At 42.7% G+C, this 67,347-nt stretch overlaps 2 protein-coding genes across 2 annotated transcripts; one reads left to right on the top strand and one right to left on the bottom strand.

The window, feature by feature from the left end:
• Positions 1–27,974: 27,974 nt before the first annotated feature.
• zic4 (zic family member 4) lies at positions 27,975–36,303 on the bottom strand. The gene is made up of 2 exons (XM_034108640.2): positions 31,873–36,303; positions 27,975–29,142 (listed from the first exon to the last, which is right to left on the bottom strand). Exons 1-2 carry the CDS (start codon positions 33,029–33,031, stop codon positions 28,715–28,717), a joined length of 1,587 nt encoding a protein of 528 aa, XP_033964531.1. The 5' UTR covers positions 33,032–36,303; the 3' UTR covers positions 27,975–28,714.
• A 320-nt stretch (positions 36,304–36,623) lies between these two features.
• Positions 36,624–39,894, top strand: zic1 (zic family member 1 (odd-paired homolog, Drosophila)). Its single transcript, XM_034108643.2, has 3 exons — positions 36,624–37,860; positions 38,183–38,346; positions 38,880–39,894. The coding sequence occupies exons 1-3, from the start codon at positions 36,918–36,920 to the stop codon at positions 39,072–39,074; spliced, it is 1,302 nt and encodes a 433-aa protein (XP_033964534.1). The 5' UTR covers positions 36,624–36,917; the 3' UTR covers positions 39,075–39,894.
• Positions 39,895–67,347: the final 27,453 nt, after the last annotated feature.

Genomic DNA, 67,347 nt, shown 5'->3' with positions numbered 1-67,347 from the left:
AAATGATTTCCGTATTTGAGGATGAAAGCAGAAAAAAGACAATGGTATTTTTGAGCGTGCATGTGTGTGAAGCTGCATTTAAATAACTTAACCTCCTGACAGCAGGTGGGATTGGAGGAAATAAGGTAAAAATGCAGAGTGGACAGATCCGACACTCTGCATCTTTGATATTTAGTTGATAGGCTTTGGCATGACGCCCCGACGGTGTGAGCTGAGGACAAAAACAAGTGTGTGAGAGACAGTGAGCTCGCAGCCTTCAGTCCGAGCGGCCGGCTGCTCGCCGCATGCTGTGACGTCTTTTTCACCAGTTAACTCAATTAAACGTATATCCGCCTTACATTGTGTCGCCCAGACAGACCTTTAACTTAGAGGAAAGGTCGGTCTTAGCCTCAGACTGCTTTCAGGGGTGGGAAAGTTGTTTAATTACAAGGGAAAATCCCCAGAAATGTAATAATATTTTTACTAATTTAATTAAAGCACTGGCTGAGCTGCGCAGGCCTTCAGGCTTCATGCGAGGCTGCGTGTATTCAAACCACGAGTCTATGAATGTTAATTGCACCGTTTCCGAATCATAAATACTCCCATAAATCACGGGACTATACAATATTATGCTCTACTTTTTTATGTCCCCTGCGTGGTCTGCAGGAGTACGTCCTCATCACTATAAATCACATCCCTGCAGCTTGCAGCCCGCACACTTCACACAGCTCACACACCATGGCATGGTATTAATGTTAATGTACATCAAAGATTTAGCTGCACTTCCCGATGTCCATTTAATAATCAATCATAAATTAGAACGGACATCACCGTGTATTAAAATCCGGCCTGGATCGTTTTAATGTCTGTGAGAAGTCCCTGAAATAAATGGGGGCAGAGATATCTGTTAGAAATGTATTATTATTATTATTATCAGACTGTAGAATAATTGTCCAATGATTTTTTAAGGCTTAATCTTATGAATTACTTGTTAAATAATATTGTTTTATTTATTAAATATGCACGCCTCAGACAAGCAGATACAAACATGACGAAATATATCTGTATGTTCTTTTTGGCTCCCTTATTTTTATTTGATAAATTAGCATTTAAGTAGAATTTCAATCTTCTCAAATAAATTTTAAATTGAATTGAATTAGAAGTGAAACACACAGACACTCATTCTGATTTCAACTCATTAAACACACCGTCTAGCTTATTGTAAGATAATAATAATAATAATAATAATAATAATAATAATAATAATACATGTAATATTACAGTCACTTAACAATTTGCACAACAAACAAACATGAAGTAAAATAATAACAATTAGTCGAATACTAAGTGAGATATTCTCAATAAATGTTTAGTAATTAATTTGTTGTAATATCTACATTTTGATAAATCACTTTAAATAAAGATTATTTGTACAGATGACACCCACACCGAGACATGTTGCACTGCACTCTGACCTTCACTTGTTCTAACACAAGAAGAAGAATATAATCTCCATGTCTGTCTCTCGTCCCGCAGCAGAGAGAGAGTACAGAGTGCCTCAGCCTCCAGTGTACCGTCTCTCTGCGTGTGCCACAACCTCCATCAGGGCTCCATCTCTCCCTCTTCCCTCATCGGTCCCAGCATGGAGGCCTTAATATGCACGATGTCTCTGCACCGACACGCTCTGACTAAATGGCCACATCTTTTTTCTGCAGCCTGTGTCCAATCCCCCTCGCTCCGTTAATGCCAGTTAATTTCTTCCTGCAAAATAATACTTTGGAAAATCATTCCCCACAAAGTGCCACATCATTTATTGTGGAGGACTTGGATGAACTTCTATGGAAAATGAATGCCTTTAATTTTGGTTGATGGCAACATCAGTGCTGCTCTGTAAATTGCCCTTTAATGAGATGTTGCTACAGGGGATAATCTGCAACTGACAGAAAACACATCTTGAAAACATCTGTAGACCTATGATTTCACTCTGACGGCTTACCCCCCGCACATCTGCCAGCAGAAGGATGAGCAGAAACATGGTCACTTGATAAGTACAACTTTATACCGTTCAAAGTTAAACTACAGGAAGTTCTTCAAGCTGGTGTGAACGGGGACATAATGAAGCAAGCAGAAGAAGGATGTTTTAATAAAATGCTTATTTGAACCTGAGGGAAAATAATATCCATCATGATGTTTTGTCACTAATTTATTTCTGAAACCAGGATCTTATCGAGAGAGAGAATTGAAACGAGGATGACACCGGGTCCTCCCGTTGTGTCCCGGTTTCTGAAGTTGAATAACATCACTGTTCAAACTACGATAAAAAGAACGTCCGATCCACGACCAGACTTAAGTCTTAAAAAAGAACCATGCTGATACTAAACATTTGATGGTGCAAAAATAAAGCGATCCCCCCCCCCCCCCCCCCCCTTGCAACCATATTGATCCCATCTGAAGCGCAGTGGTTACGCAGGGCTTCCTTCCACGGGGTGTCTGGACCAAGTCCCACGGTGAGACTCGTCCAAGGACACATATTTGGCCGCGCTCCAACACAACTCCACACCGGATCATCGGCAGCCCGAGCTCAGCCCCTCCGAATGAAAGCTGACACATTCAATCTCGTCAACACGGTGTTTTTAACGTCCCTCTCTCACACCATCCCCTGATCTCTGCGGCGCACCACGAGGCCCTTTTATCTCCTCCTTTATCCCCACTGCCCTGCGACCGCGTGCCACTGAGTATCTGCGAGGTGAAACGTCTCATTACTGTTTTACACATGTGTCCAAAATGTCCACCTTGTCTGTGGTTTTTCCTCGTTCTCTTTTATTTCCCCGTCTGTGTTTTTTAGCGTGCCTCGAGCTGGCTCTTGCTGTCATGGAAACAATAGCTTTGACTGAGCTAATTACAGAGCAGACAGGAAGCGGCAAGGTGGGATGCGGTGAGGAATACTTGCTCTCGTAATGATTGGAGGCAAGTGATGGAGATGGAGAGTCCCACCCTGTCTGATTCGGGCCTACTTTTATTGGCCCATCCTTGTTCAATCTGTAATGTGTTCCATGTGCAACCTCGCAGCCCTGCAGCGGAGATGTTTAAAACGGTTTCATGGGGAGAGTGTGTCTCCGAAAGTACCTTGACTCCCATGAAGTCCCCAGAAAAACAATCCCTACTGGAGGCTGTATTAAACTAACAATAAACGGGTTCATGTGTGTTCGAACAATCTCTCGTCTCCGGCTTGAGCTTCAGCTTTAGGATCCACGTATCTGTGATCCTCTCCAGAAGGGAAGGAGTCATCACATACAGAGACTAGTTCCTGAGCAGAGTCCTTCACATGCTGATATCCAAGAGAGGGAGTCACACAGTCACAAGATGGAGGAATAGAAAGCAGTACATCCTGTCATGTACACAAGTCGCAACATTCTGACTTTTTCTCAAAATCCCACAAAATCTGACTTTTTCTGAAAATTCTGACTTTTTTCTCAAAAATCTGACTTTTTCTGGAAAAAATCTGACTTTTTCTGGAAATTCTGACTTTTTTCTCAAAAATCTGACATTTTATTCAAAAATCTGACTCTTTTTCTCTAAATCTCCACATTTTGAGAAATTCAGACATTTTCTGAATACTTAAAAATGTTAACTCTCACTCGTCACCGGCTTGAGCTTCAACCTCAGGACCCATCTATCTCCAGAAGGGAAGGAGTCATCACATACAGAGCATCAGCTAGTTCCTGAGCAGCGTCCTTCACATGCTGACATCCAAGAGAGGGAGTCACTCAGTCACAAGATGGAGGAATAGAAAGCAGTATTCAATGTTTACTTCAGATTCACGTCAGAAATGAGCATGCTTGTCATATGTCTCTCTCCATAGAGGCTGAATGTTAACCACATAGCTATCATCTGCCTCAAACAGTCCTGATGCTCGTCTAGGTCATCACACATCCTGTCGTGTTCACAGCTACAGTTGGGACACCTTTGTAGCATGCTACTCTCATATACATTCAGTATTTTCCCAACAGTGTGGTCGAGCAGCCATGCCTTTCACTTCCCCCAAAGAGTGACACGATTAAAGCGGCTGCAGTGATTGGTGCTGTGGTCAGTGCCAAGTTGGGATCGCGCTCCCAGCACGGTGCTGGGTCTCCTGTCTGGGTGGTGGCAGCACCTGTCAGAGCTTCTCACTAGGAGCCCCTGAAAACCAAGAAGAAAGGAGGGCCTGGTGCTGCATGCATGCGGCCTCGCTCCTCACACACACCGTGTGGACGCGCGGCACAGTGTGTGCTTGTGTGTGCTTGCACGGTCTTGCTCTCCCGCTCTGTCTCTCTCTCCATCTCTCGCATGATTTCCCTGACTCGCGCTCCCCGGGGGTCGGTCATCTTTGGTCATCAGCTCCACTCGCAGGTCAATTGTAGCAGCGAGTGGTCGGCCAAACAATGCAGGGAAAAAAACCGTTATAGCCATGATCCGGCACGGCGCTCGCATCGCCGGCGCATGACGAGATCAGAGCAGAAAAGCCGGCCATAAACAAGCCAATGAGTGGTGTGAGAGATTTGCTGGAGCACTTCAAAATGGATGGGAGTGAGGAATGGAGGAACGCGTTATATGTTTGCTTTAAGCGAGCCTCTGAGTCTGTGAGTGACTGAGGCTGAGCTGCAGTCCTGCTGAAGAGCCTCTGCACACGGGCCTGAGACTAATGAAGAGGCCCGGAGGATATGTGCAGGGTCACACAAAGGAGGTGGTATGGATGCTGAATGGAAATTGGGCATTAAGCAGGATGCCATGGGAAGCCTCGCACTACTGCGGGCCTCGCTGCTAGGGGACTGTAAGAGGACCGTTTTTTATTTATTAAATCTCCTCCAAGAGATGATTACTCACAGAATATCTGCATGTTGAGTGGAGACACTGTCATCATCTCTCTTACCCCGCAGACCCACAAAAAAAAATGGACATTTATCCGGGGCCACAGGACTTTTATTGGCTCCATATGCAGGCTACAAACCCACAGGAAATTTCAATTTGAGGCCACTTAACTCCGACACTAGTGCAGGCGTCTCCGACGACGAGGCGTTTAGGGTTTGTAAGTATTAAGAGAGAATCCCTGAATGCCAGTGTCAAGCTCACCAGTGAAGGGCAGTGGCCACGAGGCATGACTGTGAACGCTGGCATCCACTTATGTTTTACTACACCACTTATTGAGGGGATCCCACTGTTTGCCCAATATGAGGTCAAATGAAATTAAAAGCGCGGCCCATACGTTTCCTGCCGAGTCCCACAAGCTTTTGTAATTCAGAAACCTGGGGTGTAATATCGCAGACGTTGTTAAGATTACAATAATAATTAAATCCTATTCCTTTTTTATCTATGTACAATATACCACCAGTACATATTCAGCGATATATCCTTCCAGCCGCCACATGATTTACAGTCTCACCGTGAATACGCTGCGTAGGCATTTTCCGCTGGAGAAATTATTCCGTTGTTCGTCAGACGTTGGATCTCAGGCAAGAAGAAGCAGCCATTACAGAACCTAACTATCCGTTTACTTGATGAATTCCATTCCACGTTGTGTTGTTTGATAAATAAGCAAACGCGTCCACGCTTGCACGGTGTACAGTAATTAAAATGAAAAATACCGTCGCACTGAAATCCCTTAATTGGACTCCTAGAGAGATATTGAAAATGTGTCTTTAATAATAGGCGATGACTGGGGACAGAGAAACCACGCGCGTGTTATGAAATGTGGCTCCGCAAGTCCAATTAATCACAACGCAGAAAACAAGCGACTTAGCATGGCTCATTCGGGGAGTCACCACACACAGGTAATGCACTTTTAATCATCTCACTTCAGCACGGGGAGAAGTCTCACACTCTGGGAGGATCACGTTTCTCTGGGTGTTGCAAAATGTTCTGTTTTAATCAGGCGCGATTAATGAATGAGGTCTGCCATGTTTGGACTAGACTTGTGACATTGGTGCCGCGTGTTATTCAGCTAGTTAGCTGCTCATACGGAGACTGCACCGCCGTGTGCTATTCAGTGGTGGCAAGTAACTAAGTACTTTTGCTCAAGTACCGTACTTAAGTTCAACTTGAGGTACTTCTGCTCCACTACATTTCAGAGGTAAATATTGTACTTTTACTTGTTGCAGTAACTTTGCAGATTAGATTAGATTAGTGATAAACAAAAGGGTCAACACTTAAAACGTGGCTGTGGTCCTGGATCATCGGTCCTGGACGGATATCCTCGTGGATTCATCTTCCTATTATACACACATGCATTTCCAAACATTTGGACTACCTATGTTGCAAATGTATTATCTCTTCGATGTACACACGGCATCTATTGCACGTCTTTCCGTCCTGGGAGAGGATCCCTCCTCTGCTGCTCTCCCTGAGGTTTCTCCCATGGTCCCTTTAAACTGTGGGGTTTCTCTGGAAGTGTTTCCTTGTACGATGTGAGGGTCTAAGGACAGAGGGTCTGAGGACAGAGGGTCTAAGGACAGAGGGTCTGAGGACAGAGGGTCTAAGGACAGAGGGTCTGAGGACAGAGGGTCTGAGGACAGAGGGTCTGAGGACAGAGGGTCTGAGTACAGAGGGTTTAAGGACAGAGGGTCTAAGGACAGAGGGTCTGAGGACAGAGGGTGTCGTATTGTCATACTGATATTCTGTACACACTGTGAAGACCACTGAGACAAATGTAACATGTGTGATATTGGGCTATATAAATAAACATTGATTGATTGATTGATACACCTGGATTTCTACTTATACTTTAACTTAAGTACAAGATCTGAGTACTACCTCTGCTTTCGGTGAAACCATACGTGTGACTTCTTACTGCTTCGACGAGTCAGACTAGCGATGCATTTGGTAAAACCATTTTGCAAAAGTTGACTTCACTTCACTATTCTCTCATTAACAATGCTCCCAGCCATCTGTGGAGCGCCACGCACACACCTGCTCCACCCTGGGCTTGTAATGGCTTTTCTCAATGTGCATGTGGCTCTCCCACTCTCTCTCGGAGCGAGGGCTGCTATAGACCTGTCAGCCGGCACCATCAGCCAGACGCACAGCACCTTGTACTCCACTCGCATCATTATGGATATTGTAAAGCATTCAAAATGATCAATTTAGCCGGCTCTGTCACCGGAGGAGTTATTAGCCCACTTTGTTTCAATTTCAATGTTCATAATGCAATCTGGCGCTCTGGTGTAGAACATTGCCTCGTAAGACTTACACGGGTATTTGTTAGTGTAATTTAGTTTGAGACCAAAGCGATCCGCGCTGCCATCCACAATTAACACAACGTTCCCTCTAATCACACGAATCCATTCATGAGCAAATAGGAGGGAAAGTCATATCTGGAAATAGATGTTTTCCATCATCAGCAGCCGATTGGATGGTCCTCGAGAGAGAGTAAACACCACAGAGGGGCGGTTAACAACATCTTGTTTAAGAAGCCTTTGAATAAGAAGTCATAATAACGTCGCCACCTTTGAAGTCTCGCACTTTCAACTGAAACGCCTCTCGAAACCAGACGCAGTGAACCCCATCAGGTGCCGAGATGAATGAACTCCGGTAAATGAACTTTGGCGAGACCCCAATGGGATCCTTTGAACTTGCTCCAGGGTCTGTTTCTGCTGTCAGGGAGGCTGCAGGGTGGTGGTCACTCGGTGGAATGGTCATCAGGCTCTGGCCTCAACGCCAGTGTATCTGTCTCCAAACGGGAGTGACGCGGGCCTGAGACGAACCCTGCTGTGGTCCTCTGAAACCAGAGACCCTTGAAGTGGACGTCTGCCTGCGTCCAGTCTGCTCCCAGGAACCCTTTCAGATCCAAGGACTCCAAATGTGGCCTTCTGTATGGACACAGGCTGTTGGGATGTCCCTGCCCCCGATGCCTCGGCCCTCCACCACCAGCTCTACCATGCTAACCACCAGCAGCCTGCAGACCACCCTGGGCTGGTCAGCAACCCCTGCTTACACCTGCCATAAAACTTAAAAGCTACAGTCTCATCCCCCGGCTTTGAAGTGTTCAAAGCATAGCTTAGTGACCTTTGATGCGACTTTGGCCGCAACACATGTTCTGCACCCATGTATAAACGCAGGCCTCTCAGCAGACAAGGCGGGATTGTTTACCTACATGTGCAAAACGTAAGGGCCAATGCATGGCGACCATGCATGGAGCCTCTATTCCCACACGTCAAGTTCCCCGTGGTGGGATCTGACATGTTGGCCGGACTCAGCCACCATGTGTTCGGCATTACTTTCTCTGTGGCCTCGCACTGACCAACAGGCCTCTCAGATATATGGAGAGATGCAGCAGTTGCCTTTTAACATTATATTGGATATCAAGAAGTGGAAAAGAAATACATTTAAAGATTTGTACTTATTTGGTTCTGACCAATTAGTGACTAGAAGACAGAATTAAAAGCTTGATTCAGATTCACAGTCTTGTTAAATTGTTAAAACACTTTTTCAATTGGATATTTCAGTATTCCCGCTTTGGCAAGTGTTGCTAATTAGAGCTGTCAAGATATCAGACTTAAAGAAAAAGGACACATTATTATTGCTGAACGTTACTGTTGTAGCTAATCTCAACATGTTCTTATATGTCCTTGTGATGCATATCTGTAAAAGTAGGCCATTGATGACCTATATGTTGTCTATACAACATCTTAATCTAAAAGTCAGTTAAGAAAAAGTTCAATAGTACCATCTTAAAGGGGACCTATCGTCCAAAATGCACTTTTTGATGTCTTTTAACATGTGTCCCGGTGTGTCGGGGAACTCACGCAGCATCAGAAATAAAACCCTCTCTCTTTTCCTCCGTACCCAAATCTCTAAAAACGGGGAACAACGGAGCTGATCCAGATTTGCGTCCGATATGACGTAATATCTGAAATGTGGACCCACGGCCCAATCAGAAAGTTGCTATCAGAAACAATGCCCGACTGTTTTGGACGTAATATGGTCGGTGTTTACATTAGCATCGCTAGCACTCGGAGCTAACCTGTGCTGGAGAGCATGTGTGTGAAGAAGCAGGAAGTAGAAAGGAACTCACCTTGTGGTGTAACCGGCAAGAGAGAAAGCCTTTGAGCTCCAGACTGTTTCAGATCCTTGATGATCCATGATATGGCGTTTCATCACGGCAGCATTTAGTTTAGACGGTAGCTGCCGGGTCCCGCATGAGCTCAGACCCCTCCTCTTTAAAGCTTTATACCCCGAATCAGCACTTTTGAAACAGGAAGTGAAACAGAGGGATATGAGGCATGGCTACAATTATCTGTTTGGTATTCTGAGCAAAACACTTCATAGACATGTCTTTTATATATTTTATATATCTGAGATGCTATTGCCTAAGAATAGCCTGATAGGTGACCTTTAACATTGCAATGGTGCAAAAAGAGAACGTTTTTTTTTATTTATTGAAAGTAAAAAACCTGTTGCAACACACCTGATATTCCCCAATGAAACGATATACTATACTCTATACTTCTGCATAACTTTGATTCAAATTACATAAGAATAGATCATATTTGTTAAGTGTTATTATGGGAGAACTACTATTCGTGTGGTACGGCTGCCTTATTAGGCCGATATTGAGCAGAGCATATTAAGACCAAAACTCATGTACAACAACTTCCTTACTTGCAATAAATAAGCACTAAATAAATAAAATAAACATATATATAGATATATATATATCTATATATATGTACATATATAAATAAACATTGATTGAATTAGAGGGTTATTGAGGAAAAACCTGTAGAATTTGTTCATGTAGAATAAGGCATTAATAAGTGTTTTATAAGGACTAATAAAGAGCCAATATACTGCTAATATGCATGTTAATTAACAACTAGTTGATGGTGAATATGTGTACCTCAAAGGTGGGGTAGGTCATTTTGGAGAAACCAGCTCGAGATCGCTAGAATTAGAAAATACACAGCCGGAAAGAATCTGCCACTTCCTCACAGAGCCCCTCCCCCAACACACACAAACGCGCACATGACCAATGAGGGCACGAGGTAAGTGTGTGCCCAGATGGAAGGCTGACAGGCAGGTAGGCCATCCAGTTACTTTAGCCGGCTCAGATGATTGGTCGTGCTTTTTACAGCGCCACAGCTTCCACAGATGACTTTTTTTATGGATTTTTTGTCAAAGCACTTCAGATATTCATTGCTATCGGGATGTTAAGAGCATTCCATGGAATATAACAAAAAGTGTATCTCGAGCCGGTTTCTCAAACGTACCTACCCCACCTTTAATATAAAGTATTACCTTAAAGCAGGGGTCTCAAACTCAAGGCCCGGGGGCCAAATCCGGCCCGCGACTTCATTTCATGTGGCCCCGCAAGAGCTTGCAAAGAATATAATAAGTGTATTATACGGTTACAGGCCACTTTACAGAAGCAGGTTGCCCATAGACTACATGTCCCACAATGCATCTCGTTTTATGACATGGCACTGAAGAGACTTGCAATTATTTGCCCTGGACTTCTGCTTTCAGGCGTAGTTAATTACTAAGTTATTATCCTATCCGATAATAATCCAATTCAGAGGCAATAATGTAATATAATACATTATTTTATATTTATATTATATATTTATATCGTTACAACCGGCCCTTTGAGTGCAACCTTTATGCGAATGTGGCCCGTGATGAAATTGAGTTTGACACCCCTGCCTTAAAGCGTGCATCTGTGCAGGAAGCTAGTGGCTTTTCAAAAGAAATGTTAATATGGTCACAAACATGGCCGTATCCACCATTGAGGTCACCGAGGTCCGGACCTCGGCCATTTTTTCCGAGCTGTGTAACAAAACTTGTGAAATAATTGCACTAAACGGGGTTCTTTGTAGTACTTCCATTTACTGACGATGGGGGCGCTGCATAACTACGTAGCCTCGTTTAAAGCAAACGGAAGAAGACGACATGTATCAACAAACCACCGCAGCCCGGACTTGGAGCAGCGAAGGAGTGATGAGGTATCTAGAGATCTGAGTCCAGCGGCTGCTTGTGTTTCCGTTCATCAGGACATCATATGACCAGCAGGTCCTGTGTGAACGCTCTACGTTAGTCAGTGGACGTCCGACAACATGCACACTAACTGATATTTTAGCTATAGGCTAAACTTTGGTTTAAATTGCGTGAATAAACTAGCTAGAGAGCTAAAGTTAATTACATTCATCCATGTCAAATGTAAAACATTGAAGATATAACATTGTATTGTTTTCTTTTTACACTGACTCAGATATAATGAAAAGACTACGTCAGTCGTAGCTCAGCTTTGGTAAGAGAGAGAGAGAGAGAGAGAGAGAGAGAGAGAGAGATATGGAAGTCAGGGAGGAACTGCAGGTACAGTCACACAAAAGAATGTAAGCTTAATAACCCTATCCATCCATCTATCTATCCATCCATCCATCTATCCATCTATCTATCCATCCATCCATCTATCCATCCATCTATCTATCCATCTAGCTATCCATCCATCTATCTATCCAGCTATCCATCCATCTATCCACCCATCCATCCCTCTATCTATCCATCTATCCATCCATCCATCTATCCATCCATCGATCATCCATCCATCCCTCTATCCATCCATCCATCTATCCATCCATCTATCCATCTATCCATCCATCTATCCATCCATCCATCCCTCTATCCATCCATCCATCTATCCATCCATCCATCTATCCATCCATCTATCCATCTATCCATCTATCCATCCATCCATCTATCCATCCATCTATCCATCTATCCATCTATCTATCCATCCATCCATCCATCCATCCATCTATCTATCCATCCATCCATCCATCCATCTATGCATCCATCCATCCATCCATCTATCTATAAAAATAGTCTTCATTTACAATAGGCATACTTTTAAAACAACATACATCTATTGCAGTTATGTTATAATAACATACAATTGTATAAAACATAATTTGCTTAAATCTTTGTTCTCTTTTGAGAATCAAACAAAACTGATTTAAATAAAAAAAATAATGCAAACAAACAAGTGAAATTAACTAAATGGCTGAATAGCTTTTAATTCACTGGCAGGAGCGACAAGTGAAGAGGAGACAAGTGAGGAGGAGCAAAAAGTGAGGAGGAGACAAGTGAGGAGGAGACAAGTGAACAACGAGGGAGAGATTGAACAAAGAGAAAGCGTAGAGGACAGAGAGAGTAGTGGACAGGAAGAAGACAGAGAGACTAAAGACGATGGAAGAGAGGCTGCAGGTTATGGAAAGGAGAGAGACATGGAAAATGAATGTTGACAATGTGTTGTGATCATGTTAGCCTCTTCTGCACGTGCAGATCATTAATAATAACTATCAACTGATTCTTATGCATCACACTTTCAAACATAATTGATGCTGACATTGTTAGCCCACTGACATGGTTTGAAATCGATATATTATCCATTGTGTGACTTAAAAAGCACCTAACTCGATCATGAAAATCCCAAACATCTAGGGGGGTATCCCCGAACCCCCCTAGCATGTATTTAGGAAATCCTGGATTTGATTTTGATTTTGATTTGATATACTTTATTAATCCCTGTGGGGAAATTGTTTCTCTGCATTTGACCCATCCTAGTGTTAGGAGCAGTGGGCTGCCATTTTGAACAGCGCCCGGGGAGCAGTGTATCGGTGCCTTGCTCAGGGACACCTCGGTACTAGCACTTGGTCTTGCTGGGACTTGAACTGGTGACCTTCCAGTTGCCAAGCCCAGTCCCTATCGACTTCGCCACCACCGCCCAAACCAAACTACAAATAAAGTACTAAACAAACCCTGACATCAAATGTTAAAAGGAAGATCTCAAGGATGCAATTATATACGTTTTTACTGTTAACCTCATTTTAATGATGCTGCTAAAGGTGTAGGTATAGATTGGTGTGTAATTTAATAATCCTGCATTGATTTTGTTCTTAATTGAAAGGATCACCTTGCGATTCCCAGGGTTCAATCCAGGCTGCGAACGCTTCACATTTGCAGAATGCAGCGCGCTCTGTTCCATGTTATACGGGTGGTGATGTTTGAGTGTGATGAGTTATCGATGTCTGCTGGCATCTTAAACACTCGCTCAGCTACAACCATAATCATGTTTACTGTGCACATGTCAGGGACTATACTCTGCACTCTTCCTCTCGCACAAATATCTGCGCACCATCCACTGTACTTTATAAATAGCCGGCTGTTTTACAACGCGTTAAATATTTGACAGAACAGTAAGCTCATAATTACATGACCATGGCTGTGTATAAATGTCAAACAAAGCAGGCTGATATATAGCCGGCCATGGAGTTTACATGCTTCACATGCTAGTGTCTGAATGACAAGGCTCGAGATGATGTAATTATAACACGAGAGGCTTTATAAGTGCGGGCGACGACACAGTATGCAGCGCGGAGTTAAAATAGCACCGTCTGGAAGGACCTGCTAGCAAAACACAGAGTCTCCTTTATTTACACACTGTGCTCCAGACCCGCTGTGCATAGCTTAAGCACACCAATAATGAATCTCCATTACAGTGCAAACACGTTGAAACCTTTCTGATTTTGCTGGGTTTCTTGCTGTTTATCCCGTGCACCAATCAGAGAGCAGCGTGTGCTGATGTCAGGCCTGTCTCTGCTCAGTGGAGCCAGAGGAGCTGGCCTTTGCTAACTATAGACTGAGAAATCCCGAGCGTGTTTCTGTTAGCCTCGGGGCGTCTGTGTCGCCCGCACAAATGTTGATGGGGATGAAACGGCACGACTGTGCGTTGTGTGCACTGTGACCTGAAGGAATGTGCCTTCAAAGAGGATTTCTCCGGAGGATTTCTCTCCCATGGCACCGTGTTGAAACCAGCTTTTATTCACGCGGGTATAATTTATAGTAGGCTAGGACATGGATAGTGCAATATGAAATGTCAAACCTGGTCTGTGCTGCCAGGAGCCCGACGTCACCCTGCTTCATCTGCTCAGGTCATCAACCAGTCCCAAGGCCTCGAAAGAAGCCCGTTGCATGTGTTTTATGCAACATGTTGACCCGGACAGGAAGTGAGAGCAACAAAAGAATATTGTCCCCCATCACAGCGTTCAACATTAAAACAGTGTGAGGGAGAAGCTGTCAAGTGTGTCTGTCAACACCTCTATTTCAGCCGAGGTGACGGCCCCTCTAAACCTTGATGGGTATAAATCAGGAGGCCATTTTGAAGCAACAGGGTCATTTTCAATCCTTGTTGAAAGTGTGTGTGTCCATAAACCCTGCCAGCATGGGACTCCCCGAGGGCACACACCTCTGCCCGGCCGCCATCTCATCATGTAACATGTGTCCCATAATCTCTCATTGATGGTAATTCAAATGTGTGGCACTTTTTAAACACGTTGATGTTGTTTGTGCTCAACGTTTTGTGTTCAGGCAGAAATCTGAAGCGTTGGGGAAGAAATTGAAGAATAATAACCCATGTTTTGAATTCCTTTTCGTCCCACATGGGAGGTTTACATTGTTGCAGCAAGGGACAGTATCGATAAAGACAAAAGTGAAATGCTATTAGGTAAAGTGGCACATTAATACAATAAAAAAGTAGAAGTAAATGAGACTGGCAAGGCAAGGCAAGTTTATTTATATAGCACTTTTCAACACAAGGCCATTCAAAGTGCTTTACAAAAAATGAAAGACATTAAGAAATGGCATTTAAAATCAGTCATTAAAAAGAAAAGATAATAAAATAAACATTAAAAGAAAAAATACATGGATAAAAGTTACAGTGCAGTTTAAGATGTGAATAGTTCAATTAAAAGCAGCGGCAAAAAGAAAAGTCTTTAGTCTGGATTTAAAAGTAGTCAGAGTTGCAGCGGACCTGCAGGTTTCTGGGAGTTTGTTCCAGATACTTGGAGCATAATAACTGAACGCTGCTTCTCCATGTTTAGTTCTGACTCTGGGGACAGAAAGCTGACCAGTCCCTGAAGACCTGAGAGATCTGGATGGTTCATCATTTAGCAGGAGGTCAGAAATGTATGTTGGGCCCAAACCATTCAGTGCTTTATAAACCAGCAGCAGCATTTATAAATCTATTCTTTGACACACAGGAAGCCAGCGTAAAGACTCCAGAACAGGAGTGATGTGATCCACTTTCTTAGTGTCAGTGAGGACTCGAGCAGATCAGAATATCATGTTTTGAGCCTTATAATTAAGACAGCTTATTGGAAATATACAGAAACCATGTGTTGCTTCCCTATGCCTGTAGAAAAAATATAATCTATATTATAATTTGAGCTGTTGGTGCAAGAAATCTATTTTAGAATCAGATATCTTTTATGTGTCCCACATTAAAAGACACAGTACAGATAAAGACAAAAGTAAAACAGTATTAAGTACTGAAGTGGAAAGTGCACAATATTCATAGCAGATCAGAATATCATGTTGTGGGCCTTGTAATTTCAAACCTTTATTTATTTTATACAGATAAATCCCAATAATAATCATAATTATGACAGTTTATTAAATATCACACATATGACACAGATGATATGCCAGTTGGAAAATATGATTTGTTACGAGGTTTGAGGTGCTAACATGAAATAAGAAACCCACCAAATGGATTACATTAGATCTTTTTTGTATCAGGCTGAACAGGTGAGCAAACCCCCCCTGCTTATTAAAAGGTGAGCACACTGAGTGTAAGTGGGTTTATCCAGCCACTCCATCCCTAGTTAGGCAGGGAAATCAAGCACAACAACAAAACTTCCGTTCTCCCTCTAAATCTCCCGACCCTCTTTCACAAATCTCCAGCCCCTCCATTCCTTTCACTCCAATGGGACTCTACGGAGAGCCTTTGTGCTCCTCAGATCAGGCTGTGTCCACTACTCCCACTCCTTTCAATGGGGAGTAAGAGGACTGCTAAGGGCTGGAACGACAGTGTTACCCATGCAAGCAGAACATCCCTCTCTTTTTGTGCAGCGGGCTGGTGGGGGGGCGGTGGGGAGGATGCGGTCAGTCTGCTCCGGGATAATGGAGGGCCGGGCAGCTGCCTGTGGAACAACAAAGGGACTAGTCTCCTGTTAGTCCTGTTTACTTTAGTGTTGTTTCTATGCGTGTCCGGGTACCTGAAAGGGCGCATGGGTGAAAATGTGCGTGATGGGCCTGTATTGAGACGTGTCAGCTCTGCGGGGCCGGGTTCGATACAGCGGGAGAAATACTGCACTTTATTATGGCTTTATTTATCTCCTGATTTAAAACCACACTGTGTCTATGTATATAATATAACCCTTTACTCATGATGCGTACACGTGCCATTTTGGAGAGCAGGATATAAAACTAAAAGTGCGTAAATCGTCTTTGTTTTTATTTTTTAAATTCCTTTTTAAATAACAGATAAGATGGAGCTTTATTTATATGGAAATGCAGGTGTTATAGCAGCAGCAGAATAAGAGGGACACATGGCAATATAAACAGGGATAATATTAAAACGATAATAAGGAAATAAATAAAGATATCGGAGTATGAATAGAAATACAAAAATAACATGAGATATTTGCTTCTCTGTTTGAACGAATAAATATGTCAGGTAATCATTCTGCTAAAAAAATAGAGTTTAAACTGAATTAATAAAAAAACTCCAAAGTGCTTTTAAAGCCCCTCTCAGAGACACGGGCTGCAGAAAAAGTCTCCAAAACCTCCCCAAGACTTAAAAGTCACCCTCGTCCATCTTCCCTCGCGCAGAAAGCCTTGTTGTCGCGAGCCTTTGATCCCTTTCTTCGGCCTTCTCTTCCCCCTGCGCCAGATCTGCTCTGCGCTAAGATTCTTCACTCTTCCATAGAAACGCGTCCTTTGCGCGGGGATATTGATGCTTTTCTCCTCGCGGGGGTTATGATATGGTGAATCAGAATTTCAAAGCCGGGGGGGACAATACTTTCATTCATGCTTGTTTTTTTCTTGTGTGTCGGGTTTTGTCTTCCTTGTTCAAATCCTCATTTCTCAAATGAATACCAATATTTATTCTGGGACTGTCTCATCAGCTTCAGTCACTTCGGACACTTTTAAAGTCTGTGTGGGAGCAGCAGGTTGCAGGGACGAGTCTCACACGTGAGATTTTACTTTTTTGGGGGGGGGTTTAGGGTTCCTCAATTCATGGCAAAGTTTCTGAAATTACTAGAAAGTCGCCAAATTGCTTTAAAAACGCGCACAGCTTGGATAAAACCCTGAATATTTATAGATGCATCTCGAAGTCAGAGTCTGCACCATGTTAACTCTGCACACACATTTGGACTCTATTAACTCCCCCGTGTTAGCAAACATCCCTCTTCATCCATGCAGCCCAGACGCTAACTGGACTTATACTGAGGGGACTTTTTTTGGGCTAAAAAAAGCTCCAAATTCCTGCAGTCAGTCGGGGAATTAAATCGACACCCAGGCCTCGCTCCTCCCTCTCCTTTCGGGGCCTGACATGTCTGATACACCACGCTTTCTCCGCGCTTTGTCGCCCTGTCAGCCCAACAATGTACATCTTCAGGACCCCAATCCCACAGGCCTTTGATCTGCAGACCGAGAGGAACAAGTTATGGAGAGGAGGAGATGATCGAGCAGCCCCCCCCAAATCCAGTCCCATTCCCAGTTAGAAAAAAGTAGAAAGACAGAAGTGCAACCCATTCAAATATCATTTAAAAAAGATACCCATACATAACTTTTTCTTTTGTGTATGCATCATGCAGCTACTCTTTGAACAAATAAATTGTCCTTTACAAAATATTAAAAATTATGTTTAATATGCATGAAGTAAACTCACTATTTTACAACCCATACATGCAACAACTGCAAGGACTCCCTCCACTGTCATCAAGAGAAACCCATTTAAAAGCGTGCCATAATGTTTTAATAATTTAAGCATCGTGCAGTTTGAGTAAAGAAATAGTCCTTTGCAATTTAGATTCACAATATTTGTAATACAGTAAACTCACTTCATTGCGTATTCTGACATCTGTTTCCATATATTCACCTTCCTAAGGAGGTGGATATATATAGCATTTAATTATCGTGCAAACGGGGGAAATATAAGCGAGAAAGTGCCCTTAAGGCCGTAAGAGTGTACATTTCCGCCCTACACATTAATTATGATATTCCTCGTGTCTCGCGGGGGCTTTTCCATTTGACACAGTGTGTGTGATCCTGGTCTCACCCTCTGATCTGCACCTCTGAGCCAGAACAGCAAAGAAGAGTGTAAAGGAAGCTGCAGCTCGTCTTTGAGGTGATGCTCGTATTTCTGGAGTGTATTGGGAAGCTAAAGGAAATGTCAATAAGATGTATTTCACAGAAAGGAAGGATGCAAGATGACAGAACACCTTAGAAAAGAAGAAAGCAGGATATTTAGAATCAAATTTATTTATAGGAAAACCTGCCTTTCATTCAACATATGCAATACACCAACACTCACAGAACATGCTCCATTTTAGTTTAACACACACAGTTACACACACTATTTTCTGAACATATAGGTTCACCTGCTGAGTTAAAAACAGAACAAAGGAAGCACAGATTCAGGCAGTATAGATTCACACTTAAAGTATTGTATACAGAACAGAACAGCTCACAGAGAAGAGATAACATCGGTGTTTAGGTAACACTGTTATATATTAGTGTATGTGTGCCATCATATTCTAAATTGATCTTTTAAAGGCTCTCGGATGTGGCAAAAGAAACGTCTGCCTGCTTAAGTTCAGCTTTCAGAAATAACATTAACACGTACACTTACTAAACCGTATGGTGGCCTTATGTTCAAGTCCACATTGTTCTGTGGTTTAAGGGACTTTTATTCTCCATTTGAGATCACGAGTCCCTGGTAACTTTAAGAAGTACACCGCTAAGTGTCAGCGTGTATGTGTGGAATGCATTTAATTGAACAAAGCATCAACTTTCATCATTCCTGCAATTGAAACTCAACTCGGAGAGGCCTCACGCTTGTGGTTCTGGCACACAGATGATATTAACATGGAGCTCTGCTGTCTCTGTTTCCCATGTCATCTCACACACTGCCAATGGACACATTCCTGCTCCCTTATAGGTTGCAGCCATCGTGCCCCCCCCCCCCCCCCCCCCCCCACCCGTCATAAACAGCAGCGCTTTACTGGCTCCGTTAGTGTTTCTATCGCTCCCAAGCAACTTCCCCGCAGCTTACTGAGTGAGTGCTGAGAGTGGCTGCAACACAGATACTGTGAACATTGAGAGTGTTGCAATGTGCCAGAAGCCTGTTGGAAGAGGAGGGTCAGACCCACCCTGCAGTAACCCCCCCCCCCCCCTCTGCATGGACATGCCACACGTTTCTGCATGCATGCATGGAATTCTCTTGTTTGACTGTTTTATGATACTGTAGGTATCGACATGGGTCATATTTCATGCACGGTGTGATGGCGTTGCAGTGCAGAGGCCGAGCTAGAACGCAGAACATGTGCATAGGTTTGGGATTGGAAGGCTTTGCATGGACTACTTGTCAACACGATTATGTTTTATGATTTTTAGTTACCTTATTATTTCTATTTTGAATTGTTTGCATCTCAAAATGATGGAAAACAGAAGAATTGAACCCATAGACTTTTATTCAGAAGATTATTTAGGGGTAAAAAATAAAGATATTTCAAAAGAATAAAGCACTTTAATTCAGAACGAAAGTGTAAAGCTAAACATTGACTATTTAGATATTTTGTCATATATATATATAATATAATTTAGTGTGACGTTATTGGAATTATCGCTCGCCTGTATGTTAGAAAATGAATTGAATTAATACAAAAAAATTGAAAAACAAATTTAATTTCTCCAGATTTTGTAGATGATGTCCTTACAGTGTTGTTAGTGTGTGTGTGTGTGTGTGTGTGTGTGTGTGTGTGTGTGTGTGTGTGTGTGTGTGTGTGTGTGTGTGTGTGTGTGTGTGTGTGTGTGTGTGTGTGTGTGTGTGTGTGTGTGTGTGTGTGTGTGTGTGTGTGTGTGTGTGTGTGTGTGTTCATATGTTCAGAGTACAGTAAGAACAATGTCCATGTTATGTGGCGTTATACTTCTACTCCACTACATTTTGGACACAGTGTACTTTTTACTACTTCCAGATACTTTGCAGATTTGATTATAAATCCAAAATATATCAATAAATAGATGATTAAAGGTTAAGCAATTGAGCAGCATATTAAGTCATTTAAACAAACCCACTTTTACCAAGTGCAACATTAAACACATGCATCAATAATGATAGAACAATAAGCCTCTGAAATGTACCATTCTGCACGAGAAGTACTTTTACCTTCTGTAGTAAAAGTATATTTAGCTGCCAAGACTTTTGTACTTTTACTGTATAATTTTTATGTGTAATTTTTAATGCAGGCCTTGTATCTGAGTATTTGTACACAGTAGTATTGCTACTTTTACTCTAAAAACTTCTTTGATGTCGGCCTATACAGTTCAGAAACGTGTAGTACTTTTAAGGATGGTTCCTCTACAGCACATGTGTCAAACTCGAGGCCCGGGGGCCAAATCAGGCCCTTGGTGGATTTAATTTCGGCCCGCGGGATAATTTCTAAATTCTATTAGATCTGGCCCGCCGGTATATTGCATCGCACCTTCACTCCATCCTGAGGGTCTCCTCCGCTCAGAGCCTGACAAACATTGATGACCTTGCACCCTGATGAGACGCCAAGTATCTGAGCTAGCATCACAGAGCAGCACACTGAGCTCAATGGATGCTTCCTTCTGCACTTTCTCTCTCACGACAACAGGCCATGTTTGGTTCTTTTACTTTTACTTCTGGTTCATCGATGCAGGACTTTTACTGAGTATTTGTACGCTGCATATCTGTTCCTCAAGTCCTTCTTCCATATACTTATCAGACTCTTGCAGTCCATCCTTATGGTTCCTCTACAGATTGCTTTGTTTCTTCTTTAGATATGTGTGAGTGTTTTCTTTACTATCAGATCCCCAAAAAGTTTCCAAACCCCTCCGGGCCACCGTAGTCCTCTCCTCCCGTCTCCCTGCAAACATCCGTCCTCTGAAAGGGACGCGTCACGGCAGCGCATGTCCCGCACAAAAGACAATTGTGATTTAGACAAACATTGGGGGGAAAACATAAAGGCAAAGGTCAAGTCCTCTTTCAGTTCAAGTGTGCTCCGATTCACCTTCAACACAACGGGGACAAAGAGCAGCAGCACCTCCGTCTCTAAAGGGGATGGGAGGAGGAGGAGGAGGAGGAGGAGGAGGAGGAGGAGGAGGAGGAGGAGGAGGAGGAGGAGGAGGAGGAGGAGGAGGAGGAAGATGCTCCAAAAGGAAATTAAGAGTCTTCTACAATCAGGGCTCCTTAAAGGCCCCTCCCCACAGAAAGAGAAGGCTTTATCAGGAGTTACAATGTCTAGGAAGTCCTAAGCTCCTCAAACGTAAGGTCAAACAACTAATTAAAAAATAAGAATACGGCAAGAAGAAACAGAGTAGATACAATAGTGCAGATTATATTGTAAAACCAATGTGGAAGTACTGCAGATGAAGTTTAAACATACATGTTGCAGAGAGTATGCAGGAGTCTATATCCATGTAAGCTAGAAAGAGATATAATAATCATCATTATTATTATTCTAATTGTAATGCCCCCAAAAACATGCATGTTCCACAATTTAGGCATTGTGTGTTTTTTACTGCAAGTTCAATTATTTCTAGAACAGAGGGATTAGAGGAATAAGTAGTGTTAATTGCACGGCAGGTATAACGAGCAGGTCTAATCCTCCCCCCCCCCCCTTCTTTGTATTGAGTTTTCGTGGCTTAATGAGTGGCAGGTAGGGCTGCTTCCTGCTTTCTCACATGCTCAAATAGGCCTCTCGCTGCTTGCCGTCCTGGACCCTGGCTGTGTACAGGAAACAATTGATTTTGAGCATAAAGTTAATTATGCCTAGAAATTAGACAGCCTTAACGTTGGGTAAGGAGAGGCTGATTTCCTGACAGCTCTTAACACACTCACATATCATTTATGTGTGTAATAACGTGAGGGGGGAAATCACTTACCTTGGCGTCTCCTGGTTGTGCTTATCATTTGCATATATTCCTTAGAATACAAAATGAAATAGTGTCCAGCCTGGGTTGGTCTCCAATTGGTTCCAAATGAAAGTGACTCAGAAATGAAGCTTGGCCATATGCAACAACCAAGCTGTTCCCTTAGTGGCCTCAATAAGTCTTTTCAAAAGAGTATAACAAGGATATACTTCCCTTAGAATAAACAAATAAAAATGTAGTATCCATCCCTAATGTGGAGACACATGAACCCTGTGGACTTGCTGCTGCTCCCTGTCTCCTAGGCTACACACATCAGTATTATGAAGATAGTCTGAGCTCAGAGAATGTCGCAGTGGTGGACTTATTATTGTAACCCAGGGGGAAAAAATCGTATTGAAACTTTTTCCTTTTGATGAATTAACTCATGGACAAGGAGGATAAGCCTCGCTGTGTTGAAGTAGGAATAATTTAAAAGGAAAAGTCCTGCTTTGTGTTTCTCTGGACAGAATCAAGTGCCTTTGATTCTTCTTGGAGACTCCATATTTTTACGCAAAAAAAAGTGTAAAAAGTGTTATTAGTACAGCTGAAATGAACGGACAGATACAGACCCTCTGACCTCTCCACATATGCTTTACACGTCCAACTGAAAGGCTTTCCTTTAATTCTATTACCGCTTTGTTTCAATACTGTCGTATCAAAATGATTGACAAAGTAATAAACGCGTCATGCTGCTGCATCTGATTATAGCGCGACATTTGCATTGGACATTGAGGGGAATATGACAACCTTGACACACTGGGGATTTGCTCTGTCAAATAAACACGTCTCCAAGGATCTATATTGTTGCGCTGACAATACCTCCCATTCATTCAATGCATTTCAAAGTGCTTCAAGTTCGTGCATCGGTTTTGATCAGGTTTTAGCGCGGGGATGTGGGTCAAAGAGAGAGAGAGAAATAATAAGAACGAATGAATAAATAAAAGCTTTGGCCTGGGCGGAAATTAAATCCACACCGTTTCATAATTAATATCTCCCCCTCCTCTCCCTCTCTGTCTTTCTTCGTTGCACAGGTTCAGGGCTTTGAGAGTCTCTTGACGCACACAAAAATCATTTTAATAAATCATTCATTACGGGGTTTCTTTCTAAAAATAAAAACGTTGAAAAAAGAATGTATTACATTTGTATTTTTCCAAATAAAACATAATTGTTTTTATATTTTTCAAATTAAAACATAATTTCATTCATACTTTTCAAAATAAAACAAATAATTTCGATTGAATTTAAACATACATATTTTGAAGGTGTATTTCCGTGCGTAATTCCTGCAGGAAATGTACACTAATAATCCCAGTCACATGTGATGCTTTTTATACAGGCTATGGCGTTATAGATGAAGGCCATTTATATCCCATGGCGTGCCCACCTCCAGCAGGTGATCCTCGTGTCGTAGCGTGTCAGCGGTGTCCTGACATAAGTATAATAATAGTTAATAGACCATGAGACACAGAATGGTATTAAACCTAACAAAGATGTGTCAAAACCGAGGGGAAAAGTCTTCATTAGCTCCATCTCCAAGGACCGTCGAACATTTCATTAGTTTGTAATTTATGAATGTTTGACAAATATTAAAGAGTATGTAAATATGAGAGGCATAATGTGTTTCTGCGGGAGGTGGCGAAATGACCCAAAGTCCTCCACACTGCAACACTGATCACTGCATTATGTGTCTCCTCAAACTGTGCGTTTTGGAACATATTTCCCATCTGACGTGTGAAATAGTGCAGACAGAGCAATGATTCATAATGCTGGCAGCATTTGCATCTCCTAATATGTGTTACTTTGATATATGATGATATACTGTGTCCTTTATCGACTGTAGACACGCACTTTTGCCATTATGGCTTTGGCTAAATCAGTAGGAGGGTGTTTGTCCTCAAACGGTTCATTTCCTTGTTTGTGAACCACTTCCAGGATAATCGTTATTTTATTTTTATTTCTGCAGCAACTTCTCAAGTCCCCGAGTTGTTTTTGTCCGGGGCGGAAACTTTAACCACAAACAGTGTCTGTTTTTGGCAGGATTTCATATTTATTCTTTCACACCTGTTCGCTGCTTTTCTCAGATATTAGTGTCACAAACACTCGGATCACGCAGGGGTCAGCAGAACATGATAGATTCCGTTATGATGAATTACTGTACGTCAGATCGACTTAATCGCCAAAGGGCAAATCCTCAAATCCAGATTCATTAATCCCGCGTGATGCATGGCCCACTTTATTACTGTGAAGTTTGCCTACAAGACACTGCGCAGGGCTTAGCTCTTACATTTAAATATTAGGTTTTTAAATGTTTGTTGTGATTTGTTTAATTGACTAGTGTTGAGAAATAAGCAGGGTGGTGTGCAAAGAAATGGATAGTTACAAAAAATCCCGTTTTTTCATTTTAAATCCCCATAGTTTCCTCCTGAATTGACGTCAACAATATGTAGATGTGTTTGTGTTCCTTTGCACATAATCAGTTATATATAATAACAATAATAAGTCATCACATAGTAGCTGCTAACTAAATAGCTCCAACTGCCTGCAAGACAGTGTGTAGGGCTAAACTCTTACATTTAAATATTATATTTTGAAATAATTGTATTTAGTTGTGATTTCTTTTTTTACAAACCTCATGTTCAGAAATGTGCTGGAAGGAATATAGTGTGCAAATAAATTGTGAATGTCATTTAAATCCCCATATTTGCCTCGTGAGTTGACGTCAACAACATACAGATGTATGTTTGTTGCAGCAACAAGTTCCTGTGCACATAATGAAAGTGCATTAATGAAGGGAAGCTGCGGCTGCTAACTAGATATCTGAGCAAATGCAGGAGGAGATGTTGGATCAAAAGAGGCACAACTCATTCATGCAGCTGCATTGAGCCATGCAGGGCCAACAGGCGTATCACCCCCTGAAAGGAGCTGCTATTCAGGGTGCAGGTGTGAAGTATGTGGCACATTCTGCCTGATAATGTGGAGGCTGTTAGGGACCCGTGTTCGGGCCTCGAGCTGCTGGGGGGCTGATTCTGGTTCTTCTGTGAGAGTAAAATAACTTGGATGACGGTAATCCTGAAACATGGGGGGTGTAGAAGGTCTTACTGCCTCTGATTTGTTCCCTCTCTTGATAGTGACTTATGTGGGTCTGCTATATACAAAGCTACCGCGGGGTGTAGCCTTAAACCTGCCTTTATAAGTGGAGTACAGTTCATTCAGAGTTAAAGGTTCTCATAAATCTTTATGACGGAAGCTCATAGTGGAGCCTATACATCGCAGTGATCTGGTAACCCCCCCCCCCCCCCCCGCCCCCCCTCTGGAAACTAACACTATCAGAATAATATCATAGTTAATATTCATGACAAGCTTTACGGTGGTGTTTGCCTCTTTTGACCTCTGCACCCTGCGTCAGAGAAATAAAGTGGAATGCTCCTTAAAGAAATACCTAATATTTCAATGGAGAAAAAAACTGTAATTTAGTGTTTTTAAAGCCATATTTAATACATCTAATATATGTATGTACTGACAATAAGATATAGTAAAATCAATGCATTATTCTTCCCATTAAGCCAGCTTTGTTATACCTGATTTCCGGTCCGTTCCTGGGGTTTGCCTCCAGTAGGCTAATGCTCCTTTACGAAGAAAAAAGATCCTATAATATTTAAAAGGAGGAAAACTAAATTTTCAGCCATTTTTATGCATCTAAACTATGCTGTTACTGATATTAATTAATAGTAAAGTCAATGCATTTTTTTACAAGCTATAATACCCACTCTCAACTGATTTCCGGTCTGTTTGTGGCTTGCACCTGTCTCTCCTTTTATTTGTCCTGCCAATGTCGGCCACTTCATTCCTGATAATTATGACCTGGCTGGTGTTGGAGGTGCTGATGGTGGCGGTGTTGGAGCATGGGGGGGGGGGGGGGGGGTCGTGGAGGAAAGAGGGGAGTGGTGTGGGAGGGGGGGCGAGGCTTTTACTCCTAGACTGCTAATCCCCCTATTAAAAGGGTTTTGTTCAATAATGCCGGACAGTTTCCGGAAGTAGGATTACCGCCTCCATTATTTTACAAAGAAATGATATTTCACACTCAAATGAGCCAGAGAGGGCCTCGTGAGGACGAAATGGATTCATTTTCTTTTCTTTTTTTGTTGCATTTGGAAGTTTAAAACCTCCCCCTTCGTTTCTTTAAAAAGGAAAATCTATCCTGCAATTAATATATCTGCTAAGAAACGGCAACACAGCTTCCTGTTTGGGGCTCGTTCGTGTTGCAGCTCAAATTGAGGCTCTCTGTTTTTGACACACACACACACACACACACACACACACACACACACACACACACACACACACACACACACACACATACACACTCGTAAAATGTATCGCCACGCAATCACACGTAGCCTATACACACACACACACACACACACACACACACACACACACACACACACACACACACACACACACACACACACACACACACACACACACACACTTGTTCCTGATTCTTGGTCCCAGAGCTGATATCAGATCAGCTGGAGGATCAGATGTTAGAGTATCCATACACGATGGAAAGCGAACTAGTCCTCACGTGCATTTCACTTAAACCCCCCCACTCAGAGTTACTTGTACTTTCTAACTGCAGACAGGCTGTTTATATTTCGCATGAAGTCGTAAATTATTACAGCTGATTTATTTCTCCTCGCTTCTAAATGAAACCAAAGGCCATTTTGTCTTTGATCTGTCCCTGCAGAAAGAAAAAAGAAGACCTCATGTTTTAACTCCGCTAATGAAACAGCCTCTTTAAAACTCGCCTATCCTCCTCTCTGAATGGAAAATGTTTTTACGCACTCAGTTAGTTCTTGTCCATTTTGACGACTGGAACTAAAAGCTTTAGACGGCCCAATAGAGAGGAGCCCAATAGAGAGGAGCCCAACAAATCGGTGACAAAAGGCTTTCCGTGTCATCAACGTCGTTCAGTCGACCTAGAAGAATCCCTCTGATATCAAGCTCCACTTCAAAGAGCCCCACTTTCAATTGAGATCCAACTATCTTGTTTTTACGCACAAGAGCTGGTGCCAAAGGAGGCATCATCATCTTCTTCGGTTTATTCTTTTCTTTCACAATCTGGGCCTCTTGTTCTTCTGTCACACACTTAACCAAACTCTATATACACGCACAGAGTTGCAGTGTTTCCACCCACTCTACTCAGAGCCTGGAGTAAAAAAAAGAAAATCCCCTCGGCGAGAAGTTTTCCCAGAGCTCTTCCTGCTTTTTGTTACCCTTGTTTTACTCGTTTTATTTTACAATATATTACATTAATTTCAACGTGCACTGTGTGGTTCTTCATTAGGCACCACGTGTTTTATGGTTCTGCACATTTCACGTCTGAAAATATGATTACATTTGAGCACTTCGGCCATCCAACAATGCAAGTCTATTATGGTTTTTAGCGGCTTCTCCTTTGATTGTCGTAAAGTAGAGCCAGCAAAAGAATATATTTTTCCTCTTTATGCTGCCCCTCGTCTGCAGTATAAAGGACACAGATTACCGTTTCCTACCCCATGGGAAGCAAATATTACATTCTTTAGAGCGGGCTTTTGAGTCCACGGACTTGGCCCCATATCATTTGAGTTTGACTTGACTATTGCTTTAGAAATCTTAATTCACCATGAGGATTCACCGTCGTGAAAAAAAGGCTCTTTGTACCAAAAGCTCTTTGAAGTCTGGATCAGAATATTGTAGAAATTCATCAAACTCAGCCAAGAAGTTTAACCGAGAAACACTCAAATAATGTGTTTTCCTTGAGCTGTTTGTTAAAATCTTAAAAGTCGATATTTAATTTCTACAAATTCTGTTTTTAAATTGACATGTTATTTTCAAACAAGGCATATTTAGCACGTGTTCCCCAGGAAAGATAATAACCGGCTGTAAATTCCCACATAGACCCGAATGGCTCAGCACAGTTTTCACTTTAGTCATACAAGATTTATTCAAAATACTCACAAATTACAAGGCAATTCGGTACGCGTTTGAGTGCCGTTCGTTTTCAGATATTAAAAAAAAAAGAAAAATATATATATATTGACGACAATGATACAAAATCACAAAATGCCCACTTTGATAAAACATTTATAATTTCACGGTCGTATATCAAATACTGCAGGCGTATGAAACAGTTCAAATTGTTGACCCTTCTGCACACATGGGAGAAATAAACATAACAACGTTTTGTACAAATAACTGCAAACACCAACACATCGAAACTTACAAAATTTACAAATATACATTTTTTTCATCCTAATTGAAACATGCACTTTGGTTCGATAATACAAAAATTCCCTTCAATATCAGATTGAAAAATAAATAAAAACATATTGAATTTACAAAATAATTGTACACCAACATGCCTATAGCCTAATAAAAATACCACATGAACAGTCTAACGGGATTTACACGACTCTCCACAAGTGGACCGTCAGGCACCGAGCCAAGCTTTTAAACAGCTGAGTTTCAAAATATATATTTTTAGAGTGCCTGAAAATTAGCACGTCTTTAGGGTCTGCACCTTCCAAATGTTAGGGGGTTCTTCCAAGAGGCGTATAGGCACCGGAGCCAAACCGTTTTGAACAGTGAGGCTTTTAAAAATGTCAATGATGCGTTCATGTCCAGATTAAAACGCTTCAATGATGCGTTCAAATCCAGATTAAAACGCGTCCCTCGGCTCTTGGTTCCTGTAAAGTGGCTCTGAGGGGTCCGGTGTGGAGGCTCCACTGGGGGGTGTTTGGGCACCACTTGCACCTGAACTGTGGCACACGTACCATTCGCTTAAATTGGCCGGCTGGGAGGCTCCCACCGGCTCCGAGGAGGCTCCTGGCTCCCGGCCCATGTCCGAGGAGGGGGACACCAGGGACGGCGTGGAGGACTCGTACCCGGAGCTGGGCGGGGGGGACTTGCAGTGCACCTTCATGTGTTTCCGCAGGGAGCTGGGGTGTGTGTAGGATTTATCGCAGCCTCGCACTTTGCAGTTGTAAGGCTTATCGCTGGTGTGCACGTGCGAGTGCTTCTTCCGGTCACTGCTGTTCGCGAAGCGTCGGTCGCAGCCCTCAAACTCACACTTGAAGGGCTTCTCACCTGGTGACACAAAGGTAAAATATAAATCAATACAGATTTAAATGATGTGATGTTCAAGTTAATGAGACAATACAAGGATGTGTATTTTGTCAAATGTGTAACTTTTTTGTATTATAATTTCTTTTTTTTAATATTTAATACTTTTTGTATGCATGCTTTAGGTAACATTAAGCTGTGGCTCTTTTCTGCTCTAACAAAGTACATTTCCCCTCTGTGGGACTAATACAGGTATTCTGATTCTGAATCTTGCAACTTGTATCAAAAATGTTAAACTCTCATTAAAAACACCACTTGCCACACAGCCTTAAATAGTGACCCGAAAAATAAAGCATTTTGAAAGTTTCATGTTCAACTTCAGCCCTTGTGATTTTTTACGAGACAATCGTGCAACTTATAGATATCTGATAGTAAAACTGTTCACATGGACCTGTGAGCAGTGAGGGGGACACAATGAAATATAAATCAATACGTTCCATATTTATTTTTTACGAGACAATCGTGCAACTTGTAGATATCTGTATCTCAAATGTTCATAAAAACACCACTTGCATGGCTTCAAATATGTGACCCTAAAATAAAATTATATTATATTATAAAAAGCAGCCACTTGGATTTTTTCCCTCCATTTTGAAATATAATTGTACATGTTTTGTATTTACAGTAATGCAATAAACACACTTTTTCACCCCCCCCCCCCCCCCCCCACTCTTTCTGAGAGACTCTTGCAACTTGTAGATACAACTCTCTAAATGCAATGTGGTGCCCTTGTACATGTGCTCAAATATGTGGCCCAAAAATAACAAAATAAAGCTGGTAAAATTACAACTTTTATCTGCACATATATTCTATTTACATTATAACATGTTTTAAATAATACATGTTCCCCCTCAGGCATTATTATTATACTATATTATTATTTGTATGTTTAAAAGTATCTCCAATGTTTAAATTATCTTCAAAACACCACTTGCACACATGTCCTCCTATGTGACGCAGAAATATAGTATAAGTATAATTAAAGCAACTTTGATTTATTTTTTTCAGTTTTTCAAATATAATTGTACATATTTTGTATTTACAGTATTGCAGTAAACACACGTTTTGCTCCCCCCATGCACTTTAAAGGAGCCTCAGCCTGGTGTAAACAGGAGGCTGAACCCCCACTGTCCTGCGCCTGTACCTGGGTCTACATACGTCAAAACAGACAAGCTATGAGCACAGACATAGCAGGCCTAAAACCAACTGAAAACATGATGAATGAAAGGATTTCCACCGCCAGGCTTCACCTACTGAGTGCCATCTGAAGCTTTTTGGACTGGCTCTAATTTAGCATCTTAATAACAAGTATTCCAACCTGATTATGACAAGGCAAAAAAGCAAAAAGGACAGTGTGAATAAATTACACGGAAATCATCCACTGCTGATTTTTCTCCTCCGATTAAAGCTTTTGAGAATATGTAATTGCCTCTGTCTAATTACACTTGCGGGTTGAATATCAATTTGACCTTCAGCTGTTGGGTTGAGAGAGCCAATCAAGGATATTAGTGTAGTACAAGAAAGCTGGAGGAACAGACCCCAGGGGCAGCTCACACATAACCACACTTTGGGATAGGTTTTAAACATGATCCCAAAGACCAGGCCCCTCGGGAGTCAACACACAGAAATAATTTAACAGATTTGTACTTAGGTAATGTGAGCAAATTATATGAATAATACATAGGGTGCAGACATGGAGCAGAGGGGGCGAGGAAGAGGAATGCAGTCTGCATTCACAAAGTGTGACTCGACATGTTGAGGCCTTATTTCCCCCTCACTGGCTCCGCAGCACGTCACTGGGACTCAGTGGCGAGCAGCCAAATGAGAACCATTATATGTGTTTTAAAGGCATGGCTGCTGCATTGCACACACACCACTCATCATGCAGCTCTGCCAACCTGTTGGGGAATGATTCCAGCCGTCTGCACTTGTCAACTTGTTGCTTTGGCTAAAGGCTACAAGAGTTACATGCAGTCATAGCACTCTGCAAAATAACGCTGATACAGGGCTTTAAATAGTACGATACATAAATGCAAAATACAACTTCTTCGTGTTTTCATGCTGCTTTAAGTGCAATACTATCTATATATATATATATATATCCAACCAACTAGTGGAAATAAAAGCACATGCATAAACAAAGCTAACAATAGCTATACAAAAATAATCATCATATCAGCCACGTATTCCTTTCTTGGCAGCTTCAATTGCTATAACGCATCCAACCAGCTATTAGTATAGGTTGCAATAAAGGCACATGCAAAAGCTAAGAATTGGCTATAAAAAAATCATCAACATATCAGCCACACTGGACATGAAGATCCCACTCTGCTGCCACTCGCGTTCTCTGCTCTAACAGCCTGGACAGGAGCTGCCTGGGCCTCCGTCTTTGTGCTGTGGTGTAAACAAGAGGTTGAACCGTCAAACGCCTGAGTGAGCTGTACCATAATCCCAACGCTCAGCCCTTTGCTAAAACTCGCAGGCACTGGTGCCCCTCGTAGCAAACCGGTGGACATGCAGGAGCTGCAGGCTGACCCATCCGCAGCACACGCTGATTCATCACCAAGCCACATCAGAAATGAAAGTTAAATTAAAAATCACGAAAAAATTATCCACTTGTAGCTTTTTTTTTTAACACGCAACTTCACAATGTCATTCGTACATTTAACGTTATGAATATATTTAGCTACTGACCTGTGTGCGTCCTTTTGTGGATCTTAAGGTTCTCCGATCTGGCGAACACTTTCCCACAGCCAGGGAAGGGGCATGGGAACGGTTTCTCCCCGGTGTGCACTCGGATGTGATTTACAAGTTTGTACTTGGCTTTAAAAGGCTTGCCTTCCCTCGGACACTCTTCCCAAAAACAGATATGGTTCGCCTGCTCCGGTCCTCCGACGTGCTCCATCGTCACGTGCGTTACCAGCTCGTGCATGGTGCTGTAAGTTTGGGAGCAAAGTTTCTTCGGCGAGATCTCCGGCTCCAGCCACTTGCAGATGAGCTCCTGCTTGATCGGCTGCCTCATGTAACGGAAGAAGGCTCCGGCTCCGTGGTGGTGGTGGTGGTGCGCGCTCAGATTCATGTTCAGATTCAGACCACCGTAGCCATGCATCGGCGAGGCGGAGAACGGATCAGCCCTGGAGCTTGTCACTTGACTCAAGTGATCAGATCTCACGTACATTTCTCCAGGTAGTCCTAACCTTATTTGTCCATTCAACGCTTGGCCACCCGGGGATCCGCTCGAAGACTGGTCGTGATGGAGTCCGGAGAAGAGGTTCCCAGCGTCAGGGTGGTGGCCATAGTGTCCGGGATAGCTACCTGTTGTTGAGACAAACATTCCGTGGTGAGAGGCTGAACCGGCAGACTGGTCGGTCAGCACGGGCATGGCTTGAGCTGTCAGATCTCTCCGGATGAGGAAGTCCCTGCCTGCGGATAGAGCCTGGGCCGGGTGGTGAGACATAGGATAGGGCACCGATGTCGCCTGAACCGGGCCAAAAGCTCCCGTTTGACTGGAGACCACTTCACTGTGGCCTGCCATATGATGATTGTGGTGGTGGAGATGGTGGTGGGGATAATGATGGGCTGGGCTGATTTTGAGGGCCGCGGAGTGCCCCATGTGTTCTGGCCCGAATGGACTCGGCCCCAGGCGGGGTTCCGCAGTAATCTCCCCAGGGTGCGAGTGAGCCATTGAGTGTGGATAGCTGCTGAACCCCGGGAAGCCTGTCACGCTCTGAGGGGTATGGTGGTGATGATGGTGATGGTGGTGAGCCCCTGCCAAGTCAACTAATCTCAGCGCCGTGTTCCGTTTGGAAAACGTAGGGTCCATCACGGGGCTTCCCAGTGCATCCACGCTCATTACTTCCTAATTTTAGAATAACTTGACAGCAGGCAAAATAATAATGATGATGACAAATATATTTTAATCGTAGTGAAAAAAAATAAAGAAAAAAGACTTTATAAAGTTAAGTCTATCTGCAGACTACATGGAATCCCATTCGGTTGAGAGGCAGCAGCAGGACGCTTTGATACTGAATAGAGATTCATGGTAGGCGCTGCAGCCCGTGGAGCTAAACAATCACCCCGCGCTCTAATTGGTCAGAGCTTGGTGATTGACGTCAGCAGTGACAGTTTCCAACGTGAAGAAAAATGTCTTAGTGACAGCAAGCAGCCAGCGCGCATGCGCAGTGCCTCCGGCAACGCTTTAGAAAAATAGTTGTTATGCAAAGGTTATTGTACAATAAAAGTCCGAAAAAGTTGATCCAGATATACAGTCGTCTCTCTTTTGTCGGAGCAGACAAAGGCTGCTCGGCTATGAAAGAGCCATTTCCCCTCTTTGATTCTGCAATTACAAAACAGCCTGCCTCGCTAGAGTATGCATATTGTTAGTAGGCTACAAAATGTTTTAAGGATCATAAATAATGCAGTGATATCTTCATTTTCCCCCTGCAACGTATGAGGGACAAGTTTACGCACAAATTACGCACAGCTTTACGCACGTAAAAAGATCGGCGTCAGCGGAGAGAAACTTGTCCACTTATCGAAAGGAAAACTCCACGTGGGAGTATGATAGTCCGGAGTAAAAAGTATTAATACGCGCTTTGATAAAACTCCATATTTACACATCCAGCCGGTCGCTCCTCCGCGCGCACAGCAGTGTTGACTCCGTGCTCTGCTCGGTGGGATCCGTGTGTGCAGTCAGTGTGAATAGAGCGAGCTGCGGCCATTGTCCCGAGGGGGGGAAAAAGTAATGGACGGGACCTGTTGTTATGATCCGGGGTAATTTTGCTTTAGACCCTGGACGGCAGCAGATGAGGGTCACAGGAGGTGGTGCCGTTGCAGACTAAGGTTCAAAATAAAAACGTGTGGGTGCTGTAAGTATCGGTTCCTAAGATATTATCCTACAAAGTACAACATGTTAGGTTCTGCTTCCTGTTTGAATGCTTAAACGACATATTTTTTATTTATGGATCATAACAGGATGTCGTATAATTCATTTTTGTTTTATGTTTGTCTTTGTACTTTTTTTAAATCATGAGGTTAGACAAACTATTTTAGAAACCAAATGTGTGGCCAAAACATGTGTGGGTGTTACCGTGCACGGATATATCTGCAGCACGGCACGTCTCTTAACAAACATGGACCTCCACAAATAAAATCGCAACTATAGAGAGAATTTTGAATAATTTCTTGCCATAGTTTTACTCTTTTTAAAAGTAATTATAATTTAGGTTTGTAAGAGAGTTGTATCATAGTATGCATATTGTAGTTGTGGGGGTTGGTGTGTGTGTCGACTGCAATATCTCTGTAGTGGAAGACACAAATAAATGACTGCTTGCAGCGAGCTTAAAGAAGGTCACACGCAGAGCTGAACACTTTGATGTCCAACATGAAATGTGTTTTTCAACTGTGTGGTGATCACGAGTGAATTGTGGATTTAAGAGTGCAACTTAAATGTATTGTCAATATCTGAACCCCCTCACACTTCCCTTTTACATTTTCGTTCATGAGAAAATCAAATAGCGATATTACGAGCATGTGTTTTTGCAGTGTGTAGTTTAGGGTATAGACCAATTAACTGAATATGCTAATTCATAATAATAAATAACTCGCTTATAATATTGGTTTATGCGAAAACAGATATAACTATATTACAACCTGGTAGCTCTGTATGTGAATTGACTCGTCAGACTCGAGGCTGACAGCGTCCTCTCCAGCACGTTAGACATGAGTCAATATTTGTGAAGATGTTTATTAAATGGCCTTACGGTGGTTCGCTCAGCTGTGGCCCTCAGAGGCATCGCAGCAACAGCGTAATGCAAAACGTTCAGGTGCTATTTCTGGGCCATGTTGTGCACGCGCTCACTCTTGGAGACAAGGAAGCAGGGGAGATGCAGGACCCAAACTAACAGAAAGGTGAACACAGAATCTCTTACAACTCAGATTTGTGTAGCTTTGTCTTAGTTTATTTTTCACCGTCAGTCATAAAACAGATCCAGGTAGCCATTTTAAATTCTACAGAATCATTTCATTTGGATAAAAGCACTTAAAGGTACTTTAATCAGGTACCTTTTTTTTACGCATGTCGTCGTAACTCAAAACGACAAAGTTCTGCATAATTCCAACAACTTTTTTTCTTGGCACACAATTTCCAAATTAGCCTCACTCGTGGCAATTCTTACATCACCTCCAGTCTCACTCCTTTTCCTATCCTTCTTAACAATATGCCGTGCTTACCGTTGTCCACCTGTTGAGAGAGATCCCTCCAAGCAGCAGTGAGCTATACCTCAAAACGCCGCGTGTACTTGCTAAGTTGAGACCAACAAAACGTCCCCTCGCTGCCTGGTCTCACAACACTGACTTGGAGAATGCCTTGTGTGGGAACTAGCCTAGCAGCCACGCAGATATTGTAATGATTCGCCCGGCACGTCTGTGCATGTGGCTTTGAACTCCAGCAGCCGGAGGTTCCTGCAGAGAACGCCGCAAATCCCACTTGATAACTTCGCCAGCCCACGCCGTGTTACGCACAGGCCACGCATCACCGGCCCGCAGCATACATGAGTAAGTTGCACAAGCACTGCCGCCAGAATGCGTGATGGATACGGTAGGAACACCGGTGCATCCAAGCCAAATTCTGGCCTATATGCAGTGTAACCTTTATGGACGCGGGGCGCTGGTGAGCATGATGATGATGTGGAAATCTAAAGCACAGATGTTCCACTGGTGAGCTCCAGTGGGCGCAGAGACATTGTGTTCAAGGAACTCCAAAACACACACACGCACGCACGCAGAGGAACACTACAGTGTGTGGATCCCTTCGAGGTGAAACTGGAGAGTGATGGCAGGTGACAGGTTTCATATTAAAACCTCAAGAGTGTCTCAATGACGAACGGGAACATATAAGGTTTGTTTACCATCAGTCCGTTAGAGTTGCAATAAATACAATTATTGTCTTTACTTCTGCTCCTGACATATATTTGCGTATCCATCAAATGCATTATGAATAGGAATATAGATATACAGATAGCTAGAGTGCTTAATTGTACATACACGTTACCAATTACACCACCACAATGTGTTCTCCAGGTGATCTAATGGCCAGCTTAACAAAGACATACTGTCACATTTTCTATATAAACTGTTGTGTTGTGAAAACGTGCTCTGACTCTCGACGAGGTCCCTCATTGTCTCGCGTTTCTCAACTTTTGTTTTGCTGTTATTCAGCCTTTTAACCAAACCCACAGTCAGCAATGCACAATATCTGGGATTGATGATGCAAAGAGGCCAATGGAAGTGTGGGCCCTGCGCCGTGGATTGTTATTTGGTGAGTGGATGTTATTGGGGGGAAAGCAGCTCAGCCAATGAGCGCGCTGAACCGGGGCCACATGATCACCCCCCTCCTCTCCCATTCATCAGGGCTGGACTGTGTTGTCTTTTCAATTCATTTATCTGCAGGAATGATTGCGACTATCAGTCTAGAGCTCACCGCCTGACTGAGGAGGTGAAAGTCGCGCCACAGGAAGATAAACCGCAAAAGACAATAGTGCATGTATACATGTTTCTGCATCGGATGAGCCGTATAGGGGAATTCCTCGCGTCTTAGAAAGTAAACAGAGAATCTGTGGATTTCAGAGTTTGCTCAGTCGAGAGAGCTCCAAGAGACAGAGAGAAGAGGGGGAGGAAGAATATCTGTGCGTGATTTTTTGATTTCTGCTCTCAGTCGTCTCGGCTCGTGTAGACTGAAGATGCTCCTGGACGCGGGACCGCAGTACCCCACCATAGGAGTCACTACTTTCGGCTCCTCTCGGCATCACTCAACAGGCGAAGTCACGGAGAGAGAAGTGGCGTTGGGGATCAATCCCTTCGCGGATGGGATGGGCGCATTCAAAATCAACCACAGCTCCCACGATATTGGCTCCGGACAGACGGCGTTCTCCTCCCAGGCTCCCGGGTACGCAGCCACCGCGCTGGGACACCACCACCACCCGAGCCACTCGTACTCCACCTTCAACTCCACCAGGGACTTTCTGTTCAGAAATCGGGGCTTCGGGGATGCCACCGGCGCGCAGCACAGTTTGTTCGCCTCCGGAAGTTTCGCAGGGCCACATGGACACTCGGATGCGGCGGGGCACCTGCTCTTCCAGGGGCTCCACGAGCAGAACCACGCGCCCTCCAACGTGGTTAACAGCCAGATGCGGCTGGGCTTCACTGGGGACATGTATGGACGTGCAGACCAGTATGGCCACGTTACGAGCCCCAGGTCCGACCATTACGCATCATCCCAGCTGCACGGCTACGGCCCCATGAACATGAATATGGCCGCGCACCACGGGGCAGGGGCCTTCTTCCGATACATGAGGCAGCCCATCAAACAGGAGCTCATCTGCAAGTGGATCGAGCCGGAGCAGCTGACGAACCCCAAAAAGTCGTGCAACAAAACTTTTAGCACCATGCACGAGCTGGTGACCCATCTGACGGTGGAGCATGTGGGGGGGCCCGAGCAGACCAACCACATCTGCTTCTGGGAGGAATGCGTCCGAGAAGGGAAGCCATTCAAAGCCAAATACAAACTTGTGAATCATATCAGAGTACACACCGGAGAGAAGCCGTTTCCCTGTCCGTTCCCCGGCTGTGGGAAAGTGTTCGCCCGGTCGGAAAACCTAAAAATCCACAAAAGGACTCACACCGGTAAGACTGCACGCTTTCATAAATATGCAAGCGATTATTATTTACTAGTCTCTTCTTGCATGCAATTCAGTGCATTGTTAAGATACATATTTTTAAAGTCTTTATGTTGTTATGTTAATAGTGTAAATGTGATTAAATTAATTAATCTGCACGCCTAAATGGCTTAAATGCAATTAATTAGCAGTGTATAAGTAACTCGAGTTGTCTGTCAAAGTAAAAATACACTGTCTTTTTATTCCTCTGCATTGTTTACTTAAATATAATATTGTGACATTTTAAAAACCCAGTGTAAAACATTGTATTCTTTTGTTTCTGAATTTAGGTGAGAAGCCATTTAAGTGTGAGTTTGAAGGCTGCGACAGGAGGTTTGCAAACAGCAGTGACCGCAAGAAACACATGCACGTGCACACGTCGGACAAACCGTATCTGTGCAAAATGTGCGACAAGTCCTACACACACCCCAGCTCCCTGCGGAAACACATGAAGGTAAAAGGAGTTTAATATTTGCAATGATTTTATTTTTCAATGGTGTTTCACAGCTGGAAATAATAATTGGAAAAATATTCTGAAAAGAGGTTAAATAGAATTAGAGATAACTGTATTTTCTTTGCACCGATAAATCAGATTAATACGAATAATAATATGGGGATTTTTAGCACGTGTTTAAAATCGGTTACATGGTGTTTTTACTCGTTTAAAGTCAGCATTATCTGTGAATTCTAGTAGAAGGGCACGAGCTTAAAATGATAGTCCTGTTTTAATGCAAAACTGCCTTTTACAACTCTGGATCTCATTTAGCATTTTTTCGTGAGCTTCGTCTTTTAATTAAAACTAGCCTGTTTTTTAACCTTCCATATTTGGTTAAAGAAAACACACTTTAGTGAGATGTTTTGCAGTGAGTCCAACATTAGAAAGCAAGCTATAATCCAAACTGATTTGTTTTGTATTTGTGCACAAACCCGAGACAAACCAGCCAATGCAGGATGCTTTTTTTCATAATCTCTGTTTTATTGTTGAAGGTCCACGAATCCAGCAATCCAGCGCCGCAGCCCTCTCCTGCAGCCAGTTCAGGGTACGAGTCGTCCACACCCCCTACTATAGTGTCCCCGTCCACAGAGAACCAGAACAGCTCCATATCACCAGCAGCCTCAGCAGTCCACCACACAACCAGCCACAGCACGCTGTCGTCAAATTTCAATGAATGGTACGTGTAAATATTTTTGCAACGAAAAAAAAGACGCAAGAAAGACTGCAGAATAAAAAAAACACTTGGATTCAAAGACTTTATAAAAGTGGACTGAGAAAACACGGGAGATCATTTAAAGACAGAAATGCATGGACTAAACGGAAGCGAGGAGCACCCACTTTAACCCCCCCTTCAGTATTCCCTTATTTTTTACTGAGGGACTGCTCAGAAAAAGCATGCTATCTCCGGGTAGAGGCCTGAATTTTTTTTGTACATAAGGATTTCACCACGTTGGGAATTTAAAAAATGTAATATTTTATTTTGTAAATATCACAGTTTAAGGGAATTTGTGAAAAATGTTGGTCCCTAGATATATGGAGATGGTTTTAAGAATATTGCGATGAATAGACTTCATTGAAAAGAATGTTATAGTTGTGAACCAAATGTGAATTATTCCGTATTACTACAGTCTACACGTCGACCTAAGCGACTCTTAGTATTAATGTGCTTTTGTAGCCTACCAGTGCAACATTTTCGTCCAAGGTCCAGTTTGAGTAGCACAGTATCATTGTTGTTATTTAATGTCATGTCGATAAATCGTGTAGTGAAAGCCTGAAATTCCGTGTCAACCTGTTTATGTACGTGATAAATATAAAATCTCTGTCAATTGCTTTGTCTGAAAGGAAGTATTATTACATGTAAGTAGCTCAATTTTCCATATTTATCCGCATGTAAAGGACCGTGTTAGAAATGATCGGTATTTATGGAGAAATGCGCTCGTATGTAAAATTTAGTTTACAAAAAAATGTTTGGATACATTTCGTACTATATTAAAGGATTACAAAATACCATAATGCAATGCGTTGGAGGTTATTGATCTCACTGTGTGAAACTAATGGGTTCTTTTTATATCGTAAATAACTGCAGACTAAACTTTTTTTATGATAACAATTAATTTAGTTTCGATTAAACTAATATTTGCTCACATAATGTTAACTCTTCACTGTGTGTGTGTGTGTGTGTGTGCATGCTTTTTTGCGAGTGTGTGTGCATTTTAAACCACTTCCCCTGACAGTCAATAAGAAGCAAATCCACTCTTCTGTTTATCCAGAATTAACATCCTCCTCTTTGCCCTGCAGTAATGTGCAAATTAAATCGATTAATCACGGCGGTTGTTCCTCGGTGTAACCCGGGATAGTTTGCGTTACTTAATTGTTCGGGAATCTAATTTTCAAATCTAATTTATTTTCTGGGTTGTTTTTTTCTTTCTCGCGTTTGGCGGGTTTCATAGATTGAGGGAAAGCTGAGGAGTCAATGTGGCCCCTCATTATTGTGGCCCCTCATTGTTCCTTTGCAGCTTGACCGGCCCATTAGGCAGAGATCACATCAGCAGTGATCATGGTTAACTCTGCTCGATCTGTCAGGACTGCTGCTGCACGAGAACCACGGTTTAATCTAGAAAAGGCACCAGCATGCAGGGTGCGTGTGTGTGTGTGTGTGTGTGTGTGTGTGTGTGTGTGTGTGTGTGTGTGTGTGTGTGTGTGTGTGTTTCCCGTGAGAAGAAAAACATCCACCATCTTAGATGATTTGCTGAAATGTATTGAAATGTATTCATATTTTCTTTTCACGGACTATTAGATTTTGAGATAAATGAAGGATGGTAATAAAATGACTTTTTCGACTCTATTTAACACTATCTGTCTGCAGAGCTGCTGCATGAATACAAAGACTCACGCTTTCCGTTTTAGAAAAGTCACTTTACAGACAAATGTTCGCATGTATTGGAAATATAAATAGTTTATAGTGGACGTGTAAAATCTCATGTGGTTTGGATGGTCCATACGCCGTTTAAATTCGCAAATGTACCTAAAATCAGTTTATTCAACATTTGAGCTTGAGGAACAATTTAAATGTAAAAATTCAGTTTAAGAGTCCACACTTAAAAACACCCTGGGATGTGTTTCATTTGTATCGGTGCTTTATGTTTTATTTCACTGCAGAGAAAAAACAACTTTAAGCTGCTTTGACGTTTCAGCACGGCAGAATGCAAAGCATGCACCTTCTGCTGTTTAAGTTCCACTTCCTGTCGTATTGCTTTACACTGAACCAACACACGGTATCGAAAATAAAATGCTCGTAAAAAGCAGAGCAGTCGACGACAGGCTGCTGCAGCGCGTGTGCCATCACAGCACACGCAGATCACACACGAGAAACATCCACTTTAAATGTATTTACGCGCAAGTCTGGAAATGACAAACACTCAGATATGGGGGGAATGCGCAGGCGCCGGCCTCATGAATATTTATCAGCAGCACTTGTGGCCAGTAAACCGAGCCTGACGTTTGTGTTACCAAGGTAGACAGAGTGAGCATATATCTGCCTCAGATACCAGCATGGAGGCTATTGGTGTTTTTACGCGTTTAAAGTCAGAATGATCACACAGTAAATCCATGCATGCGTTGGCAAAAGTTTAAATGTATTGTCCTCGTTTTAATGCATTACTGGCTGCAGCTATGGATCTCATTTTGCTTTTTTTTTGCTTTCACTTTTAGATACTCATTAATGTCACTATCATATATCAGATATCAGCATGGAGGCTTCTGGGTGTTTTTACGCGTTTAAAGCCAGAATGATCTGTGTTTTCTGACAGTTAATCCATGCATGCTATGGCGAAGTTTCAATTATAGTCCTAGTTTTTGTTTTCGATAGATAGGTACTTTATTGATCCCAAATTAAGAAAAATATTTTGTTACAACAGCAATCTTAAAAATCTTTAATAACATACAAGCAATGCACAGCAGCACGTGTAAAGGACATAGAACACAAATAATACTCAATGTACAATGTTCTAGATAATTCAGACTGTTAAAAAAACAATATAACAGTAAACAACATAGTTTATAAATTACATGCAATAGTGGTTGAAACTATGGATCTTTTTTTGCATTTTTTGGAAATGGCTGTTCCTGTTTTTTAACCTTCATATTTGCTTTAAAAAAAACATTGTGAGATATTTCTGAGTCCAACATTAGAAGAAGGCATGCATCCGGGCTCCTTGATGGATGAGGTGCCCATGCCTGTGCCAGACTGGCAGACTCTGATCTGCATGCCCAGCTGCCGCCACTCACTGAGAACTAAATCAATAAGTTAAACATTTGCAGTTGGGTTTAACTATTAGGTTTCCGGCAGAGAGAGAAAGAGGACATATGATATCTATTGTTAACTGTTTAAAAACGCACCATATTGGAAGTCCTGCAACAATCCTGCAGCCCCTCCATCGGCAGAGCGTAAGAGACCCAATGCAAAAAAAAAGAGGTCAAATCCAAGTCAAGGCCACTTTACTTTATTGGCATGCAGACGTTTCAAAACGCCTTCAAGAAACCCTGTCGTATTTGCAGCCATAAAGCGATTTAATAGCCAGACTCTGGGTAATGGAGCAATCCATCCACTGAGGACGGCCAAGTTTGCATACTAAAATCAGACATCGATTTTTTTATCCTGCAGAAACATGATTTATAATCTGCAGAAAGAGAGTTATTCTGTTCCTTTGAAGTTGGGAAACTGGATTGTATTTTAGCAAACAAAGGCAGCAACATAAAGTCATTTTTTAAAATTTAAATGTGTGTTAATATGCCACCATAATCTTTATTTAAATTAAACCGTATACTCTTACTATCCTAAAATGTTATTGCCATACGATCCACTATGTGACTTTTTAAATGTGTAAATATCCCATCATCATCATCATCATCATCATCATCATCATCTTTAAACTCGTATTTAAATTAAATCTTACACACTTACTAGCCTAACATTTGATTGCATGCCACTATATAAACTCTTATTATTTAATTATTATAGTTTAAAAACCGGAAATCAGTAGTAAAAATGCACACTAACTTAATGTATATTTCCCAGTTGTATCCCTATGATAACCAAGCCTGCAGCTCGTGTCCCCGGCTCTTCTTTTACTTAACCTCCCCCCCCTGATTGGGACATTAATCTCCGTTTTGCCACCGCAGTCGCAGCCCGGTTCGCAGAGAGAGGCTCGTTATAGTGAGGCATTGGTTCCCGGTGACCCCGGTGCCTCGGTCCCTCTGACACGCTATTAGGTGGAGGAGCGCGTGCAGGAGATTTGTGGAGGCGCTGACACGAGGCTGTCCGTCCTGACGTGTGGCTAAATGAGGCCTCTCCAATTAGACAGGAGAGCTGCTTTAAAGGTGTTGCTCAAGGGCACCTCGGCAGGGTGGAGAGCCCCCTTAATCCAGGAGCAACGCGAAGATTCCGGTTCAAAATCTCGTTGTTAACCCCTTAAGGGCCAGTATTTATAATCCACATCACACCATTTTCTATTTTATCTTTCTCTTTATTTGAAGTTCCGATCTTCTCCATTTAGCAGTGTGACATGGGAGCTGCTATTGTGTTGCTCAAGGGCACCTCGGTAGGGTTGAGCAGCCTCTGAATCCAGGATGTGGAACCAGCAACCGTTTTTTAACCCCTTTGCGGTGACTTAAAGGGCCAGTGGCTATTTTTATATTTCTCTCAATTTGAAATTCAGATCGTTCTTGTGTTTACAAACACGAGAAACAGCATCGTTTTTCATATGAAGATGTTAATTTATGAGAGCTGTCAATGACATTCAGCGAACACAGTTTACAAAATGTTTGCTAAACGTTGTGCTTATTTATTCTGCGGTAGGAAGGGTAGAGCTGGGCCTCAATCCAGGAAGTAGAACCAGCAACCAACAAGCTCCTGGTTCCAAAACCTCTCTTTTAAAGAGCCAGTACCCATTTCTTTTTACACTTTAAACCTGATTTTCTTTTAAATAGAAATGCAGATGGTATGGTATGGTATGGTATTGTATGGTATGGTATGGTAGTCAGTTGAATGGGTTTCACTGGTGTCGATAACAAGATGACTTGTTGTCTGTTTATTGATTATGAAATGCTGGCTGGATGTAATGGAACTCAAGTTTAATTCTTCTACTCCTCCTTGAAAGAAACCTATTACATATTTTTAAATAATAATGTTGTGTTATAAGTGTTGTTGCACAAACACTATAAAAGTAGTCAATGACTTGCAGTAACACCAGTTTCCAAAATGTTTGCCAAACGTTTTATTTACCAGTCTATTTGTTTGAAATGAAAAATCAGAGGCTTTATTTTTTTCAATAATTTCATAAGCCGTGATCAAATTAGTCCGCGTTCTCCTTTTAAGAAAGCGCCACATATGGTGTGTGTTAATGCGCCGCTCGGTGGAGATGGAGGTCTCCTCTCTCTCAGAGCAGCTTGTCGACATCTGTTTATCTGATGACTCTGATAATGACTTATTATTTCACAATAAGGATGACCAGACAAAGATAATGGCTGACAGATTTCCACTGGTCCGCTCCGCTCCGGTGTGTGTGTGTGTGTGTGTGTGTGTGTGTGTGTGTGTGTGTGTGTGTGTGTGTGTGTGTGTGTGTGTGTGTGTGTGTGTGTGTGTGTGTGTGTGTGTGTGTGTGTGTGTGTGTGTGTCATGAGGTGGCCCTGAGGGAGGCCGCCCTACAAACAGGATGTTGGGGTTTTTCTTCCTGTTGCATGTTTTGTATCCCATCACGTTTAATAATGATTCCCAATTAACCCATGTACTGTTCTTCTGTGTAAGTGGCATATGGTGGTTTTAATTGGTCGCAGACACAAATAATTGTCTTGCCATTTGGATATTTTAGGAGTTCTTTTTTTTTTATTTGGTCAAAGGAACATGGTTTTTCCAAAACAAACCAATTCTTATTTAGATCGTCTTTGTTTCTAACTGGATTCTGGGTGGGTTTGGGTTGGGTCTGGCTCTCTGTCCCATCTGGCAATCACAGCCAAAAACATTAAAAAGTGATTCTTACGAACTCGCTGTCCTCCGCACAAACACGCTGTCTTTAGGTTACCTACAATTCACGACTGCTTTCCTGCTCGGCCGCAGCCCAAATATCTGTTGGAGACAAGAGGCATAAATACAGGTCGTTTTGCTCGCCTCCTGTTTTGAGCGTAGATATATTTTAACAAATATCTATCCTCACTTTGGATAAAAACACGTGTGCAGTGGAACAGCGTGGAGGCGTACTTCCTCCGGCTCGTGCATGCAGAATTGACTTTTAACGTTTGTGTCGTGCGCATTTCTAATTGTTTTGGGTCAATATTGTTCAGTGGGGTCGTCATAGGAACAGTAGAGTGTGTCAAAGGATGGAAATGTCGTCTCATCTCCACTGACCTTAGCAGAGACACTCACCAGTCTGACATCTCGTAGGTATCAACAAGAGAAGCAAATCAACATTACCGAGTGATGCGGCGCTTCAATCACACCTCCTCTCTCTTTTATGATTACCCTGGCATCTCAGAAAGAGAGTGATTAAAAGTGAGATTTGGCAAACTGAACAAGGACTGCAAGGTATCATCATAACAGTGAGTCTGGCGTGTTGTATCTTTCACCAGCTGCAGCAGCAGGACGTGAGGGGGGGGGGGGGGGATGCAACTTGACTGGTGATGTGAGCCAAGAAAGATCTGAAAGCTGAGTGTGTGTGTGTGTGTGTGTGTGTGTGTGTGTGTGTGTGTGTGTGTGTGTGTGTGTGTGTGTGTGTGTGTGTGTGTGTGTGTGTGTGTGTGTTGGTATGACTGTGCACTTAGCAGGCAAACAATATTAGCAGCCAGAGGAAGGACTTACATTACAACAACTTCAATTGCTTAAATGTCATGTTTTACTTCTACGACACCCTTCCCACATTTCCGACCCGTGAGTTTCTCGCAGTTCGATTTCATGTCTTCCTCTCGCTGACATGCCGGTTAACGCAGTGACACGTGCGAATGGACGTGCGGTAATACAGTGTCACATCACTTCCAGAAGCCGAGCTGACCTCTGAGCGGCTCTGACGGGGATGTGAGGAGTGTAAACACGCCTGGGACAATATGGAATACATAGGCTATTATTTCATGCCTCAGCGCTGTAAGCTTAGAGCAGAGAGGTGAGACGCCGGTTTCTTGTAAACATGCCGGGTGTTACCATGCCAACGCACAGTAAGGAGGGCTATCCTGTGAAATGTCAAACATAAAAACTCCCCCCAGGCAGAAAGGTCCTTTTTGTTTGCTTATATGTTCACGACCCAAGGTGTAAATCCTGGCAGATAACAGAGCGACCGACAGATCCAACTGTAACTTGATTCCTTATATTAATCCGTAATAAAAGGCCACACGTTCCCGACACTATAAGGCGTGTTCTCCATTAACTCCACTGGCTCACTTCTGCTTTGATTGATAATGATTGGCCCAAATGTGCCGGGTCCAGGTGTTTGCCGTTTATTATTTCCCAACCTTCTTCAATTAATCACTAATTGGCGTTTCCACCTGCAGTGGAACATTAGAACCACAACTGTGGCCAAAAACCTCACACTGCTGGACGGAAATCTATCAGAATATTTATTGTTCAAAGGATTTTTAAATGTTTGCTGAATGAAAAAGGAACTATGTTGTCATGTCTCCGTGTGGACGGATATGTGTCATTGTTGCCAGCACAGCGTGGGGGTTTGAGGATTTCTGTCCTGTGTGAGGTCAGGGCACAGTGGGACAGGACATGGCATAGTCAACCTGCACATGCGAACACTTGTATTTGAATAATGATGCATTAATAAAGACTTTCTTTCTTTAAAAACTGCGTCAGAAAGCCTCGTTTTGTTCATGTTCTGAAATATGATTTTGTTTGCCAAAAGTCATCTTTTCTTCCCTCCTAATGACATGTCATGAAACTGTACTCCATCGAAAGGGCAAATAAAATGTAAGCACTCACAAAAAGGTCAAGTACCTCCACCATTAGATGAAGTTGTGAAAAACAGCAAAGCTTTAACCGAGGAATTACGTGTGAAGTCGGGCAAAACCTGTAGGAATGAAGAGTGAAATCAGACGCGAGTGCTTCTGGAGACCTGCAGTGACGGCTGATACCGAAGACTGTCAGCAGCAACTAAGTGAAGTTCAAACTCTGCGGCAAAGAGGGGTCTTCAATGGGAAGCTATAACGCAGACTGTAATATCTAAACGCTGTTATTATAGCCATTATATATCTTTATAATAATATGTCTGTTTACTTATAGCAGCACGGTGTCACGTGACTTGCGTTCCGACAGCCCCCTGCATCCCGCTCGTGAAGCCCGGCAGCAGCGCTTTGTCTCCGAGTGCTGATGAGTCTTAAAGACAGCAGCTGAACGAAAGGTTGTTTCAAAAACTTGTGAGTATCCATCTGTCATCGCTTCACACAAATCTTCAGCAGATAAACGGCCGCATGTTGCTACCTAATGGGGAGTGCCGTGATTGGTTTGCTACTCCTGCAAATCGGTTTCATATATACATAAACAAACCTTCCTCCAGTTGTTTTCTGTTCACGCATTAATTTGGTTTATGCTTAAAAATCAGTAATTTGAGTCTCGCTGTGCGACACTGGTAATGGTAATGTGAAAACACATGTTTGGAGCATGCTGAAAGTTTCTTCATTTAGGATTTGTTATAATAAGTTGTGTTTAAATTGAAATACACAATGAGCTGGTTGTAGTCCTGCTGGTAAACTAGCTTTTTAAACGTATTCAAGTCGTGAATTTTAAGATATTAAACTTAATATGTGAAATGAAAACAAAAGCGTTCTTCCTCTTTCACACAGGAAGCGACTTCAGGATTAGAGTCCATGGTAACATATCTTTAAAATAGCATAGCATCAAGCACTGTGAGTTAATTATAACCAGTGTGTGTGTGTGTGTGCGTGCGTGCGTGCGTGTGTGTGTGTGTGTGTGTGTGTGTGAGAGAGAGAGAGGGGGGGGATTAGTGTTTTGATCCCTGGCCTTGTTGAACAAAATGGTGACGTACTGTACGGTTTGAACACTTTATCCCACTGGGCCACAGGTCGATTGTGTGCAGCCTGTGTTCTCTGACACACACACACACACACACACACACACACACACACACACACACACACACACACACACACACACACACACACACACACACACACACACACACACACACACACACACACACACACACACACACACACACACACACACACACACACACACACACACACACACACACACACACACACACACACACACACACACACACACACACTGATTCTTGACCAGCTGGAGGATCAGATGTTAGGGTATCCAGTGTCTACACGATGGAACTAACTAACTTTTACCACACAAGAAGTTATGTTAATATGCTGATCGACTGAGCCTTCTTAAAACCAACAATCACACTGAGATACGATGCATGCATTTAGTATTTGCGTGGAGGTGTACTGAAGAAACGTTGTTGACTCTTAAATAATGCCAGTTCCATCACGCGGTGGGTTTTCAGCAGCTTCTCCCCCGACCTCCTGACCGCGTGCAGCGTTCCCCTCCATCATTCACCCCGTCACTTCTGCTGATGATGTTTGAGTATCAAATCTAATTACCAAACTTCTTCTAAACATATGTTTCAAAAGACAAACTTTCATCATTAGTTTAAACTGTGTTTTCTTTATCTTTTCTTATGCAATTAAGTTCCTTCACGTTGACGACTGTTGCATGTGCAGATGGTTTGGAGGCGCATCAATCTCTGTCAGCGCTGTAATAATGCAGACATTCCATACTGGGACCCTTCACGAGGCGCATGAGAGGGGGAGTTCCCCAAATCAAATAAAGGCTTGTGTTCGGGCTGGAGTCTGAGAACCAGCACCCCGGTGAGGATGCAGTGGGAATGAAATTATACGCAACCCCCCGGAAACACTGTCTGCATTTTTCACACATTACAGTTACAGAAAAGCTTTGTCAAAAGTAATGAAACATGCAATTAAGTCTCAGCGTGCAAGTCACAATGAGTTTTATGAATTTGAATCATAACGCTTTTCAAAGTTCGGCTCATCAGGAATATTATGATTACTTTTAACTTTTGTCTTAGTTTCTCTCATGTACATCCATACATCTATCCATCCATCCATCCATCCATCCATCTATCCATCTATCCATCTATCCATCCATCAATCAATCCATCTATCTATCCATCGATCTAACCATCTATCCATCCATCCATCCATCCATCAATCAATCCATCTATCTATCCATCGATCTAACCATCTATCCATCCATCCATCTATCTATCTATCTATCTATCCATCCATCCATCCATCCATCCATCAATCAATCAATCCATCTATCTATCCATCGATCTAACCATCTATCCATCCATCCATCCATCCATCCATCTATCCATCTATCCATCCATCCATCTATCTATCCATCCATCCATCTATCCATCTATCTATCCATCCATCCATCCATACATCTATCCATCCATCCATCTATCCATCTATCAATCAATCCATCTATCCATCCATCCATCCATCTATCTATCCATCCATCCATCCATCCATCTATCTATCCATCCATCCATCCATCCATCCATCTATCCATGTATCCATCTATCCATCTATCCATCTATCCATCCATCCATCTATCTATCCATCCATCCATCCATCCATCTATCTATCCATCCATCCATCCATCCATCCATCTATCCATGTATCCATCTATCCATCTATCCATCTATCCATCCATCCATCTATCTATCCATCCATCCATCCATCTATCCATCCATCCATCTATCCATCTATCAATCAATCCATCTATCCATCCATCCATCCATCTATCTATCCATCCATCCATCCATCCATCTATCTATCCATCCATCCATCCATCCATCCATCTATCCATGTATTCATCCATCCATCCATCCATCTATCCATCTATCAATCAATCCATCTATCCATCCATCCATCCATCTATCTATCCATCTATCCATCCATCCATCTATCCATCCATCTATCCATCCATCTATCCATCCATCTATCCATCCATCTATCTATCCATCCATCCATCCATCTATCCATCCTGTTTTGAATTCCCTAATGTTTCCTCTCCCTCTTTCTATGTCCCCAGCTCTCTGGCGTCTATCTCTCATAGTGATCTTACATCCACTGAACACAGATTCCAGAGCAGTAAAATGTTTGGCAGAGCTTCCGATCCCTCCCTCGACTTCGGGTCCACCCCCGATGTTGACATCATATGTAGAACATTCTCACCCGTTGCAGGAACACATGGAAAGTATATCGTGGCTGCAGGGAGACATGGGATGTGGAATGATAAGACTGGATGCCCTTCATCTTTCTCTGTGAATACGGGCCTAAGTCAATTTTCCTCCCAGCGTGAGACTTTCTCCAGCCCAAGTCTGAGTAAATCCAATCAGCTGTCCGCAGGATTGAGATGTAGTGTGTCACTGATGACAGAGTTCGCTGAACAGGGACGTGCAGTCCAGCGTTTTTAATAACACTCAACACTGTAAGCTCCTCCTTAAGCAGTAATTATCATTATAAAGGAATTAAGACTTAATGTGCATTGATAAACCAGTGAGTAGTTACATACTTTTAGTCACAGTTTACATCAAGTGCTCCCCTAGGACAAAACTGACACACAGTCGGGAGGGAATTTTAACATTATTACATTACATTGCATTTAGCTGACGCTTTTATCCAAAGCGACTTACAATAAGTGCGTTCGACCAGGAAGACTGGGGGGTTTTCTTTCCTGTAGTGTGTTATATAGGTGTGTGTCCCCCCCTGTCTAAAACACCTCCATTGGACTCTTTTACTTTTCCCGTAATATAGTGACATCACTTTGTGACATGTGTGCTTCTATAGGGGCGGGACATCTCTAAGCGGTTGACCAATCACTACAGAGCCGGCCAGCTAACCAATCAGAGCAGACTGGGCTCTGGTTTCAGACAGAGGGTGAAAAGAGGTGCTGCAGCACAGGCAGTATGAGAAAAATACTGATATACACCTGAACATCATCAGGAGAGGACTCTTTAAAGTAGAGACACTACACACTGATATACACCTGAACATCATCAGGAGAGGACTCTTTAAAGTAGAGACACTACACACTGATATACACCTGAACATCAGCAGGAGAGGACTCTTTAAAGTAGAGACACTACATACTGATCTACACCTGAACATCAGCAGGAGAGGACTCTTTAAAGTAGAGACACTACATACTGATATACACCTGAACATCAGCAGGAGAGGACTCTTTAAAGTAGAGACACTACATACTGATATACACCTGAACATCAGCAGGAGAGGACTCTTTAAAATAGAGACACTACAAACTGATATACACCTGAACATCAGCAGGAGAGGACTCTTTAAAGTAGAGACACTACATACTGATATACACCTGAACACCAGCAGGAGAGGACTCTTTAAAGTAGAGACACTACATACTGATATACACCTGAACATCAGCAGGAGAGGTCTCTTTAAAGTAGAGACACTACATACTGATATACACCTGAACATCAGCAGGAGAGGACTCTTTAAAGTAGAGACACTACATACTGATATACACCTGAACATCAGCAGGAGAGGACTCTTTAAAGTAGAGACACTACATACTGATATACACCTGAGCATCAGCAGGAGAGGACTCTTTAAAGTAGAGACACTACATACTGATATACACCTGAACATCAGCAGGAGAGGACTCTTTAAAGTAGAGACACTACATACTGATATACACCTGAACATCAGCAGGAGAGGACTCTTTAAAGTAGAGACACTACACACTGATATACACCTGAACATCAGCAGGAGAGGACTCTTTAAAGTAGAGACACTACATACTGATATACACCTGAACATCAGCAGGAGAGGACTCTTTAAAGTAGAGACACTACATACTGATATACACCTGAATATTAGCAGGAGAGGACTCTTTAAAGTAGAGACACTACATACTGATATACACCTGAACATCAGCAGGAGAGGACTCTTTAAAGTAGAGACACTACATACTGATATACACCTGAACATCAGCAGGAGAGGACTCTTTAAAGTAGAGACACTACATACTGATATACACCTGAACATCAGCAGGAGAGGACTCTTTAAAGTAGAGACACTACATACTGATATACACCTGCACATCAGCAGGAGAGGACTCTTTAAAGTAGAGGCACTACATACTGATATACACCTGAACATCAGCAGGAGAGGACTCTTTAAAGTAGAGACACTACATACTGATATACACCTGAACATCAGCAGGAGAGGACTCTTTAAAGTAGAGACACTACATACTGATATACACCTGCACATCAGCAGGAGAGGACTCTTTAAAGTAGAGGCACTACATACTGATATACACCTGAACATCAGCAGGAGAGGACTCTTTAAAGTAGAGACACTACATACTGATATACACCTGAACATCAGCAGGAGAGGACTCTTTAAAGTAGAGACACTACATACTGATATACACCTGAACATCAGCAGGAGAGGACTCTTTAAAGTAGAGACACTACATACTGATATACACCTGAGCATCAGCAGGAGAGGACTCTTTAAAGTAGACACACTACATACTGATATACACCTGCACATCAGCAGGAGAGGACTCTTTAAAGTAGAGGCATTACATACTGATATACACCTGAACATCAGCAGGAGAGGACTCTTTAAAGTAGAGACACTACATACTGATATACACCTGCACATCAGCAGGAGAGGACTCTTTAAAGTAGAGGCACTACATACTGATATACACCTGAACATCAGCAGGAGAGGACTCTTTAAAGTATAGACACTACACACTGATATGCACCTGAACATCAGCAGGAGAGGACTCTTTAAAGTAGAGACACTACATACTGATATACACCTGAACATCAGCAGAAAAGGGCCCCTTTAATTGAGTTCAATACTCAAATACATCTTTCTGATTTCAACATTTCCCCAAAGTTGTCTCTCTATTAAAAGTGTGTATATGTATGGGCCCTCCGTCATGTTTTGTGTGCGTGGCGACAGAGAATTAAGCTCTGAGTTTAGCCATGGCATTGCTCGAGTGTGTTTTGGCGTCGCATAAACATCCTCCGGCCGCCAGCTGCGAGCTCCCAAATCATGCTTCTCCCAAACGTGCATTAGGAGTTTTGACAGTTGGACTGCAGCGTGCTATTCTCCACCCAACAGTGTTCCAGGAAGTCAAGAACAGCAGATATACTAAGCCCCGCCCCCTTCTACCACCCCATCTCCACCCCTCTTGTCTCTTTCTGATTGGCTTGATTCCACGCTCATTAGCACGTGCCATTATCTACGGGAACATCCAGGGGACGTGTTTGCCGTTCCAATTAATATAATATACAACATGACTTTCAAGTTTCTGGAAGAGCTTCAGCTTTTTGTCAAGGTCCTCGGTCACATGTGAGGCATGTCGATTCTTTCAAGGGCATCTGTTCCAAGTTGGCCCAGAACAGACAAGCCGGCGAAGAGGGAGAGGGTCGGTGGGGGGGGGGGGGATCCAAGCTGGAATGATCCACCAAGAATTTGTTGAATCAAATCCTTGCACCTGGATATAATTGTCCTGCTGCTGTGCGGGGAGTTGCCTCCAAAGAGAGCAAATTAGTGGCTCGAAAATGGCGGCCTGTCAAGACACGCAGCCTCACCTGGTATCATATTTTACCAAGACAGAACGCTCTCCTTGCATTGCTGCTTAATGATTATTTTGTTTACGGGCGTTTGGATAAATACACCACTCTGAATTGCTGAGATGATGAGCAGGGAATCGGCAAACAATGCAGCCGTGTGTAGCAGCTCCTCAAAGTGCTAATGGATCATTTAAATGGAGACGAAATCAAACGGTTTTGTTTAGTGCTTAAAGCCCTTTGTATGCGTATAAAGGAAATATCAAAAGTACTCGGTATCGAAACAATGCTTATCCTTGTAGTTCAACAAAGGATTTACATATTATCATCTTGAACACGCCATGTGTTATCTGTCAGGCTGGGTGCAGCAGAACTTGAATCACTTCTCGTGTAAGTCTTTCATCTGGATTCTTCCTAATCTATACTTTAAACACGGTAAGCCGTTGTATGTGCAAACTCACTTATGTGCGTCTGCTTTGGGTCTGGAGTCCCGCCGTCTGTGTGAGGGGAATGGAATTACATCTTCTTAACTAAATAATGCAGTTTACAGAGATGGCGAGGATAAAGAATTACAACCGTGGGGGGTCTGGACAATAACTAGGCGCGTTGATGAATCTGCTGGACGAGCCAGGCCTCAGCATTCCTCGAAGGGAAATTAATAGAATAGCCTTAATTATTATTCCTTCATAAATCCCAGTGAAGCTTATAGTGTTCATTTTCAGCCGTGACAAATTAGTATTGTGTTCCATAGCGAGAAAAAAGGTTATCATTGTTTTTTTTATTTCATTTTTAATTGTGGCCAGTGACGAAAACACTACCATTTATCACAAGGTCCACGTACAATGACCACGTTGCACTTTCTATCCCATAATGAACGCTTTTTTTACTCTGCTTTTTGGGATGTTCCCTTTACTGTCGTGTTCTATACGTTTTAATGCATGTAAATGGTCTGCAAAGGTTAAAATCACCGTGTGTCTGGAAAGATGTCATACTCGGTTCCTGGTAGTGTTATTTTGGGTTGGACCTGGCAGGGTGCTAAACACATGTGGTTGCAGTATGTATATATCGGTTGCTGGGTAATAAGCAGTCTGGAGCTCTGAGGCCGGAGAGGAAGGAAGGAAATATGTTCTGGAGCTGAGCGAGTTGCATTACTTTAGCAGATATTCACATTTGTTGGACTGAAAGCAAAGACGACTTCACTCTCCAACTAGTTTTACAACTGTAGTCAAAATTCACGATGCAATTATGGTTCAAGCCAGTACAACAACTTCACCTCATTCGACTTTGAGGCATGCCTTTCTAGTTCTAAAACATAGGGTTAGTGGGTTATTTATTATTGCACCATAAAATAAGTGTTCGCAGTAATGCATGGTAATATACATGCAGTTGTCTCGTTCGCACTCGATAAAGGAGGTTTCTGAGAGAGAGCAATTGCTAAATCTGGAGTAATCCATCATGGCTTCTTCCTCTCTGCACCTGCACGGTGAGGGACTTCCTCTGGGACCGCGCACACTGCGCTGTGAAGTCCAACAGTTGTATCACCTGGCAGGTGTGCCCCAAAACCTTCTCCGCCACCTGCACGCTCCATAAATGGTGCAACTGCTGTATTGCTTAGCTGGACAGGGAGAAACACCTGGTTCAATTACATGCTTAATGGCTCTGTCTTCTTCGACTGGAGGACAACACATCTGGAATGTCCGCCTCCTTATTTCCAAGCAGATACAAAGAGATAACCCTCAAGCGGCGATGTTGCTGTTAACCTGACAGCGGGCTGCTTGCTATACGCTTTCAAAATAAACATGAAGCGTTTCTGTCTCGATCAATCATCCCATTAGATGGTAGAGGATGTTTATTGGCAGACCATGGAGCGGTAAGATAATGCGCTATTGGATTTCTCATCTAATGACACACTGCGTGGATTTAAGAAGCACCGAGCTAACAATAACAGAGACGAGCAAAAAGCTTCGGAAACTGCGATATTTTCTTTCATGTTGGAATAAATTGTCCCCGGAGCGGCTTGATGGCTTTGCTCTTCCAATAAGAATAAAACAAAGAGGTTGGTCTGTCTTTGAATGAGTGAATGAAAACTTTATTACAGACTCAGGGTCCAGATAAAAGACAAGGCATTAGATATAATAAATTACATACATAGCATAAAAAGAATTCATAGTTTAAGAATAATTTAAATCAGTGTCCTACAAAGAGACAACTATACCAATGTCTCCACAGCTGCGATTGGTACTAAACCTTATGTTCGATAAGGCCAAGAGGATTTCATTATCAGAGTCATTAAGCCGGCAAATACATTTATACATAAGATTTCTTAAAACAGCTTAGAGTATTGACTCCTGCAGCCACAAACATTTCACTTGCACTAGACCATCGAGGTCTCTTCAGCAATATTCTCATGGCATCATTATAAGCTACTTGAAGTTTCCGTAAACTTGCTTTTCTGTAGTTTGACCACAAATGTGCCGTATAGAGCGGTGTGCAACATGCTCTGAACAGAGAGATCTTCACTCCATCTGTACACGCACCAAACTTACGTAGGAGAATGTTTCCTTGTGTTTGACTTCACTCTTCATGCATTTACATTATCGATATGAATATCAGAGGGAATTCACAACTGAAACCCCAACAACATAGATAAGCTGTGTGTTGCCTTCACTTGCTTCTTGTCTGTGAGAATTACTTTTGAGGTATTGGTCATATTTTGAAATTAAGGTGAGGTCATGGTGTGTCTGAGGTATTTTGTAAATGTGTTTAACTTGGTTGGTTCCTTACCAAGTCCTTATAAATATCGCTGGCACGTGAGGCGATGTTGGCACAGTGGCCACAGTTGGAATTGCAGTTCACATGACATCCATCGGCACATGTATTGACAAATAAATGGTGAGACACGTAGGTATTTGAGCCTCTGCAGACCTTGTACATGCACTCAAACCTGATACACTTCATTAGAGGGGAAACCCCAAAAGGGCCCCTTTAATATCTAATCATGAACACAGCGTCTACTTCTTTATCTGCAGATGCACCTTGCAGGTTTAGTATGCACAGACGCAGATCTGCTTTACAAACTCATCGATGCACAATCTAAGACAATTTAATAATGATATGAAAGTTTGATACCTCCCAACACACACTAATACTATGATCAGTATTTACAATAATTACAGGATAATAGTCGCAGTAATTACAAGCCATAATAAGCTTGACATTGTAATTTATTTTTTCATTTACAGCTTCATCACACACATCCCAAACTGTCAACAATACCTCAAAGCAACATTCAGCGACTAGAACTACCAAGCTGGTTTGGACCGGATCCCATCTTTAAAGGTGGGGTATGTCATTTTGGAGAAACCAGCTGGAGATCGCTAGAATTAGAAAACAACCGAAACAAATCTGCCACTTCCGTACAGAGCCCCTCCTCCAACACACAGGAACGCGCACATGACCAATGAGGGCACGAGGTAAGTGTGTGCCCCGATGGAAGGCTGACAGGCAGGTAGGCCATCCAGTTACTTTAGCCGGCTCAGATGATTGGTCGAGCTTTTTACAGCGCCACGGCTTCCACTGATGACATTTTGTTATGGATTGTTTATCAAAGCATTTCAGATATTCATTGCTATCGGGACGTTAAGAGCATTCCATGGAATATAACAAGTGTATCTCGAGACGGTTTCTCAAACTTTCATAAATATGAATTATATCAGATTTACCTTCAACAGCGCTAATGGCCGCAAGCATACATAACACATCTGATGTTCATGTCACTGAAGAAATCCGACTGCTCTGATCTTAAGACATGATACTGGTATAAAACAGTTTCTTCTCTCCACACTGAACTCACCATCGCTCCCATGTGTACTCTTTGCTGGGTCTAACCCCGACCGCGGCGCATGAGTTTCTACTTCTTGCGATTTAAACTGTGGCAGCAACATATAGTGTAACAGCTCCCCCGGGAGAACCAGTGATTGCACCCGAGAGCACGAGGTGATATAATGTTTCGCTTTATTCCTCGAGGGCTTCCCAACATCTGGCATACTTGGAATTGCAAGTATGCCCAATGGTATGTATTTTGTGTCGTGTTATTACTGAATTATTTTACATATTTGTTTCTTATAGTATCAATTTCTGTCAAATGTATAACCAATATCCTCAAGTGTACAACATGTACAACCACATGGCATAATCAATCACATTTCAAAAGACAAATACCCCAACATATGTGTCATCACAGTACATCAGGTTTCACCCAGAATGTCCTGTTTGACAACAAATCTTAATTTACATAAATGAACGTATTTGAATTGCAAGGACGCTCCCAATTATTCTGAGTATCATTATTACTGAATTATTTTACATATTTGTTTCTTATAGTGTCCATTTCCTCTTGTATTCATATTTCCATGCTTGTTTTATTGATTTCCTGCAACATTTCCAAGCTGATATCCAGTCGCTTCCCTCAAAATGTTGTTAATATGCAACACAACTGTCAATTCAGTTTTAAAGGACACAAAAACCCACAAATATTTCCAATCAAAGTCTAATCAAAGTTAAGTTTGTTTTCACCAAGGAGACAGGTGAGTCAACATCTTCATTTACATCACATGTGACAAACTCGAGGCCCGGGGGCCAAATCCGGGCCTTGGTGGATTTAATTTCGGCCCACAGGATAATTTCTAATTCCTATTAGATCTGGCCCGCCGGTATATTGCACGCACACCTTCACTCCACCCTGAGGGTCTCCTCCGCTCAGAGCCGGACCCCAAACATTGATGACCTTGCACCCTGATGAGATGCCAAGTGTCTGAGCTAGCATCACAGAGCAGCAACCTGAGTTCAATGGATGCTTCCTTCTGCTCTTTCTCTCAGGACAGCAGGACATGTTTGGTTTTCTCTCTGAGGGGAATAGTTTTGTTGAAGCTGTTGTCGGCCTGTGGGGAAATGTACTCATAAGAAGTGACTCTGGAGAAGCTGCAGATAGAGCCATGAGAAATGAATGCAGCTGATTATTTAATATTAAATGTTGTTTTTATAGGCAATAATTTAAGCTTTGTTAGTTCCAGGTTTAATATGTGCAATAAGTTCATTTCAATAAGTTCTGCAATAAACATTGAACCAGTCCGGCCCTCCACTAGTACCCATTTTTTAATGTTGGCCCACTATGTATTTGAGTTTTACCCCTACATAAATCAACAACAAACAAACCTATTTTAAGCCAAACCCGAACATTTTACGAAATCTAAACAAGCATTATTGATGCCTAAACTATATAAAGTACTTCCATCGTACTTAGATTTTGCTTTGTTTTAAATTACAGCAAATATATACATTTTTAGCTCAAAATGTAAATGAGACTTGGAGATGTGTTGAAATGGCTACGAACGCCACCTGGTAATGCAAACAGTATATGGACGGCCCCTCTTCTTTAGTCTCAGTGATATTGAGCCACTCAGGTACCACGGCAGCTCTGCTTCTCCCCAGTCAGCTGTCCTATATCACAGGCCAGCTCGCAGCAGTAAAAGACCCTGCCGGAAACTGGGTTTGATTTGTTGATGCGAGTGCGCTGAGGCAGAGTGGGGGCCAAGCATTAACGGGATGGAGACAATAGGCCATCACTAATCAGAGACCTCAAGGTTGCCATGAGGTTAATTGTAATGCAGGTGGCACTAGGGGAGGGGGCGAATAAGAAATGTCGCCTTCTTTACTGCCTTGGCGGCCATTGTGTTGTAACATTAAGCCCCGGGGCTAGGATTTGGCTTTCTCCCTCGCTCTTTCCCCTGTGTCCTCTTTACCTTTTAATTTCTTATTATCCGCTGATTCCCATTCACCCTCCACGGGTTAAAGAAAACCTTTTGCCACGTGTCAAAAGGAAATGTTAATATTGAGCCTGTCCTGTCTGTTGTGATGCGTGGCAAAGCATTGTGGGGCTCCGCTGGTGATTCCACAGCATTTCACATTCACTGGAAGCACTCCTGTTGCATCATTGTTAGTTGTTTAAAGTGACAGGAACAGCAGAGCCCGCTTGCTTTGTGTCGCTGAAAGAGCTTCTCCAAACAAGAGCGGGGTCATGAATACACAATAGGACGGGGTCTTCAGAGTAGCATTTGTTTTAGGTTTTGTTGTTTCTTGAGACCACTTTTCCGGGAGGTTGGACTGAGCTGCGTTTACCATGCTCGTGCTTTTCCTGTGAGCTGTTTGGAAAGTGGAGGGCTTTGCAGAGAGGGACACATCTTCACTGAAACATTGAGTCTCACAAGAGTGTGTGTGTATACTAGCATTACTATACTCGTGGGGACCTAAATCTGTTTACAGTCACGTGTGGGGACTCGCCTCCCTTATGGGGACAACATGGAGGTCCCCATAAGGGGGATCATTAATTTTAGGGTGAAGACTTGGTTAGGGTTAGGGTTAGGATAAGTCTCCAGGAAATGCATGTAAGTCAATGTAATGTCCCCTGAAGTGATATATACATGGTGTGTGTGTGTGTGTGTGTGTGTGTGTGTGTGTGTGTGTGTGTGTGTGGTGTGTGTGTGTGTGTGTGTGTGTGTGTGTGTGTGTGTAGATTGTGGTGGAGTTTATCTAATCCTGTCTCCAAGACATCAGATGTATCTTCCACTCATTTTCAATACAAAGGAAGTATAATGCTACCCGGATTATGATTTTATTAAAATATTGAGGAAATATATTCTATGAATTATCAAATTGCAAATACTGGCTCTACGAGGCTGCTTCTAGGCACTGTGGTGCTTTGAGCTAAATGCTAATGTCCTCATGCTAACTGGCTCACAATGCTAACTTGTTAATGTTTAGCAGGTGCAATCAAGGGTGTAACTTTGGTTTGAGAAGTGGGGGGGGCACAAAACAGGGCGTTCTCGATTTAATTCCATTTCCTGCCTTTCTACAAATATATTAGGGACTATCGCGTTAACTAATCCAAGACAAATGTGTAGTGTATATAATGAGTGTGCACACTTATCTAGTATCCATGTGAACCGGTTTTATTTGTGAGGACCTCACATCCTCTAGGGGGTTCCGGGGGCATGCACCGCACCCAGGAAGATCTGTTTCTTTAAATTGAAGTTAAAAGCATCAATCTGGTGCACTTTGAGGGCAACATGAAGAGATGGATACAGCTCTCAACAATCATATGAAACAGAATTGTATATATTTCAATAATCAAAAAACCATTAGAATATGCTCACGGCCAATAACACCTCATTGATCAACTCCTCTCTCCTATCTTTATCTCCTAGTCTGCATTCTTTATTTTTATTTATGCATATTTGACTAATCACTCCCCTTTCAAACTGTGTTTTTATTTTTGTACTGACCTATAGCACACATTGGATGGATTTCTTAACTTATTTTATATACACCTAATATTACATAGATGGAAATCAAACCGTTTGAGACCCACTGAGATAACTTAGACTAAAGTGTACAACCTAATCCCTCAGAGTCCTTCACCTCCCTGAGCTGACGGTATCTCTCTCAGTCCGACAGGAGAGAGCTCTCCCTCTCCTTATTGTTGAAACAGCTTCTAATCTCAGTTAGCTCCGAGCTAGCACCACATGCTAACAACAACCCCGTAACTCTCTATGGCTCTCTCTCTCTCTCTCTCTCTCTCTTTCTATCTCTCTCACAATATGCGCTCGTGCCACACACATACAGACGCTCCTCCGTGACGATGGCCGCTTGCGTACAAAAATGAAATGAAATTACGCCCATGGGTGCAATGCTTACTTAATCATTTTAGCTTAGCATGATAGTGTTATTCTTATATGTGGGGTCTACTGTGAGGTCCAAATTTGATCGTTGCATCAAAAAGATTCTGACAGAAAACTCAAAGTATAATAAGCATGCTAACATTTGCTATTATCTTGCTAACATGTGTTAATTTGAGTTATTTAGGATGCTAACCTGGGTCCACAGATGTTTAAGTCCTTCTCTTTGTAACCCACCATCCACCAGAGGACTTAATTCCCTTCAGAAAAGAACCCGTCCCCGCGAACATAATCCAGGCCGGCAAAACAAACGAGTAAAACATGTCCTTTCCAGAGGACAGCGTAGAGGCTTCTATAGCATTTGATGAAATGATTATAATCAAATATCTGGATTCTTTATAGATATGTAATTGCTTAATCAACCTGAGGATCAATATTTACTTTTTATTCTAATCTGCGTCTGTGTGCGGATGGGATTTGCCATTACAGTGATTAATCATTCAACACCATCTATTTGATCTGGTCCCTTTGATATAATGTCCTCTAAAGTTTGACTTTACATTCCCCCGTGATATAAGGAACAGCAAAGAGGCGAGGTACAGTTGGGATGGGGTCAGCGCGAGTAAAAGGGAGGGAGGTGGATCGCCTTGAAAGACAAACATCTCCATGTCTGCCAACCTGCAAATGGCCCCTGTTTATTCAGCTGAGGATTGGACGGCAGCCAGAGCATCAATGTGGAAGACTCCGTTCCTCCATGTGAGGGCAAGACGTCGAGATTTCTCATTTGATACATGACAAATGAGATGGTATTGAACAGCGGGGGCGCTGGTAAGGCATGGCTGGGTGAGGTGCAGCCGGTATGGTCGAGGGTGAGAGGAGGGACGTCTGCCAAGATCCTCATCAAACCCTCACGTTGGGGGAATAGCTTTAACCGATTCGTGTGTGGAAATGAGCAATGTATCGTCTCTCCATTACTGTGTGTTGGACATAGCTTCCATTGACCTGAGCATCCTTACACCTGTCTGCTCTGATCACCTGCTTTCTGTGTATGCTAATTGCCTCATAGCAGCCAGCTCAGAAGGCATTTACATCTTGCATGCAAAGATATGCATTTCAGCTTTATTTTTAATCCAAGAGTTTCAAACTAGCGCCCTCCAAATAGCATTAACCTGGTGATTATGCAGTGCAGTGTTTACACCTTTCATCTTTCACCCACCCCACGTGACCAAGACCCTGGCCTGACAACCAGATACAGAGGCATTATTCCAACCATGTGCTGGTAGTTACCACGTTCATCCGGATAATGTGGCATTGAGAGGGACAAGCAGAACCAGATTAAGGCCCCCGTTATCACCTGTGCCTCCAAGACATCCGTGACGTCGCCACGCATCCACACGGGCAGGAGATCTGTCGAGAAGCAGACTTTGAAAACAACCTCTTACGACTTTGAAAGCGCGAGATGCCGCTTACCTGAGCAGATCATCTGTTGTCACTGCGTGTCTTTCTGGGGAGGGCGATCACATCCGTCAGAGTGTTTAGGAGGGTTCGTATCAAGCGGAACATTCTTTCATCTCGCTTAAGGAGGAGCGTGGCGTGCGTGCCTGCAGCTAAGCTCTGCACTGACACTCTGTCCCGATGGCGTGGCCTTAACTGGGGGTTGATCAGCAGCTCTCACTTTCAATCACAGTGGAACCTCCTGTCGGTGTCGGAGTTTATAATCCGGACAACTTCGCGTTGACGTCGTTTCAAACCGACGTCGCCGTAGCTAGAAGTGGGTGAAGCTAATCTGGATATGGAAATGGGATCATGGTTTTCTGATTGGGACGTCAGCAATATAGCGATATGTTGTCACTGCTACGGCTAAAGCTTGTGTCAACGCATTGCTTTTAGATATTGGGAAGTCATGCCTAGTTCAAAATGGACAAGTGCCTGCTATGTGTTTACTACTTTCTATTGTGTTGATAAAGCAAGAACTGGGTGAAGCTTATCTGGAAATTGAAATGGTATTTTTGATGGTTTTCATCGGAAAGTCAATGCTATAGCAACATGTTGTGATAGCTACGGCTAAAGCTTCTGTTAATTCATTGGTTTATTATGAATAAAAAGAGCCGGGACTCGATTACAAAAATTAATCTAATTAATTAGAGGCTTTGTAATTAATTAATCGAAATTGATCGCATTTTTAATCAAATATACATATTTGACCTGAGAACAGTGAGAAGCCATTTCCACATGGATTTGACTCCAGGTGGTCGACAGTCGAGTGCAATCCAGTGGTTATTCTCTCAGACGTGGACTTACTTATCCTGGCCCTGAGTGTGGGTTGGGTCAGGGTGTGGTTCCTTGCACTCGGAGTCGTGCTAACTGCTACATGCTAGCTGCTACATGCTTTGCCTTTAGGTGATACTTTAGGCTTGATGTGCTGCGGTGAGATGCAAATTCTTTTTTGCATAATTTGCACACAACCGTGCTCTTATCGACGCTTCCATCCGTCCGTTTTTTAAAACAAAATGTCCCATCCACGGGGCCGACCGAAGCGGTCTCATCAGCTTGTTCGTTCATGTTTGACTATTGTTCACCGTGGCTTGTTGTTGTTTGAAGTCCCATGCTGAAGTCATGAACGTTAGTTGGTGCTCCAGTATAATCGGTACGCCTGAAACTCATCCAGTGAGAAACGTTCCGCTGTGCAAAAATAAGTGCGATTAAAGTGCGATTAAAATGCGTTAATTTTTTTAACGCGTACATTTTTGTGTAATTAATTAATCTTAATTAACGCGTTAAAGTCCCGGCCCTAAATAATAGTAATTCTGCCTCATTCAAAATGGATACAGGCTGTGCTTGATGCACAAGTCGCAAAAGCAAACGGGTGAAGCTAATCTGGATATGGAATTGGTACTTTTGAGGGTTTTCTCTTTGGAACATAATAGCAATATTTGGTTAGTTCTACGACTAAAGCTCGTGTCAATGCGTGTATTTTACCGAAAGATAGTCATTCTGCTTCGTTCAAACTTGCTAAATAATAACCCCTTTCTGCCGTGTTTGATTCAGAACCTCTCTAGTTTTTTTACTACGAATTCGGGACACATTTTCCGGAATCTCTGATAGCATAACAGTTTGCACACATTGATGTCCTAATAATTACATAATTTTCCACGCCAAAAGTCTGGTGTCTCTCGTCTTAGATATCGCACCTACGCCAGGGTGTCGAGCCTCTCTAGTGAGACTGTGACATTCTTTTAAGGATCGCTGATAGAAAAACGTGTTTTAAATTCCCACGTTGACACCTCTGCTACAGTGGGACCGTGCGTCTGTGGGATGGAGCGGATGTCACAGGTTACGAGGCGACTTCCTGCAGCTCGCGCACGAACGCCTTCATTAGCAGACGTTTCCATTTGGTGTAGCGTATATAGGTTGATCGACTCTCCCCTGATAGCGCTGATTACAGAGTGTTAAATACAAGCGGGGAAATGTTCTAGGTGGATAATTGTGTGCTTAGTGGATAAATGGAGTTGTAAAAGCCATCTGGTGCATTTTATAGTAAAATTAAGGAGCATTGGAGGTTTGTTTTTGTTACTATTTACCTGAGAAGGTTTTATTGTCCTTTGCACAAAGCTACAGTGTAGAAATGGCAATGAAATTCTTCTGACCTGAGCTCCTCCAACGATGCAACATATATAATAAAATACAAAATAAAAAGTAGTGCAAAAAGTCTATCTCCATGTAAATAGTACTGGAAGGCATCTAATATGTGTATTTAGTTCATTGTCTTGTTTCAATGTCATCGTTTCCATGACGAAAAGCACTGAATAGTAATATATAAATGGCCCTTTGAGTGTGTAAACCCCAGACTCAACCAACTGGGATGTTTTTTAACGCCACAACATGATTTGTATTTTTACATATTACACATTTTTCAGTTCGCATTCCCAACCAGGTTGCATTACGGGGTTAGATGTAATCCCAAAGTAATACAGATCCAGCTCGCAGCTAATGATATTCATGAGGTGCAGCGTGCCCCTGTAGCTTGTACCTATTGTTAAGCCTTCCCCTCTCCCCCTGAGGTATCGGCAACATTTAAAGGAAATGACAATCTACACTTAGGCGTAGTGTAGAAAAGCTGCCTTTGAAACCGAAAGTATTCCAGGCTAGGTTGAAAACACTAAATCGAATGTTTAAAAAAACAACCAGGGAATAGAATTTAACTCCGTGATCCGTCGGGATGTTTTAAAAAAGTACTTATTTTCTTTTAAAACATCAAAGCGTCTCGTTGTTATCCCTCATGTCCTTATGAAGAGCTTCTCTAAAGGACACTTGCACTTCTTTGCCGTCGAACATAAGACAATAACCTCCTTAAGTACGAGGCTAAGTCTCCGCTCAGCCCGCATTAGGCGAGAAAAAGGGCTTGTGTAATTAGTCGTGCACGATAAATCAAGTGGTGTGAATCTATTTCGCCATGGCCTAATTGAAAGTGCTCTCTTTTTTCTCGGGGTGCTGTAGTCGGACACAGAGCTCCGTCGGATGGTGATAGATGTGGAATCCAGCACAAACAGTTTGAACCAGTCAGCCCGTGATTGATCAGGACCCTCTGGGATGTCGGGTGGATCTTTCTCCTTCGAGCAGAAGATAAAAGCCTTAACGACTCTCCAGCCTTGTCGTACCTCCCGATTGTGTGTTTGTGTGTGTGTCGGGGCTTCATTATATCGCAGTGTTTGACCTTGAAGGTTTTGTGGGCTGTGATGTCTCAATGGTTCCTCTTTTAAGTGCCCAAAACGCGCCCTTGTATGCTCCATTGATGCCACTATACACACACTACATAAATGCCCCATGGAGGAGGCCATTTGCATGAAAATTTAGTTGATTTATGACTGGATTCTATAGCATTTTCTATAATCACCCGGCACATTTTTGCAGGGGCTTAGTAGTGGCCGTAGTGATGCCACAGTACAGTGCTGGAACCCCACTTCAAAGCCCGTTTTGTTCACACGCACCCTCACAGAAACACGGGGTGACTTCAATGGCTTCCAGTGGCAAAGGTGGACCAGCTGGGCTGTTTTGTTCTCCACTTGTGTGTGTTTTTTTGTCTGCCCTCTTCATCGTCTCCAGTCCCATCTTTGAGCATTTCCCCCGGAGATTTACACTCGCCGTTGTTGATGGAATAAAAAAAAAAAAGCTGCTCAGGTTCGCTGTGTTTCTGTATTTCAATAAGAGTCCGGGCTGATTGTCCTGCAGCGGCGATGGATGTGGCTTTTGGAAGTGGAGGTGCATCGGAGGGGATCACTCGGCATCTGGCCCAACACTCTTGTGTCACCGTGACCCTCCTGCGGGGGAGGCAGTGAGGGCCACCGCAGGGGTCCCGCTGAAAAGCAACATAAATTTCAGAGGGGGAATCAATAGACTGTGAGAATTGTAAGAGATGCATTGGTTTGCGCTGGACGCACCTACAGTCCTCAGCAGTGTGTGAAAATAACAACATAAAACAACGGCGCGTTCGAGCCACTAAAACGAGGCGGCTTCTTCGATTATCACACTAACTCAACTCCGATTCTTTAGCACGACTGAAATCTAGGGAACGCCACAGAGGGGGGAAAAAGAAAGTCTGTTACGTGGGGGGAAACCTATTCTCCCACAAGATGTATAAATAGCCGCAGCCATGGCTCTCTGTGTCAAAGTTAGGACACTCAGTGGGGTGCACACTTCAAAGCAACCAGGGAATTCTCCAAAACAACTGCTGGCAATTTCAAATCAGCATTCCCTCTGAAAGCCTCGTAACCTTTCACCTGTATTCTGCCGTGAGATAACTAGAGGACATGTCGTAGTGGGATTACACAGTGCCGTGGATGTGGCTAAAGAGTGGAAACTGTCCATTTGAGACTCTGAAATGTTGGTGTCCTCATAGTGATTTAAAAAAATACTGCTTTTGAGTTCGTTTTGGCTCCAGATGTCATCCTAAAAACAGCTGATCAGGCTTCAAAAGACGCCTTATTTGCCACAATATGGAATAAAAAAGGACTTCAAATGGTTACAAGCTGAAAAACATG

Source organism: Pseudochaenichthys georgianus, chromosome 20 (genome assembly GCF_902827115.2).
Source record: "Pseudochaenichthys georgianus chromosome 20, fPseGeo1.2, whole genome shotgun sequence".
NCBI lineage: Eukaryota > Metazoa > Chordata > Actinopteri > Perciformes > Channichthyidae > Pseudochaenichthys > Pseudochaenichthys georgianus.
Note: the sequence above shows the minus strand (reverse complement) of the source record. Positions and strands in the feature narration are given on the sequence as shown.

Coding starts and splice junctions, on each gene's coding strand:
- zic4 (XM_034108640.2), bottom strand. CDS start 33,031: ATGAGCGTGGATGCACTGGGAAGCCCCGTGATGGACCCTACGTTTTCC. Junction 29,143..31,872: donor CCACAAAAGGACGCACACAG/GTCAGTAGCTAA, acceptor TTGTGTCACCAG/GTGAGAAGCCCTTCAAGTGT.
- zic1 (XM_034108643.2), top strand. CDS start 36,918: ATGCTCCTGGACGCGGGACCGCAGTACCCCACCATAGGAGTCACTACT. Junction 37,861..38,182: donor CCACAAAAGGACTCACACCG/GTAAGACTGCAC, acceptor TTCTGAATTTAG/GTGAGAAGCCATTTAAGTGT. Junction 38,347..38,879: donor CCCTGCGGAAACACATGAAG/GTAAAAGGAGTT, acceptor TTATTGTTGAAG/GTCCACGAATCCAGCAATCC.